This window comes from Protopterus annectens, chromosome 10.part0, assembly GCF_019279795.1.
Source record: "Protopterus annectens isolate FY-2018-M chromosome 10.part0, PAN1.0, whole genome shotgun sequence".
NCBI lineage: Eukaryota > Metazoa > Chordata > Ceratodontiformes > Protopteridae > Protopterus > Protopterus annectens.
In genome coordinates this window covers 1632769668-1632841756 of record NC_056744.1, presented here as the reverse complement: position 1 = coordinate 1632841756, position 72089 = coordinate 1632769668, and positions in this window count along the sequence as shown.

Here is a 72089-nt window from a genome sequence, read left to right as displayed (position 1 = left end):
CCCAAGGGCCTACGTAAGCCTACCCAACAAGGTTACCTGGCTTACGCCACCCAAGAAAGTTACAATGAGAAACAGTGTCAAAGGCCTTGGACAGATCAAGGAATAGTGAAGAGACACATTAGCCAAAATCCCCAGCCTTACTAAGGCAGTTGTTTTACTGTGGGATGGCCAAAAGCCATGGTGAGTAGGGGTTGGCTGTTAATTCTGAAGGAGATGGTTAAAAAGCTGTTTATGATATGCATTTTTTTTAATTTTGAGAGATGGGGACAGAATGATGAAAGGATGAAAGTTACATATGTTAGTAGAGTTACCTCCTTTATGCAAGAGAATGATGAATGACTTTTTATATAATAATGGGACATAACATTCAGTAATGTATGTATCACTAAGGATGCTGATAGGACATACTTTGGCCTCAGCAAGTCTGAGATATTCAGGTGGGAAGTTATCTGCAGAAGTGGAGCATGGTCTTATCTTGAGCATAAGCTTTTTTATAAAGGGAGTAGGACTGGTTGGAGGGTAAAGGATGGAGGAAAATTAGAGATATCCTCATTGGACAATGACAGGATAGAGGTAGAATATCAATAGTTAGTGATGCTTAGAGAAGGGGGTATAGTAGGAATGGGGTATGTAGAGTTATCAGGGGAGGATGGAAGTGGGTGTGGATAACATGTGGTTAAGTTGGCAATACTTTTGATAAAGCAAGTATTGAACATACTTACTGTTTGTAGGGAGGTGCTTTCCAGAGAAGGACTGGGGTCTTTTTGGATCCTGGGTTAAGATCAGAATTAACAGAAGACCTGAATTTTGGGAGGCTGTATTTGTAGGTGTGTATAAAACTGTTTTTGTCCTTTATTGCTTGTTTTTTTTTGCCTAGCTACAGACAAGTTTCATGTTGTTTTGATGGTGACTCATAAGAGTTTGGTGTTAAGGACCTGTTCAAAGTGTTATTTAATGAAGTGATTTTGACAAGAGTTTTGCCTTGGGGGAATGCTTTATGGGTGAAAAGTAGTAGTTGCGTTTGTTTGCTTGATTGTTTGTTTGTTTGTTTGTTTGGGGTTAAGAGTTGTGAGTTGTTTAGCCAGGATTCTATAGCCGTAAAGGATTCTTGAGTAATTTCTTAATGTTTTGTAGGGTGAAGGCTGTGCAGGTGAGTGTAGAGTCAACTGCATATGTTGTAAGAGTGACATGTTTGGAAGCAGCATGTAGATCATTTATTAATATGTTAAACAAGAAGTATGGGAGCTTGTGGCACCCCTACAGTGATGGGTAGAAATGATGAGTATTCTTGTTATTGTATGACTGCTTGCAATCTCTTAGGCAGCTGTCAAACCAGGAGCGTGAGGAGGGGGGAGACCTAAGGAGGAGAATTTTAGTTATAGTTTATGGTGCAAAACAGAGTTAAATGCTTTAGACAGATCTAGGAATAAGGAAGAAACTAGGTTTCTGATACTTATGTTTTTATTAATATTATCGGCACGGTAGAAAGCAGGTAGTAGCGGTGCTATAGTTGGGATAAAAACCATGTTGTGTGTGGAAGAGAAGACTGTTTATGGTTAGGTATTGCAGTAACTGAGAATGGATGTACTTTTCTAATATTTTAACTAATGGCAATAGAATGGCAATTGGTCTCAAGTTGGGGTAGTCAGCAGAGGGTCCTCCTTTATGAAGAGAAAGTATGTATGCCTTCTTCCAAATGGCTGGGACACTAGATTCTAGAATGGATCTGTTCATTAGTACATATACTGGATATGACAAAGCTTCAGCTACAATTTTTAGAAATTCAGGAAGAAGAGTGTCTGCAGCAGAGCTTGCAGTGTTCGCTTTTATTTATGTATGCATGTGTATATTTATTTATTCATTAATTCATTTATTCAGTTTGGTAACCGAGGTGGAACACTGATCCAAATGGACCTAATTCAGTCTCAGCATAGACAAATAAATGACCGTAGACAGGCAAGTTAACAAAAGATATTATGACTGCAGACAAAATGTTATGTGAAGATAGCAATGAACCAAGATGAGAGCTGTGAATTAGGTGGTATGTCCAGAGGAAACTTACAAATTTGCAAACTGACTCAGCCTTGAGATGATCTCTAAGCTGAGCTTGGAATGAGGGATATAAGCAGAGGCCTTTAAGATTAGTAGGGAGGGATTCCCAGAATTTGGGGCCTAGGATGGAGAAGGCATGGTTGTGCAATTAAGTCTTGTTCAGCAACCTTGAAGAGGTGGACCAGACTGGTTAAGACTTCTTAGATTGTAACGGGGGGGGGGGGTCTAATAAGTTGAAGGCAAGAGGAGGACAGGAGTGTTCTTTGAGGAACTTGTAGAGTTAGGATTCAAAAAGCAGGTTGGCATGTTGTTGTAGTACAGGTAGCCAACGGCCTTTATTAAGCATGATGCAGTGATGCTCATTTCTATGGGAGAGGATAATGAAATGGCAGTGAGAAATGATTTTAGTTTGGATAGTGGAGGAGTTTTTCTTGGATGCTGCTACAACCAGTACAAGTCCATATTCAAGCTGTACACTAGTAGAATGCCTTTACCTATGGACTTCCTAGTTGGTCTGGAGGGAAAGGTGGGAAATTTTATAGGACCAAAATATGTGGGAGTTTATTTTCTTTTGTATTTGTTTTAGGTGAAGGTGAAAAATTCAGTGTGGGATCAAGCAACTTACCAATGTATTTATTTATTTATTTATTTTTATTTATTTAACATTTGTTTACCAGGAAAGTCCAACTGGGACAGAACCCATTTTCAGCAGAGGCACAGGGAGAAATGCTCCATTTGTAGGAGATGACTTGATCAATGCGGTTGTCAGGATGGTGATGGATAAGAAGAGATTGAGAGTCATTCTGCCAGTTAGGACAGGTACTAAACAGCATTGTTTTATTAAGCCATTTGATAAGAGAAAGTCAGTCAGCTTGTAGTTGTTTCTTTATGGCCAAGAAGGTCAGATTTGGGTGAAATAAGACCAGGTTATCAGCATAACGTAAGCGAGAGAGGTGAGGGAAGTCAAATGGTAGTTTACTAATGAAAACAGAAAAAGAAGGGGAGCCAAAATAGAGCCCTGATGGACTCCTTTAAGGAAAGGCATGGAAGCAGAGATGGTTTTTGAAACTTCACTCAGAATTAACAATTGGAAAGATAATTTTTAAACCAAGGGCTGTATCTGGGCTCATTCCAGTTTCAGTTATGTGATCTATAAGAATCTTATGGTCAACCAGATTGAAAGCTCTGGTGAAGTCAATAAAGATGGCTCCAGTGAGAAGGTGTTTGCCCATAGCCAGAAGGATGTTAGCATTAAGTGTCCAGAGTGCAGTAGAAGTGCTCCTACCAGTCCAAAAGCCGTGCTGTTTTGAGGACAGTAGATGATATTGGGAGATGTAAGAGGTGAGTTGATTGTAAATTAATTTTTCAAGAATTTTACCAAGTGTGGGAAGAAGAGAGATGGATGGAAGTCAGTGAGTGAAGGGGCATAGGTTAGTTTTTTTGGAGATGGGTTGAACAATAGCTGTTTTCCAGATATCAGACATGATGTTTTGAGTTAAGCATAGATTATAAATGTGAAGAAGTGGGGACTATGAAATCTTTACATAGGAATAAGAACTATGGGAAACAATTGTTAGGACCAGCAGATGAGTCAGTTTTTAGTTATTCAAGCAGTGGTACTATGTGTTTTGCTTTAACTGCTTTGAAATGGAAAGTGGGAATATAGGGGGAGGAGAGAGGTTAAAGGGAGAACCACAGGAAAAACGATGTCCAAGATGTAAAAACGACCAGGTTTATTGTACAATGCACAAATGCAACAACAAACAGCTCACCAATGACCTAGGTTTCGTCTTTAGGCATTGACTTCATCAGATTGGTGAACCAGTGTAAACCAATTTATATACCACTTAATTACAACACTAATTAACACTTTAATTCAAATCATTGCGTAAAATACATTTCAATTAAATAACAGAATGACGGATAAAATACCACCATATAAAACCTAAACACATACTCTGAAAAAACTACTTGTACAACCTTAATCTATAAGAAGATACATGTTATCATATGTAAAGATACATGATATAAAATGTGAAGAAATAAAATAAAATAGTGAAGAAAAATAATAAAAAATAAAAAATAATGATGAATAATGAATAATCTAATGCATCAAATAATTTTTGTGTTTATTTCATTTTTTTATATTCATTTAATTTGGTTTCATGTGGACTTATGAGTCCATTGTATATTATGGACATATTATTTGATGCATTAGATTATTCATTATTCATCATTATTTTTTATTTTTTATTATTTTTCTTCACTATTTTATTTTATTTCTTCACATTTTAAGGAGAGGAATGTAGAAGGTCAGATGGTAGTGGATTTTGTGAAAAGGATGGGAATGGCTGTGGTGAATACATATTTTCAGAAGATGGAGGAGCATGGGGTGATGTACAAGAGTGGAGGAAGATGCACACAGGTGGATTATATCCTATGCAGGAGGACCAGCTTGAAGGAGATTGGAGACGGTAAAGTGACAGGGAAACATGTAGTTAGGCAGCATAGGATGGTGGTCTGTAGGATGACACTGGTGATCAAGAAGAGGAGGAGGAGTGTGTGGGCAGCTCCAAGGATCAAATGGTGGAAATTGAAAAAGGGTGATTGTGAGGAGGAGTTCAGGGAACAGTTAATACAGGCACTGGGTGGCAGTGAAGAGTTACCGAATAGCTGGGTAACTACAGCAGAGCTGTTAAGGGTAACAGCTAGAAAGGTGCTTGGTGTGACATCTGGACAGAGGAAGAAGGACAAGGAGACCTGGTGGTGGAATGAGGAAGTACAGGAGACTATGCAAAGAAAGAGGTTGGTGAAGAAGAAGTGGGACTGCCGGAGAGATGAAGAAAGTAAAAAAGAGTAACAGCTGGAAAGACCACAGAAGTACCTCACCAAGAGGATCATGGGCCTCAAAGAGATGCCCTATGCAGCTTGACTAAAGAAACTCCAGCTCTACTCGGTTGCTTACCGCCTGCTCAGAGGTGATCTATGCCTGACGTATAAGGCCATGTCCAACCCGGAATTAATGGATATGCTCCACCTCAAGAAAACCAAATCCCTTAAAGCCACACGCTCCAGTGAATTAAACCTCAGCACAATAATAAACAGGACATGCTGGAGGGATAGATTCCTGACCCAGAGACTTCCCTCGCTCTGGAGTAGAATCCCAGTTTATGTTAGGCATAGCCCCTCACTGACTCTCTTCAAGAGGAATCTTGACGAGTGGATGGGAAATTGTAAATGTACCCCTGGGATCACTTCAGTGGCTCTGCTAGACAGAGGCCCAGGAAACTAATTTAAAAGGGAGGCAAAAGCCAACACATTCTGGCTAGGCTTATAAATGCCCTTGGGCAGATAGCCTAGTACCTACCTATGAATCTATGAACCTATGAGATGAGGAGTATGGCAAAGGGAGAGTTGGTGAAGGCTAAGGATAAGGCGTATAAAGAGTTGTATGAAAGGATGGACACAACAGAGGGAGAAAAGGACCTGTATCACTTGGCTATACAGAGGGACCAAGCTGGGAAAGATGTGCAGCAGGTAAGGGTGATAAAGGACAGTGAGGGGAAACGTACTCTCAAATGAGGAGAGTGTGTTGAGCAGATGGAAAGAGTACTTTGAGGGGCTGATGAATGAAGAGAATGAGAGAGAGAGAGAAGGTTGGATGATGTGGAGATAGCGAATCAGAAAGTGCAGCGGATTAGCAAAGAGGAAATAAGGACAGCTATGAAGAGGATGAAGAATGAAAAGGCTGTTGGTCCAGATGACATACCTGTGGAAGCATGGAGGTGTTTAGGAGATATAGCAGTAGAGTTTATAACCAGATTTTTAATGAAATCTTGGAAAGTAAGAGGATGCCTGAGGAGTGGAGAAGAAGTGTTTTGGTACCGATTTTTAAGAATAAGGGTGATGTGCAGAGCTGTAGTAACTACAGAGGGATAAAACTGATCAGTCACAACATGAAGTTATGGGAAAGAGCAGTGGAAGCCAGGTTAAGAAGGGAGGTGATGATTAGTGATCAGCAGTATGGTTTCATGCCAGGAAAGAGCACTACAGATGCAATGTTTGTTCTGAGAGTGCTGATGGAGAAGTACAGAGAAGGTCAGAAGGAGTTGCATTGTGTCTTTGTGGATTTAGAGAAAGCATATGACAGGGTGCCTAGAGAGGAGTTGTGGTATTGTATGAGGAAGTTGGGAGTGGCAGAGAAGTATGTAAGAGTGGTACAGGATATGTATGAGGGTAGTGTGACAATGGTGAGGTCTGCAGTAGGAGTGAGGATGCATTTAAGGTGGAGGTAGGATTACATTAAGAATCAGCTCTGAGCCCTTTCTTATTTGCAGTGTTGATGGGCAGGTTGACAGATGGGATCAGACAGCATTCCCCATGGACTATGATGTTTGCAGATGACATTGTGATCAGTAGTGAGAGTAGAGAACAGGTTGAGAAGACCCTGGAGAGGTGCAGATATGCTCTAGAGAGGAATGGAATGAAGGTCAGCAGGACTAAGACAGAACATATACGTGTGAATGAGAGGGAGCATAGAGGAATGGTGAGGATGCAGGGAGTAGAGTTGGTGAAGGTGGATGAGTTTAAATATTTGGGATCGACAGTTCAGAGTAATGGTGAGTGTGGAAGGGAGGTGAAGAAGAGAGTACAGGCGGGGTGGAGTGGGTGGAGAAGAGTGCCAGGAGTGATTTGTGACAGACGAGTAACAGTAAGAGTGAAAGGGAAGGCCTACAAGAGGGTAGTGAGACCGGCTATGTTATATGGGTAGGAGATGGTGGCATTGACAAAAAGGTAGGAGTAAGAGTTGGAGGTGGCAGAGTTAAAGATGTTAAGATTTGCACTGGGTGTAATAAGGATGGACAGGATTAGGAATCAGTATATTAGAGGGTCAGCTCAGGTTGGACGGTTTGAAGACAAAGCCAGATAGCCAGGATTGCATTGTTTTGGACATGTTCTGAGGAGGGATGCTGGGTATACTGGGAAAATGATGCTAAGGATGGAGCTGCCAGGTAAGAGGAAAAGAAGAAGGACTAAGATAAGGTTTATGGATGTGGTGAGAGAGGACATGCATGTGGTTGGTGTGACAGAGCAAGGTGCAGAGGACAGGAAGAAATGGAAACAGATGATCTGCTGTGGCAACCCCAAACAGGAACAACCAAAAGAAGAAGAAGGGATGGGAAGTATACTTAAGTGGAGGCTGAAATCAGCAAGTTTGAGGTGAGATGAAGAGGACTGTTTGTTAGCTGGATTAGTACGGCCTGTCAGGCAGTTGACATCTATCCAGAATGTTTGGTGAGTTGAGAAGGGATGACTGATGCTCTTTCATAACATGACTTATATGTTGCCTGATTGCCTGTTTAGCTAGATTTCATAGCTTAGTTTAGTGCTCACTGGAGGTTGAGGATGGGTTGTTTTTCTAAGTATGCCAGGCATTTCCCCCTGAGACTCATATGTGAGACAGTTGCTTTTTGGAGTTTATAGAGTTATGCAATTTTAGGGAAGAATGTGTCTTGGAGATTAGTGAGAATTTGCAGGAGGAGAATGCTGCAGTGATTTGGGTCAGTGTAAGACAGACTAGGAAACCAGGCTAATAAGGCTAGAATTCTCTTTATTTGAGAATGTTGCATTGGGATTGGTTCAGATATTGAAGCTGATTGGGCAATGGTCACTCTAGGAAGGCTGTCTTATGAGAATTTTCAGAAATAATATAAGGATTATTAGACATAGTAAGATCAAGAAGTGAGTAATGAGAATGGTTAGTTTTGGTCTGGTGGGTTCATTGACCTGTTATGTGAGTTTGAAGGCATTAAGGATTTCCAAGATGTTGTTTTGATTAGGGCCAAGAAGTCTGAGACTGAGATAACCTAGTAGGATGAAGTTTTTGAGATTTTTTTATTGAGGAGGTAATTTCAAGAAGAAGGGTTTTGAATTTGGCTAAGGAGGTGGGAAGGGGAGGTAAGTGACAGCAAGATGAATAGGAAAATAGGGGAGGGGACATGGAGAAGTAGACAGTCAGGAAGAGAGTCTGAGGCAATGTAGCTTTGAGCTAAGAGCTGGAGATTTAAATTCGATTGAAATAACAGTAATATTTTAGGAGACATTTTCTTATGGTGTAGGTAGGGAGGGGTTTGAGTGAGCAGTAGGTTTCCATGGAGTTGTGTGGGTGGGGTTTGGTTTGATAGTGGGATTGTCTTGTGTAGGTAGGGAGAGGTTTGAGTGAGCAGTAGGTTTCCATGGAGTTGTGTGGGTGGGGCTTGGTTTGATAGTGGGATTGTCTTGTGTAGGTAGGGAGAGGTTTGAGTGAGCAGAAAGTTTCCATGGAGTTGTGTGGGTGGGGCTTGGTTTGATATTGGGATTGTCTTTGATAAGTAAGCCTACAGCCTGAAGGAAGTATTTGTTAAAGTTAACAGAGATTGTTGATGAAGTGTCTTATGGGGACAAAATGGTTTGTTGACTGTGGCCTGGGTTCAGTAGATTTTGGATCGATGACCGGAATTGTTTAGGATTAAAGCTATTGTAAGTTAATGTAGTGGAGTTTTTTGTTCATAGATTCATAGGAGATTACTAGGCTATTGGCCCTAGGGCCTTTATAAGCCTAGCCATGTAATACCTTTGTTTCCTTATTGACCAAGTTGTGTGGTCTATATTTGCAGCCTGAGTCTATGATCAGCACCAATTGCCCTTATCCAAGAGGCACATAGGTGACACCCCTGGGGTAAATTTACCATTTCAAATCCAGTTGTCTAAGTTATGCTTAAATTACATTATGATTAAATAGAGTAATTGAGGGGCTCTGTTTTATGTGAATTGGGAGTTTGTTCCAGAGGAGTGGCAATCTTTGGGAGATGTATCTGTCTTTCCAGCATGTCCTGTTAATGTTGCAGGCTAGGTTAAGATCTCTAGAGTGAGTGAATCTTGTCCCAATTGACTTGCGGATACGCAGCATTTCCATTAGGGCAGGGTCCAAGACCACTCTGTAGGCCAGGTGCAAGTTGCCTCTCAGCAGCCTATAACATACAGAGTACAGTGACAGGACCTTCAGTCTATCCATGTTGGTCATGTGTTGAACAGATCTGCTGCAATTATAGATTTAGAAAGGTTAACTAAAAAAGAATTAAAAGTGGTTTTTAGAAATTCATTAAGTTTGAAAAACTTATTAGAGAAAGATATAGGACAGAACATTGCAACAAAGAAAAGAAAAGGAACATTTAAGTGTGGCCACTGTGCCCAATGCACCTATATAGTAAATAAAGAGATTATTCACTTGGAGAGTAGAAATACAACAATTACAAGTAAGGAATATAATAATTGTGACTCCAGTGGCCTACTCTATTAAGCTAAATGTCAAATTTGCCAGGCATTTTATGTTGGCAAAATGAAGCGTAAACTTCGACAAAGAATATATGAGCATATTTATGAAGTCCAGATTCATAAAATCACTAATGCCTTATTCAAGCACAAACAAAAAATGTACTAATGCACATTATACGTTTTTTGTTTTAGAGAAAGTGAAAATGGATGGAAGGGGTGGTCTGTGGGAGGAAACCATAGAATATAAAGAGCTATAGTGGCAGATCACCCTTCAAGCTAACAAACTTCCAGGGCTCAATGGCAATATTTCAATGGCTCCTGTGCTAAAATTAAGAGCAGCCAAGCTATAATGACATTTTATTGAAGAATTAGTTTTTATTGTGTCTTATAATGTGATTTATTGTTAAAATATGTTTTTATAATATATATATTTATAGGTTCATAGGTTCATAGGTAGGTACTAGGCTATCAGCCCTGGGGCCTATACAAGCCCAGCCAAAAAGGTACCCTGGCTTTTGCCACCCAAGAAAATTATTTTCCTGAGCCACTGTCGAGCAGAGCCACAGAGGTGATCGCCGGGCTGAATTTCCTATTTCCCATCCAATCATCAAGATTTTTCTTGAAGAGTGCTAATCAGAAGCTTTGTTTGATATAGATAGGTAGTTTATTCCAGAGTATGGGAAGTCTCTGGGACAGGAATCTATCCCTTCGGCATGTTCTATTTATTGTGGTGACAAGGTTTAGGTCCCTAGAGCATGTAGCTCAGAGGGATTGGGATTTCTTTAAGTGGAGCATGTCCAACAGCCCTGGGTTTGACATAGCTTTGTATGTTAGGCAGAGATCACCTCTGAGTAGGCGATATGCGATGGTGTAAAGCTGGAGTTTTTTGAGACGGTCTGCGTAGAGCATCTGTTTGAGGCCAGTAATCCTCTTTGTGAGGTATTTCTGCAGCCTTTCCACTTGTTGTAGATGCCTTGTGAGGTACATAACAAAAGGGGTGTTGTACTCTATAATGGGTCTAATGAGTGATGAGTAGAGGAGAACAATTACCTCTTTTTTTCTGGATGAGAAACCTTTTGTAATGAGGTGTGCCACGTAGAAGGATTTTCTGACTACTGTGGCAATGTGATTATCAAAGGAGAGACTACTGTCCACCTGTGTCCCAAGGTCTCTTATCACACTTTCGGTGTTAAGTATACTACCACCTATGTTGCAGTTCATGGGTACAGAGTTTTTACCAAAGAGGATGACAATGCACTTTTTGGCATTGAGCTTGAGGTCATGGCTTTGACACCAGGCATCTGTCACAGTGAGGCCCTTTTGTAGGATGTCCACATCGTTAGGAGTTTCAGTTATGGCTCCTAGTTTGCAGTCATCTAAGAACTTCGTTAGCCAAAGACCTTCTGTGTTAGCCTGTACTTCAGAGAAGTAGATACCAAACAGGAGAGGACCCAGGACTGAACCCTGTGGTATTCCACTTGTCATTGGTCTGAAGTCAGATTTGGAGTGTGCTACTTTCACAGTGTGGGTTCTGTCAGTGAGCCAGTTGGCAACCCATCTTGTGACATAGGGATTTTTACCTAGTTTAGTGAGTTTATCAATAATTCCAGAGTGGGGGATTGTGTCGAAAGCCTTGGCAAGATCTAGATAGGCTGTGTGAACCACCTTACCCTTGTCTACAGCTTTGGTGACTGCTTCAAAGAAGTCTATCAGGTTTAGGAGACATGATCTGCCTTTTACAAACCAGAACTGGGTGGGGTCCAGAGTTTGGAGATTACCAATGTCTTTGTTTATAAGTTCCATGATGATACGTTCCATGGCCTTGCAGACCAGGCTCGTCAGGCTAATGGGGCGGTAGTTCCCGGGGTCCGTAGTGGCTCCCCCCTTGTGGAGTGGGATAACTGTCGCTGTGCGCCATTCAGCAGGCACAAAGCCTGAGGTGAGGCTATGACTGAACATGGTACTTAGGTGGGGTGCCAGTTCGTTCTGTAGTTCGTGTAGAATGCAGCCTGGGATGTTGTCTGGTCCCATGGATGCTGTGTTCTTGACTTTGGAGAGTGTGGTTTTTACCTGTATAGCCGTGATTACAGGAACTTTGCATTCTTTCGGTATAGCGATGGGCACTTTAGAGGGTGAGGGGGGGGGGTAAAGTTAGCGCTGAACCTATCTGCCAGGATGTTGGCTTGAATGAAATACATATTTTTAACATATTTTACATATTTAACACACACACACACACACACACACACATATATATATTATATATATATATATATATATATATATATATATATATATATATAAATTAGAATGAGTTTTAATTTCCCACCAGTCTAATGCAAAATCACTAATATGTTTGTATTCAGCTGTTAGAATGTGTTTATTAGAATGAACACTAGAGGGAGCTTCAAGTTCATCTTTTATGGACATTATGCATTTGTTTAGTTTCAAGTAAAGAATACATTTATTTTAAGAGTTTTTAGTTTTAAGTAAAAGTATTCTGAGTTTATGGCTTTTATAATTACCTAGTAGTCAGTCATTTAGGTTTTATTCTTTTTTATTCACATAAACAGATGTTTATGTCATATGCACATAGTCACTTTACTAGCATTTCACTATGTTCCAAGGAATTAGGATCTTGTTTTTTTTTTAAATTCAATTGGTTAATTAATTAATTAGTAGTGTAGAACAAGTATAAATGGATGGTTTTTGGATGTCATCCCGCATGTGAGGAAGTCAGCCCGCATGTGAGGAAGTGTTTTTAAACTAAAATGTATCAGTTACAAATGTTAATGTCAGCAGCGTATGTGTTCAGTTCGTTTTTATTAAAGCTGTGTGTTTACATTTGAACCTTGGTATTCATTCTTGGTGGTGCCTGTGAATATTTACAAGTTTTTTTGGTACCTTGGTGATCTAGTTTTGGAGTTCATGTGTTGAAGACCCTGAATTTTCTTGGTGAGAAACCTCTGAGGTCTCTCCAGCTGCTGCAGCTGTCTGGTGAGGTACATACAGAAGGGAGTGTTGTACTGTATTAGGGGTCTGATAAGGAATGACTACAGGGGAGTTATAACATCCTTAGCTCTAAATGTGATGCCCTTACTTATGAAATGTGCAATGTAGAAGGCCTTCCTTACCACTGTGGACACATGGTGATCAAAGTTAAGGTTGCTGTCAACCTGCATTCCCAAATCTCTCATCTAGAGAATGATTTTTTTTAACATATTACAATTGTACTGTTGCCACTGGGGATGCACAAGCCAGTGCATTTCTTTGTGCCAGTCCCAAGCCCGGATAAATGGGGAGGGTTGCATCAGGAAGGGCATACGGCATAAAATTTTGCCAAATCATACATGCAGACAACAATACAGAAATACATACCGGATCGGTCAAGGCCCGGGTTAACAACAACCGCCACCAGTACTGTTGGCCAACAGGGTGCTGGCGGAAATTGGGCTACTGGTGGCCGAAGAAGGAGAAGAGGGGGAAGGCATGCCCAAAGGCAGGTTAAGGCTAGAACTGTGATAGTAAGGGTCGGAACTTTGAATGTTGGCAGTATGACTGGTATAGAGAGAGACCTAGCTGATATGATGGACCGAAGGAAGGTTGGTATATTGTGTGTGCAAGAGACCAGATGGAAGGGGAGCAAGGCTAGGTGTATAGGAGGCGGTTTCAAATTGTTTTATCATGGTGTGGATGGGAGGAGAAATGGCACAGGCATTATCCTGAAGGAACAGTATGCAAAGAGTGTTTTGGAGGTGAAAAGAGTGTCAGATAGAGTGATGTTTATGAAGCTGGAAATTGATGGTGTAATGATGAATGTTGTTAGTGCATATGCTCCACAAGTTGGGTGTGCAATGGATGAGAAAGAAAAATTTTGGAGTGAGTTGGATGAAGTGGTGATGACCGTACCCAAAGGTGAGAAACTGTTGATTGGAGCAGATTTCAATGGGCATGTTGGTGAAGGGAACAGAGGGGATGAGGAAGTGATGGGTAGGTATGGTGTTAAGCAAAGGAATGCAGAAGGTCAGATGGTAGTGGATGTTGCGAAAAGGATGGACATGGCTGTGATGAATACATATTTTAACAAGAGGGAGGAGCATAGGGTGACATACAAGAGTGGAGGAAGATGCACACAGGTGGATTATATCTTATGTAGAAGGGCCAGTCTGAAGGAGATTGGAGACTGGAAAGTGGTGGCAGGGAAAAGTGTAGTTAGGCAGCATAGGATGGTGGTTTGTAGGATGACATTGGTGATCTAGAAGAGGAGGATGAGTGTGAGGGCAGCACTAAGGATCAATTGGTGGAAATTGGAAAAGGGTAATTGTGAGGTGATGTTCAGGGAAGAGTTAAGACAGGCACTGGGTGGCAGTGAAGAGTTACCGAATAGATGGGTAACTACAGCAGTGCTAGTAAGAGAGACTGCTAGAAGGGTGCTTGGTATCACATTTGGACAGAGGAAGGACGACAAGGAGACATGGTGGTGGAATGAAGAAGTGGGATTGTCAAAGAAATGAAGAAAGTAGACAAGAGTATAAGGAGATGAGGTGCATGGCAAAGAGAGAGGTGGCGAAGGCTAAGGATAAGGCGTATGAAGAGTTGTATAAAAGGTTGGGCACTAAGGAGGGAGAAAAGGACCTGTACCGATTGGCTAGACAGAGGGACCGAGATAGTAAAGATGTGCAGCAGGTAAGGGTGATAAAGGATAATGAGGGAAACATACTCACATGCAAGGAGAGTGTGTTGAGCAGATGGAAAGAGTACTTTGAGGGGTTGATGAATGAAGAGAATGAGAGGGAGAGAAGGTTGGATGATGTGTGGATAGTGAATCATAAAGTGCAGTGGTTTAGCAAGGAGGAAGTAAGGATAGCTATGAAGAGGATGAAGAACTAAAAGGTTGTTGGTCCAGATGACATACCTGTGGAAGCATGGAGGTGTTTAGGTGAAATGGCAGTGGAGTTTTTAACTAGATTGTTTAATGAAATCTTGGAAAGTGAGAGGATGTCTGAGGAATGGAGAAAAAGTGTGTCGGTACCGATTTTTAAGAATAAGGGTGATGTGCAGAGCTGTAGTAACTACAGAGGGATTAAACTGATCAGTCACAGCATGAAATTATGGGAAAGAGTAGTGGAAGCTAGGTTAAGAATGGAGGTGATGATTAGTGATCAACAGTATGGTTTCATGCCAGAAAAGAGCACTACAGATGTGATGTTTGCTCGGACAGTGTTGATGGAGAAGTACAGGAAGGTCAGAAGGAGTTGCATTGTGTATTTGTGGATTTAGAGAAAGCATATGACAGGGTGCCTAGAGAGGAGTTGTGGTATTGTATGAGGACGTCGGGAGTGTCAGAGAAGTATGTAAGCGTGGTACAGGATATGTATGAGGGTAGTGTGACAGTAGTGAGGTCTGCTGTTGGAGTGATGGATGTATTTAAGGTGGAGGTGGGATTACATCAAGGATCAGCTCTGAGCTCTTTCTTATTTGCAATGGTGATGGACAGGTTGACAGACAAGATCAGGCAGGAGTCCCCATGGACTATGATGTTTGCAGATGACATTGTGATCTGTAGTGAGAGTAGGTAACAGGTGGAGGAGACCATGGAGATGTGGAGATATGCTCTAGAGAGAAGAGGAATGAAGGTCAGCAGGACTAAGACAGAATATATGTGTGTGAATGAGAGGGAGGATAGAGGAATGGTGAGGATGCAGGGAGTAGAGGTGGCAAAGGTGGATGAATTTAAGTACTTGGGATCAACAGTTCAGAGTAATGGTGAGTGTGGAAGAGAGGTGAAGAAGAGAATACAGGCAGGATGGAGTGGTTGGAGAAGAGTGTCAGGAGTGATTTGTGACAGACGAGTACCAGTAAGAGTGAAAGGGAAGGTCTACAAGAGGGTAGTGAGGCCAACTATGTTATATGGGTTGGAGACAGTGGCATTGACAAAAAGGCAGGAGTCACAGCTTGACGTGGCAGAGTTGAAGATATTAAAGATTTGCACTGGTTGTGACGAGGATGGACAGGATTAGGAATAAGTATATTAGAGGGTCAGCCCAGGTTGGAAGGTTTGGAGAACGTTTAGCAAGCAAGGCCAGCCTTCTAAACCATTTAGACCCCCCAGGAGATTTGGATGGGAACAGTTATGGCTGGAAAGATGTGAGAAGGAAGGGCAGATAGATCTTATTACATCTGATGTTAATAATATTATTTTTGAATATAAGGGTTTCAAGATTTTCAACTATACACCAATTGTTTTAGGTATTGAGCATTTCAATCTACTTTCTAAAGGCTTTAAATTTGTAAAATCTCAGTTAGGAGATTTAGCAAACATTTTGATAGAACTCAAGACATACCTTAGGAAATTAAATTTAAAATTTTTACATAGAAAATCAGGTAGTGAAGGTTCTACATTTAATAGAGAGTTGGCTAGGAGTAGCATATACAACCCCCCACTTCATCCATCTATATTGACTTTTGAAAATATTGTCACAAATGAGATTTATGAAGCCTACAATAAAAATAGAAAGGATGGATTTCACCATAATATAAGCAGAGATGAAGAAAAACTATTACTGGATTTTAAAAAACAAAATGATATCAGAATTATGAAGGGGTTGTTTTATTTAATCGAGAAGAATATAATAATCTTCTTACTAATATATTGTTAGATACCAATACTTATGCTTCGGTGTCTTATAATGAGATACAAATAGCCTATAGTAGGATTGATTCACTTTTGTATGAATATGTGTTAGAAGATAGAATAGATAAGACTACATATATTTTTTTAAATCAACCCAACCCTACTATTTCACAGTTTTTTGGAGTACCCAAAGTCCACAAGTCTATTGTGGAACCACCTTTTAGACCAATTGTTTCTGCAAAACACTTGAAAACACATCCTTTAGCAGTATACATAGACAGAACTATTAAAAGTATTGTAACCAAGACAAATCATATACTTAAAGATTCTTGGGATTTTCTAGGTAAAATTAATAACGACATGTGGTCTGAAAATTGCATCTTTTTAACCATAGATGTAAAAGATTTATTTACCTGTATCCCAAGACTAATAGGATTTTAATTTTTTGAAGATAGTATACATAAACATCTGGAAGTGCCTTTAGATCAGAAACAGTTGGTTTTGGAATTAATGGAAGTTGTTTTAGACAACAATTATATAGGCTTCCAGGGTGAATACTTTCAACAAGTGGCTATGGGGCAGCTTGTGCCCCTGTGATGTTAGAATGGGAGGAGAGACATATATTCAATAGTATACATTTCAAACTCATGAAGTGTTATTATAGGTTTTTGGATGACATTTTTGTACTATGGGAAGGTACACAGGAACAATTAGAGGAATTCATGGCTTATATTAATAAAACAACCAATTTTTTGTCTTTCACCCACACTGTTGGGCTTAACAGTATTGATTTTCTTGACCTCACAGTTAGTAAAATAGGGTTGGGCTTTAAATCAAGGATTTTTCGCAAGGAGACATGGTGTAATGGTTATCTACACTTCGATAGTCACCACCCTTTCCATCAAAAAAGGAGCCTTATTAAAGGGCAGGCTGTAAGGGTAGCACGGATGACCTCTGATTTTAAGGACCTTTACGATGAGTTTGTCTTTTTAGGTGAAAAATTTATTGAGAGGGGTTATCCAAAAGTTTTGGTTGGTGGTATTTTAGAGGAAGTGTACAACGGATGGGGTACAAAATTCAAGTCTTTATTGGGTAAAACACTAAATAAAACAGAGGAATTAAGCAAAGAAAAAATAAACTACCAAGGAACCTGTATAACTGAATTCAACGTCTTCACTAAAGAATTCACTAAAATTTTGGAAACAAATTGGTCAATACTTAAGACCAATAAGGAGGTACATGAAGCGGTGGGCAACAGACCCTATTTCACTTATAAAATAGGTATCAACTTTAAAAGAACCTTTGAAAGGGACACCAGCTGTGGAATAGTTAAAAGGGCAACCCATGCCTGTGGTAGATGTGGACAATGTGTCCACATTTATAAAAATGAAACTATACAATTAAATAACAGCTTGGGTAGTATAGTACATTTTTGTAAGGGTAATTGTTATACAAAGATGTTAGTATATTTAGCCATTTGTACACAATGTTCATCCTTCTATGTGGGAAAAACTGAAAGGGCATTAAAGGACAGGATCTATGAGCATACAAACGATATAAGAGTTAAAAAAGATACAAGTGCTTTATATAAACATTCCACAGTGTGTAGTTCTTTTAAAGGTTTTAAGTTTGGTATTATAGATTTGGTAAAAAATGATTATAAAGGAGGTGATTTGAAAAATGTGTTGTTATATAGGGAAGTGAGTTGGCAGTTGAGGTTGAAAGCTAACTATTTCCCTGGCTTAAACGAATATATTAGCATCAAAGCTATTTTGGTTGATAGAGCAGGGAAAGTATAAATTAAATTAATTTTCTAATTTTTTAATTAATCTTTTAATATTAATTTTAACATTTATCAATTACATTATTCATATTAGCTATGTTAAAAGTATAAAACTGTAGTAGTTTATGTATAAACAATTAATTGGTAAAACATACATATAAGTTTTTTAATAAGGTAGATAATGTCTACTGTATATATGTAAATAAATATAACATATATACATTTTTTTTCCACTGTGTAGTTTTAAATTAATTAATGTGAAGCAGATGATTTTTATAATTCTTCAATTTTTCAATTTAATGTATTGATTGTTTTAATTGTTTTATTGAGATAATTAAGTTGTATATAAATATGGTATGGTGCCAGTTCTCATTTGTCTGATGAAGTCTACAGAGGTAGACGAAAGCGCTTACTTTTGGTTGGAATTACAATAAAAGAACTTTTATTCATCATCCTTGGCGACTAAATTACTATTTGTTGGTGTTACAGTCGTTTGAGGACATTTGCTGCAGTGCAAGGTTTGGAGACAAAGCCAGAGAGGCAAGATTACATTGGTTTGAACATGTGCTGAGGCAGGATGCTGAGTATATTGGGAAAAAGATGCTAAGGATGAAGCTGCCAGGTAACAGGAAAAGAGAGAGGACTAAGATAAGGTTTATGGATGTGGTAAGAGAGGACATGCAGGTGGTTTGTGTGACAGAGCAAGATACAGAGGACAGGAAGAAATGGAAACAGTTGATCTGCTGTGGCGACCCTTAATGGGAGCAGCCGAAAGAAGAAGAAGAAAATTGTACTGTTTTGAGTGTGTAAATTAAATTGTATACATTAAAATTGGCTAGGTTACACATATTCCTGTATGTATGATGTTTTACTGGATAGCATACAGGCCTTTTATCAAAACTTGGCAAGTGGTGACTTAAGTTGTCTGATATTGTGCCACAGTTATAGATATTAATGGGTTTAGCTGAGCGAATCACATCCAAAATAGAGGCCTTAGTGGAGAGCTTGTTACATCTTGTTGGCCTGTTTATGAACTGACAGAAACCATATAGGTTAATAATGGTAGTGGGTGCAGAGATACAATTTGGAGCTAGTCTATGTTAAAGCCCCCAAGGATGATGGTTTCTTGGGGTATACTGGTGGATGCCCAGGATAACATGTCCTCTGATTTGTTGACATTATTGCCTGGGAAATATAGGAGGCTATGATACACATGGTCTTATAAGAGTTTAGCTTAAGTAAGTTGGTAAGAACCGCTGCATTATGGAACTAGGGGTGCTTTTCTGATAAAGGGATATGTTTGGGTGTTTGGGGAATATACTAGCTACACCATCTGCTTTTTGAATTTATAGTCTGCTTAAAGGATCATATATCCTAGCAGGAGGATTTCAGTGTCTTTGATTTAGGGTTTTAGCCACACTTTGGTGCTAGCATGGATGCCAGGCTGTGATGAGATATGAAAGCAGGCAGTGCAGTTACTTTATTACAGATGCATCTAAGGTTAATGTTTATAAACGTTAGACTTGTTTTACTTGAGTTGCAGGAGTGAGGTACTACATTAATCATGGTTGTGGGTGCCACTATAGGAGAGGCTGTAGTGGCTGGACCTGGTTGGGTGAATGTCATTGTATAGTTGCAGTGTGGGTGGGGATAGCTGAATACAAAATGCCACTTAATTTTAAATTTGTTCTTTGTGAATAGTTTATGGGTTTGTTTAGTTACTTTTATATATCTGTGTTTGAAGTGGTGGTGGTGCTCCGGTAGCGTTGTTGCCTCACAGTTAGACATTGCCCATTCGATTCTCAGTTAGAGTGTCTTCTGTGTGGCGACATGCATGCTTCATTGAAGGTTGTAGACACAAACAATATATCTGTGTTTGAAAAGATGGATGTGATATTGGTTGTAAAGGTTGTGGACTATACTGAATGAAATATGGGAGCCATTGAGAGCAATGAGCCTATACTCCATAGCATATCGCCTACTTTGAGGTGATCTCTGCCTAACATATAACGCTATGTCAAACCCAGAGCTGTTGGACATGCCACACCTAAAGAAATCCCAATCCCTCCCAGCTGCATGCTCTAGGGACCTAAACCTTGTCACCAAAATAAACAGGACATGATGGAGGGATAGATTCCTGTCCCAGAGACTTCCCATACTCTGGACCAAGCTGCACATCTGTGACAAGCAAAGCTCCTCATTAGTACTCTTCAAGAAAAATCTTGATGAGTGGATGGGAAATAGGAAATACACCCCAAGGATCACCTCTGTGGCTCTGCTCGACAGGGGCACAGGAAATTAACTTTCTTGGGTGGCATAAGCCAGGAAACCTAGTTGGCTAGGCTTACTTAGGCCCTTGGGCCAATAGCCTAGTACCTACCTATGAACCAATGAACTCACCATTGGATGTAAGACTGGTGTTGAAAGGTGTATGATAGCTGGTTATGGGTGCTAAAAATAGGAGAGAAGTGAATCATAGTACTTTGAATAATATAGTAATTATTGGTTAGTGAAGTGCATTCCGTTTGGAGAGTGATAGAGAGATGGTTGTGTATTGTGTGAAGTGGAAGGGGATTTTGAGTTGTAATGTAGATGCACTCTAGGTGATACAAAGAAGAAAAGTAGGGGAGGGACAAAAGTATAGATTATAAGCTGTTCAAGGATTGGTGGTATTGAGGTGGGCAGATATTAATTTAGTGTAAGTGCAGATGATGGTGGGTGGGAACTGGGGATAAAGTAGGGAGGTGGAATGAGCCCAAGCGTAGCTAGAGCAAACAAAGTGGGCTCAGCCCTGACAGTGTTCATTGAACAAAAATAATCTATATTACCAACATCCTATGCAGTTTATCTACCTGCTGCTTCAGCTCTGGAAGCCAAATGAAGTGAGTAATAGAGGTATTACAATTGATGGTCACCTTAAAATTTAACTTTAATCATATACAAATGTTTAACAATCCTACGCTAAGCTATGGGAGGATAGACATTCTGCTGGGATAATCATTTCTGGGTTATCAGTTCCAATTGCGCACTAGCCTGACACTTTACAACTGTAAGATGATAGGAGGAGTAATCAGGTAGTACAATGGAATGCAGTTAACCCCCCCCCCCCAGCAAAAACAATGAGGTCACATGTTTAAGGATACAAAAGTAAGTTAATTGACTTTTTGTCTTCTTGGAATGAGTCACGGCATTTAATTTTATTTTTATGGGAGCAACATTTATTTCAGGCCTGCTAAGTCTACAAGAAGGCTACTATTGTAAGAATATGTTCCCTCAGTTGGAGGCCATCTACTACTTCAGGATTTTTTATTTTTTTTGCAGACTGCAAAAGTCTTCACAGAAGTTTGTGTCCGAGGGAATTGCTTTTATCAAGGAAGTTTTGCTTTGCTAAACTATAGTATGCTAAAGTGTTAACTTAGGTTCAACTAAAACAGTAAAGTTCTGAGGGTGGGAGTGGGGAACTGAGCTGGATCATAGTCAAATGAGGTCCTAGGCAGGGCAATGGACCAGGCCCCCTCCCTGTAGCCATACCAATATTCCATTACTTGGCTGTCTCTCCCTAGTTATGATAAAACACTTTTTAAACCTCAGTGTGCACATATATATTTTTTTAATTTTGCATTGATCATAGAGAGTTGGATTTTATTTAAAGTTATTTCAAATTTAACAACAAAAGACAACCATTTGCTAAACAAAACAGTCTCACATTGAAAACAGACTTGACATGAGCAACAGTAAACTTCTCTTCCCTTGAAGCTTATTTATTGAAAATGCATTTGGCAACCCATTAAACTACAAGACAGATGCTTTGATTCATAGTAAAATAACATTAGTGAAACACTGATTAGCAGCTATGTGAAGGATGCAGGAATTCAAAGACAAACATACAGCAAATTTGCTGACAGCTTGGGACATCTCCCTAGAAGCAATTGTCCGTTCTCAAGGGCAGCAGTGGAGCACTGTCTGGTGAACTAACTTGGTCAGAGTCACAAAATATACAAATGAAGGCAAATGGACTCAAACCCTGCATTACAGAAACAACATATTAACCTCTCATAGCCTTACTACTCTGCACTAAATACCAAGCAGACTGTTGTGGCATACACACACACACACACACACACACACACACACACACACACACACACACACACACACACACACACACACACACACTTCACACCTTTTTACCTGCATCAATTCCATGTGGCCTGATCTAAGTCAGCAATCTCACAATTCAGTATATCAGATCCTCATCCCCTAAAGTTTATGACAGATCAAATCCTTGGACAGCAATAAATCCTCAATAGGGCAGTAAATCCACTGCTCTCATCAATGAAATAAATCTGGGCAGCATCACAAATCAAATCCACCCATGCAGAAACCCTCAATATGTCAATAAATCCCCTGATCTCAGTAATAAAGCAAATCCAGGCAACACCACAATAGCAACCAAGCACCAAATCCCAAATACAGCAGCAAATTCTTTAATCTCAGCAGTCAAACAAATCTGTGCAGCATCAAATTCCACTTCTCTGCTTTTAAAGAACTAGAAATCTCTCTCATTGGCTTAGAGACTGGAAAATTATCACACATCCCCCCAATCTCTCAGTATTACTGTACACACTCCTAATTAACTCTGATTTGAAAATACTGGAAGAACTAGAAGTCTCTCTCATTGGAAGAGAGACTGGAGGATTGTTGCACATACCCTTATCTTTCTACAAAATGTGCTTCTAATTAAGCACATAGAGCATCATGGTGAATTTATTTATTTTTTTTAAATGGCCAGGCTGGGCCCCCAGCAAACACTGGGCCCTAGGCAGCTGCCTATGTTGCCTTATGCTGGATCCGGCCCTGGCAGGGTAGGCCTTCCAGCAAATTCAACACCACAGTGCATAATACACTAAAAGTGAGAATAAAATGAGTATCTGTAGCACTAACAATATTACAGCAGTTTTAGTTGATGTTTGAATACTGCCTTACATTGGTTGTAACTGAAGGTATCTGTCTTTTTCTTGCTTTCATAAACCTGAGTGAAATTCAGTTGCGGAAGTTCCTTTGGCAATGAGATTTTCCTACACTTTTGCAGCAGGAATCTTCAGGGCAACTATGTGCTCAGTACACTGGGAGGGGGAGAGAGAGAGAGAGAGAGAGAGAGAGACAAAACAATTAGGAGTGTTTGGTTTTTAAAAGGGGTAGATAAAGTACTAGTCTTCATTGCTCTGCTGTTCATCTGCATATTATTGTACTGGAGACCCTGAAGTTGATTTAACTACTGGTAAAATGATAATTGGCAATGCATACATACAAAAGGAAATACTTTAATGCTGCTTTCCTACATAGGAGTACCAATTGCTCTTCTAAACACCACAGTGTGCTATTTTAGTTAGAATAAAATTGAACATCTCCCTACCCCTTAGCCTTACATACAGTGGATATAAAAAGTTTATACACCCCTGTTAAAATGCCAGGCTTTTGTGTTATAAAAAACAAGACCACAATAAATCATTTCAAAACTTTTCCCACTTTTAATGTGACCTATAACCTGTATAATTCAATTGAAAAACAAACAAATATGTTAAGGGAAAAAATAAAAAAATGTACAATATGCTGGTTGCATAAGTGTACACACCCTTAAACTAATACTTTGTTGTGTGTGCACACCATTAAACTAATACTTTGTTGAAGCACCTTTTGATTTAATTACAGCATTCAGTCTTCCTGGGTAGGAGTCTATCAGCATGGAACATCTTGACTTGGCAATATTTGCCCACCCTTCCTTGCAAAAGCACTCCAAATCTGTCAAATTGCGAGGGCATCTCTTGTGCACAGCCCTCTTCAGGTCACCTCACAGATTTCTATTCGATTTAGGTCTGGGCTTTGGCTGGGACATTCCAAAACTTTAATTTTCTTCTGGTGAAGCCATTCTTTTGTTAATTTGAATGTATGGTTGGGGTCATTGTTGTGTTGAAAGGTGAAATTCCTCTTCATCCTCAACTTTCTAGCAGACATCTAAAGGTTTTGGGCCAAAAGTGACTGGTATTTGGAGCTGTTCATAATTCCCTCCACCTTGACTAAAGCCCCAGTTCTAGCCTAAGAAACCAACCCCAAAGCATGCCACTGCCACCACCATGCTTCACCATGGAGATGGTGTTCTTTTGTTGATGTGAAGAGCTGTTTTTGCACCAAATGTACCTTTTGGAATTGTGGCCAAAAAGTTCAACCTTGGTCTCATCAGACCATAAAACATTTTCCCACATGCTTTTAGAAAACTTGATGTATTGTTATGCAAATTTTAGCCAGGCCTGGATGTTTTTCTGTGTAAGAAAAGGCTTATGTCTTGCAACACTACCCCATAGGTAACCACAGAAAAGGCACAGATGGTGAAATTATGCTCCAACAAAAACTTTAATAAAAGATAAGTGCTTTTGTTAAGTAAAATACAAAACTTCATCAGATCAACAGCAAAATTCCCATAATCCCAATTTATCTAGAACAGAATAATCACATGACCACTTCCAACTGAAATTTTAAAGGAACAGTAAAAGCAGACATATGACAAAGTTATCCCAAAAAAAAAAAAAACACATACATATGAAATATTTACAGTAATCTAAATACATACAATAAAATATATTTGATTCAATATAAATAAATAATATAACAGTTCATGTATACAAATTAAATAAAATTAATTTATCTTATCTACACTGTGCTAGAGATGCCAATTCATTTAGTCCAGGGTAACCTACAGCAGCCAAATGTAGAATTCAATATAGTGCCTTATTTTCCAGTAACAATTGCCATGCCCCCCCCCTCTTATTTAATAATACTTGTTCAATAATTATAAATTTAAAATGATGCCTGGGAATTCAAGTATATGTCTGTAAAGTGCAATGGTGTTTTTTTAACTTTAATGTCATAAATATGTTCATAAATGTGACACTTAAGTTTACATTCTGTTTTTCCTATGTAGAAGGCATGGCAAAGTTGACATAGGGCCCCATACACTACCCCTCACACTATTACAGTTGTATCTACCTCTTATTTTGAACATGTATCCATTAATATCAAATAATTCCCTGATATTGATATACATGCAATAAGAACAACACCCACACTTGGACATCTGGGGGATTCTAACAGGAACCCTATTCCTACCTGATTTTCCACCAAATTCTTCAAATTGAGCCCTCTTGTCCAAACAATAGTTGTTTTTTCACTAAGTTTGAGTCTAATACCCCCATCTTCAGTTATTACATGCCATTTTTTAAAAATAATGTCACACACTTTTTGATGGTCCACAGTAAACCTGGTAATAAAAGATAATCTAAAACTCATGTTATCTTTACTTGTTTTACTATTTACAACTACTCTCATAGCATTAATGCCATTACTAGATGGTAAAATTTCAGTGCCACCAAGAATGGGTAAATAAAAATTAGATCTTCTTTTAGCCACAACTTCCCCTCTAATCTCTTCTACAAAGCACAGGGGGTATCCTCTTTTAATGAACATTTGTTCCAGCCCATTGCACTCCAAAATAAAATCATCAAAATTGGACACCATTCTTCTGAGCCTCACAAATTGTCTCTTGATAACCTTTTTTCTGAGTTAAGGGATGTAAACTATCAAAATGTAAGAAGGAATTCGAGTAGGTGGGTTTCATATAGATGGTAGCTCAGAAAAAAAGCAGTTGTCAAGGGATAATTTGTGAGGGCCGCAAGAATGGTGTCCAATTTTGATGATTTTATTTTGGAGTGCAATGGGCTGGAACAAATGTTCATTAAAAGAGGATACCCCCTGTGCTTTGTAGAAGAGATTAGAGGGGAAGTTGTGGCTAAAAGAAGATCTAATTTTTATTTACCCATTCTTGGTGGCACTGAAATTTTACCATCTAGTAATGGCATTAATGCTATGAGAGTAGTTGTAAATAGTAAAACAAGTAAAGATAACATGAGTTTTAGATTATCTTTTATTACCAGGTTTACTGTGGACCATCAAAAAGTGTGTGACATTCTTCTTACAAATTGGCATGCAATAACTGAAGATGGGGATATTAGACCCAAACTTAGTGAAAAAACAACTATTGTTTGGACAAGAGGGCTCAATTTGAAGAATTTGGTGGAAAGATCGGGTAGGAATAAGGTTCCTGTCAGAACCCCCCCAGATGTCCAAGTGTGGGTGTTGTTCTTATTGCATGTATATCAATACTGGGGAATTATTTGATATTAATGGATACATGTTCAAAATAAGGGGTAGATACAACTGTAATAGTATGACGGTAGTGTATGGGAACCTATGTCTACTTTGTCGTGCCTTCTACATTGGAAAAACAGAATGTAAACTTAAGTGTCGCATTTATGAACATATTTATGACATTAAAGTTAAAAAAACACAGTTGCACTTTACAGACATATACTTGAATTCCCTGGGCATCATTTTAAATTTATAATTATTGAACAAGTATTGTTAAATAAGGGGGGGGCATGGCAATTGTTACTGGAAAAGAAGGAACTATATTCTACATTTGGCTGCTGTAGGTTACCCTGGACTAAATGAATTTACATCTATAGGCTGTGTTTTAAAACTTAAGGCACAGTGTAGATAAGATAAATTAATTTTATTTAATTTGTATACATGAACTGTTATATTATTTATTTATATGTAATAAAATATATTTTGTATGTATTTAGATTACTGTAGATATTTCATATTATGTGTTTTGGGGTTTTTTGGGGGATAACTTTGTCATATGTCTGCTTTTACTATTCCTTTAAATTTTCAGTTGGAAGTGGTCATGTGATTATTCTGTTCTAGATAAATTGGGATTATGGAATTTTGCTGTTGATCTGATGAAGTTTTGTATTTTAGTTAACGAAAGCACTTAACTTTTATTAAAGTTTTTGTTGGAGCATAATTTCACCATCTGTGCCTTTTCTGTGGTTACCTAGTCTGTGTTTCCTTGGTTAACCCTACCCCATAGTCCAGACATATGGAGAATATGGGAGATTGTTGTCACATGTAGTACACAACCAGTACTTGCCAGAAATTCCTGCAGCTCCTTCAGTGTTGCTGTAGGTATCTTGGCAGCTTCCCTGACCAGTTTTCGTCTTGTCTTTTCATCAATTTTGGAGAGACATCCAGTTCTTTGCAACATCACTGTTGTCCCATATTTTCTCCACTTTTTGATGACTGTCTTCACTGTGTTCCATGGTATATCCAATGCTGTGGAAATTTTTTATACACTTCTCCTGGACTGATACCTTTCAACAATGAGATCCCTTTGATGCTTTGTAAGTTGTCTGCAAACCATGGCTTTTGCTGTAGCAGGCAATTGAATAAATGTCAGGAAAATCCTAATAGGACAGATGAACTTTATTTGGGGTTAATCAGAGTCTCTTTAATTGATGGCAGGTGTGTACCCAAGAAGACTGGATGCTGTAATTAAATCAAAAGGTGCCTAAACAAAGTATCAGTTTAAGGGTGCGCAGACACAACAAATTAGTTTAAGGGTGTGCACACTTATGCAACCAGCGTATTGTATGCTTTTTATTTTTTATATTTTTTCCCCTAACAGATTTGTTTTTCAATTGAAATGTACAGGTTATAGGTCACATTAAATGTGGGAAAAGTTTTGAAATGATTTATTATGCTCTCATTTTTTTATGTCACAAAAACCTGACATTTTAACTGGGGTATGTAAACTTTTTATATCCACTGTAATTGTTACCACTATTAATGTCTCGTTACCCGCAGGTGCTGCTGCCAATGTTTAGGTTTAGAAGTCTCAGTTGTATTTAGTCTGTTACTGAATTTGGTCTGTATTTGTTCTGGCTGTATTTAAACACCAAGTGCACAACAATGACAACCTAAAACAAAACGTATTGCTCTGTACTACAGTGATATTATTTGTATCAGCTGTTTTGGACTGAGTAACTGATTGTTAGTTAATATTGAGCTTATTTGCATAATTGAGGCTTTAGTGTACTTGCTTAGTTATTCTGCTTCTGTCTGTTTAATATGCACAGTTATTAGATGTGCAATAGATACTGGCATCTCAGCTGAAATGGGTTCTATCCAGTAAAATAGTGAGTACTATAATAATTAATTAGAAATTTGCCTTTCTAGCATGTTGTTATATGCAATCAAAACACGGTTAAACCTTCCAAAATGCTATTCCTGGCATGGTAAGTTTTACTTATACAACTGTACTTTCTGCTCAACTGCTAGATCATCACCATTTTGCAACTTGCAGTATTGTATGCAGCTATAATCCATGCTGCTTTATAAACACATCCTTCTCTACAGACACTATGATTTTCTCTGCATGTTTTATCTTTCCCCATGCCTGTCAACTGTAAAGCCACTGTCACAGCTGTACATTCATTTCCTATTGGGGCAAGAGCTGTTGTGCCCCATTTGTTCCACTCCAAAGTAAGAGGCAGTGGGACCCTTTTGTTCTCTACTTGGGTAAGATTGGCCCACGGCATGGTCATCAGCAAGAAAGCCATTAAGAGATTTTAATTGCAAGTACCCAGCCCTGTCCCCTGGTGGTTTTGTGGTTACCCACATCACCAGTGCTCCTCAAGCATCTGCATGGTCCTACATGTACCCTGCAAGAACTACCAGAATCCTGTGCCCACACCCCTCCCATAACCATGGCCTACTTGTCATGACTTGTCATGACTTGTCACTGCCTAATGAAGACCAAGCACACATCACAGAGCACACCAACGACTGGCTGTAAATTCACCACAGTTTAATAAAGCACCAAAAGTAACATGAACGCGTAACTGTTTCACTGCATTTTCATCATAAAACAAGCAGACTTCATCAGATAACTAAAAAACATTTGAAATCCTTCTTTTAAATGCTCAACAAACCTCATCCACCAAGGATATCATATGTTCAGTTAATTCACATCAGAAACTCAGTTAATTCACATCATAAACCCACTCTCCCCACTTAAAGGAGCAATAGTATTCTTAAAAACAGCCCATAAAAATATTTAAAAGCAGCCCATAAAAATATTACTAGTGCCCCCTGTTAAAAATGAGAGCAGCCAAGTTATAAGCAGGATTTACCTTTTTAGGATTATTTTTTGAAATCTTTGGAGGACTGTTTAGAGATACTGTACCCATTAATTTTATCCATTCATAACATGATCATTAGTTTAAGGTTATATTTGCAATGATTTATTAAAGTTGGCCACTGGATGGTGCTTTTAATATACATATATTCTTTTAACATATATTTTATATATATATATATATATATATATATGTGTGTATATATATATATATATATATATATATATATATATATATATATATATATATATATATATATATATATATATATATATATATATATATATATATATATATATATATACATATATATATATATATATATATATATATATATATATGGGTTCCCTTCACATGGGCGACATTTCAGAATGTCGATATTCATATGGCGAAGACCATATGATTGGCATTTGAAATGTCGACCATGCGGAACTGGCAACTCCGTACAGTTCAGAATGGAAAGATTTCCATCTTCTGCACTGTAGTGCAATCTCAGAGTTGGTATATTTAAGTTCCGGGGGGTGTAGCCCCCCTGCTAACAGCATGAAGGTAAGGTTTTTTTGTGTTTTTTATTTTTTCTTCTATGGTCGACATTTCAAATGTTGATCATATGGTCTCGGCCATATGAATGTCGACATTCTGAAATGTCAACCATATGAAGTAGATTTAATATATATATATATATATATATATATATATATATATATATATATATATATTTTTTTTTTTTTTAATCTTTAATTATTTGTAAGAATTTATGTATATTGATTTGGAACATTATTTTATATGTAATCTCTTGCACTTTCTTGCATTTTTTGGCTTGGGTTGTTTTTAAATATTTTTATGGGCTGTTTTTAAGAATACTATTGCTCCTTTAAGTGGGGAGAGTGGGTTTATGATGTGAATTAACTGGGTTTCTGATGTGAATTAATTGAACGCATGATATTATTGGTGGATGAGGTTTGTTGAGCATTTAAAAGTTGGATTTCAAATGTTTTTTAGTTATCTGATGAAGTCTGCTTGTTTTATTATGAAAATGCAGTGAAACAGTTACGTGTTCATGTTACTTTTGGTGCTTTATTAAACTGTGGTGAATTTGCAGCCAGTCGTTGGTGTGCTCTGTGATGTGTGCTTGGTCTTCAATAGGCAGTGACAAGTCATGATAAGTAGGCCATGGTTATGAAAGGGGTGTGGGCACAGGATTCCGGTAGTTCTTGCAGGGTACATGTAGGACCATGCAGATGCTTGAGGAGCACTGGTGATGTGGGTAAGCACAAAACCACCAGGGGTCAGGGCTGGGTACTTGCAATTAAAATCCCTTAATGGCTGCCTTGTTGATGACCATGCTGTGGGCCAATCTTACCCAAGTAGAGAACAAATGGGTCCCACTGCCTCTCACTTTGGAGTGGAACAAATGGGGCACAACAGCTCTTGCCCCAATAGGAAATGAATGTGCAGCTGTGATAGTGGCTTTATGGTCGACAGCCAGTCATTGGTGTGCTCTGTGAGGTGTGCTTGGTCTTTATTTGGTTCGTGTATTATATTAGCTTTCTGTCTCCTTTTTCAATTTTTGGTTACTTGTCGCTACCTACCATCAAGTAGCAAAGCCAACAGCTGGAAAGCCACAAAATCCTTCCCCCCATGTGAGTGTCCCTGCATGTCTCTCCCACTCCACATCCACCTCTTCTAACACCCAAACTGCTAATCTAACTCAGGTCATCATGGTTGCAGTCAGGGCTCTGTCCCTTTGTGCCACAGAGCCAGAGTCTAAGGAGAGAATGATTTCTATCGTCCAGCTCAGTAATGCCACCCCCTCCCCATTTTCAGGGCAGATCATATGGTTTGGATAGCTATTGCTTCACCACTGCTAACAGCTGTTTAAGTACACAATGAGACAGTCTGTCTGCTCCCTGTACCTTATCAACCTGTGGCCCTGGGTGTCCCCTCTGCATGTCCTCCTCTATGGCATCCTCATGCATCCATTTATCACCTGTCAGTCTCATACTATCCTTCCTTGTCACTACCTCCTGTATGTTGCACAGACCTCACCTCACTTGTCATTACTACCTCTAGTGCTGCCTCTGCATCCCCAATGACCTGGTCAGTACCTCCTGTATGTTGCACAGACCTCACCTCACTTGTCATTACTACCTCTAGTGCTGCCTCTGCATCCCCAATCACCTGGTCAGTCCTCCTTCTTACTTCCACATAAATGTGTCCCTTCCATCAACTCCCTTTTAATGTTATTCCTCCCATAAGCCTACCTATCCTCTCATAGACCCTTTAACTTCCCTTTTAATCCAGGCTGCCTGTCATGCATGACTGATTTTGACTCCCCCCTCTCACCCCCACATAACCTTTTGTTTTTATCAAGCTCAGATCCATAACGATTCCCTCTTCTAAATGGGTGCGATATATTTTGCTTAAAACTAATTATAACTGGTGCTTCCAAAGCACCTCTTCTCCTCCTTACTGTTGCGGTCAGCACCTTTTACTTCACCCCTACAAAATCCATGATTACAATCTTTCTCCATGTTACCCAGGTTTTCTGAGCCTTTTTCATGTTGTCTCCCATCATCAGGCAGACAGTATAACATAGCTCATACCTAGGTCCTTTATTTGCCCCCCACCCTGTGGGCCATATATTGAAATACTTTCCTTCTCCTTCTTATTTTCGGCCTCCTGCTGTTTGTTTGATCCACTGCCTTACATAAATAGCTGCCCCTCCACTCCTGAAGTGTTTTCTGTTCCATTTATATGCCATTAATCCTAGATTATCCATATCCCAGCGCCTTTAATCAACTGCCCATATTTCCATTAAATTAAACCTGCTAATACCCTTTTTAACAAGTACTGTATGGAAATGATATATTTCTTCCCCAGGCTCCTGGCTTTAAACTGTGCCACCCTCCACTCCTGCCTCACCCTCCTCACTTTTTGCAACACTATTACCTTCTCCCCTATCGCTGCCAGTCTTTGCAATGTGTTTCCTACAAGCATGCTACTCCTTCCATTATAACCCACACTTCAGTGTAAAGGCAGTCTAACCTTTGCGATATTCTAGCCCAGCTTTTAATAAATACTTTCCTGTTAGATATAACAAGTTCCTGATATACAGGTCAAGCTGTTCGCAGACTTTTCCATAATATCCTTCCAATCAAACCCCATGCCCATCCCTCATCCATCTGTCCTTGCCCTGTTTGGTCTAGGTGCTGGCAGCATTTCTGAGAAGGCTCCAGTTCTACAGCTCGACCATGTCTCATAGTACTTCCCAACTCCTGAAAAGCTGCTATTTATATTTTAATAACTTGTGTTCCAAATGGTTTATCTTAATATGGCCACTCTCCCAGAAAATCCATGTAAATTAACTGCTGTTTTAAAAAAAGCCATTCATTGAAAAAGCGAAAGCATTACAGCCCAGCAATGGAATCAGAACGTTTTATCGTGTGGCTTACTAACATCTACATTATGTGATATAAGTACATTTCATTTTTAAAGGATACAAATGTCTTGCAAAAGGTAAGCATCATCTTGGTTGCATTCTGCTGATCTAGGTTTGACTCTAATAGCTTCTACATGCAGTTGAAAACCATCTGTATTCCATATGCCACTGTTTCAATCCCACAGCTTCAGCTTGCAAACCCAAGCATTTAGTTATCAAGCAAAGCTGCATCCCATTGTGGGACATTATCCCTCTTTGCTCAATGTTACTTTATTAGCAGATAGTACTGGGGTAATTGTACTATAAACGTTTACAAAATATGTATTTTATAAATTAATGTGGTCACTTTCCCTTTGCTGTGTTTTGTGCATAATGCGGCAGGCCTGTGTTAAAAATCTGTGGCCTTTTGCACACTGCTGTATTAAAACAAAAATACAGTTGTGGGTTCATTGCCATAAAATAAGCTCTGTTTAATTTTTTGTTTAACAAAAATGAGCAATAGACATCAGTAGGCACCAACCACTGTTTTAACATGAATCAAAAAGCAAAGAAATTAGGAGGAGGACATGTCCAGCAATGGCCCTGTAATGTTAAACAAATGACATTAGAAAATGTAATGTAGGCGAATAAAGGATGAATGAATTCTAATGTCATGGCTGTCAGTCCTTTAATATGCTCCAGCCTCGATCACGATTTATCTAACAATATATCCATCTATCTATCCAACAATGTCTGCATACATATAATGTACAGGAAAATGTATGAACTTGTTACATACTTAAGTAGAAGGGTCTCAGATGTGCAACAATAATTTAAAACTTGCAATCCAAACCCTAACATATTGGGTTCTGCATTTTTTAGTTTGTTATAAGAAGCTAGAAGTGCAGTGTGAAAGTGCTGAACAAACCATCGGCAATAAATTACATAAGGTGAAACCACTGATGATAGGAGAGATGTCTGACTGCATTCCTTGACAAAATGTTTCATTGAGCAGCCATGGTGGTATGTTGGGGAGGAGGGATCCAATTTTGAGCCAGCCTGTACCTTTAAAAAAAAATCAGAATAACTAAAACTTCACAGCTGTCATATTTCAACCAACAGGCAGGGGATCACTGACAAATTCCTGAATAAGGTGCTTACATATTGGCATAAAGGAATGGCAATAGTTGCATTTTGGTTGACCTTTGATCTTTACAATAAATATGTAGTACAGCTGCATGTGAAAAAAATGAAATATTTTAAACATTGCTAAAAAGGAAGTAACACAAGCTTTATTATTCTCATTATGAAGTTATATTTATATTTGTTTGGAATCATCCTATAAATTTACTGACTCCTTTCTTTATATACTGTTTTACACTTGTGTGAGTAATTATAGCTGGGATTGTGTGCATTTTGTACTGGTAACAAGAATATTAGGAAAGATTAAACCCATGCCTGTATTGATTTCGTGCTATAGGTCTTAACTTCAGAACTGCTGTATGTGGTATTTTATTATTCACTGTGTGCGAGGCTATACAGCAGCACAGATCTTCACTAGACAAAAAAAAAACTTCACAAAGCAATTCTAATATAGAAACATGCATGCCATTGTCAACAACCTGAAGGCTTTCATCATAGAGTCTTAAACGTTTGATTGCATTACCCCAACTAGATACAATTTAAAAGATGATAGTGTCACCTTCTGATGTGAATGATTAAATGAATGTGGTTATTAATAGTTTTAATTTGTTCTACTACAACATGAGATAGTGGAGGGGGCAACCATACTGACATGACTTTCTCTTTCAAAGGATTATTCTTCTCACAGTGATTTTTGTTTAATTCCCTTTTACTTCATTTTCCTCTCTAACTTAGAATGGTTGTTGTGTCTTTTGGCTTTTGAACTCCGGTCCGCTAATGATTGGCAGCAGATTTTTACGTCCCGAGTTGCCGGCCCTGACGCACAACCTTAACTTAGAATGCTAGTATCCTGAATTATGTTTACTTTGAGTGTGTATACGGATGGCATTAGTTGATTTTTGCTTCAGTGATCGTCTTTGATTTGTACTACTCCTAAGTGCCTAAACAGACTTCTGATGTCTTTTTTCAGCAAATCCAATGCCCATAATACTTTATTTCACAAAAGTTGTAAATGTCTTAGTTTAATGTATCCCTCGACTACTGGCTTGTTTACTGTCTCAGCTATAGGTGTCAGGTTGCCTGTGCTATTTACTCATCTGTCGTTAACTCTCCAGACTGCCAAAACTTGCTGCCGTGCTCCAAGTGATGTATCACATGCTGCGACAAATTGCAGAAGGAAAGCCATATTTCAAAGCAAGCCAAAGTAGTGGGAAAAGAAGTTACTGAATCAGGTAGAAACAGAAATATGTAAAACAAATTACATTGTGTTTTCTTTACATTTAGTATCCTAACAGTCAGATTAAATGGAAGGAGAATAAATATCACCTCAGGTCTCTCCTGAAAAGAGGCCACTAGCCTAGTGGGTATAAACTAGTCATCAAAGGATAAATAAATATACACATACACTTTATCAGGAAAGAAAGTTGACATTTACAAGATAATTATTTTAAGACGGTCAGATAACAGGTATCAAATTATGTAATCCACTTACTGTCTTCTGCTTTCATTCTCCTGTAATGATTAAAAACTACATATACTCACTCACATTTGCATGTAGGCATGCACACAGACACACACGCATGTGTACACATATCTATCTAAACTTTCTTTTAATAAGTGGCATAAAGGGTAAGTGTGTTTCTGCTGCCTAATAATAGAGCTACTTTATTTGTGAGAAATGTATTTAGTATAGTTCATGCATTGTAAAAGCAAAAAGAAGCCCAACAAAGAGAGACTAATTGCAAGGGCATTTCCAGATATGCTCTTGGGATTCTTGTTTTGAAACTGAATGATGTTATGTGATCCGATCTCGCCTACATTCTGAAAGATGGGTTCGGAGCCGATACCTCGGCTCCAACTCGGCACGCTTATGCTATAGAGCGAGGCCTCTTATTGGCTGAGCTTTCTTTATCCCAGGATGCACCACCACTAATCCCCCAGATCTCGTTTGCCGCTTACAGAGCTTGGATGTGGTCTCAACATTGGCTGGGCTAAGTACTATATTAATAGTATCTTTTCCTGTCAGAAATTTTCTTTTTTTCAACCCAAAAGCTGTTTTAACAGCTATTATTTGTGTATGAGTGTGTTTCTTGGTGATTTATTGATTTTTACTTGAAATTTCCTGTCAGAGAAGATTCCTTTCAGTCAGAGGGGCCTTCACTGTTCTAACTGCTTTATTGGTTGTGTGTGGGTCAAGTACCCATTTGAGTTAGAGGGTCTTGACCCTCCTTGCTTTCTTTCTTTCTTTTTTTCTTACTGTAAAAAAAAAAAAAAAAGGGAAAAGTTTCTCTTTCAGTATTTATATATTGGTTGGCATATTTGTTGTACCTGTATCCTAAGCTGTTTAAAATTTACTGTTGTTCCTGTTTTTTTACAACTATGTCTAAGGAACATAAACCATCCGGTTTTAAGAAGTGCACGAGGTGTGGGTTTAAAATGTCCATTACGGACGACCACTCCTCGTGCGTCTATTGTCTTGGCGCCATACATCTCCAAGAATCCTGCAGTGTGTGCCATGCGTTTTCCTCTCGAGTCCTCCAGGAGAGGAAAAACAAATTAATCCTTAGAGGATTAATCAAGCCTTCTTTCGAGGAGGCTTTATCTTCCTCTCCTTCTTCTAAGAAGAGGAAAGCTTTGGCTCCGACCAGTCAGTCGGAGCCGACGGCTAAGAAAGGCAAGCAGACTTCTCCATCGGCTCCACGGACTTCGGAGCCGAGGTCGGAACGGTCTGCCTCGATGCCTCCTACCTCGACCCCTCTGGTTTCGGAGCCGAGGTCTGGAGCATCGAGAGGCGGGTCATCCTCATCGGCTCCACTGATATTGGAGCCGATAAGGGTCATCGGCTCAGACACTTCCCCCTTGGAGCCGAAGTCTTTATCGGAGCCGAGAGAAATTTCGGTGAAGGCTTCCTCGGAGCCGATAATAGTGGAATCCTTTTGGAGCCGATCCCCAGGCCCTTCGGAGCCGATGGAGAAATCGGTTCGGGCCCAGTCAGTATCCTCGAGATCTTCCAGGATGTCTGATTCGGACATCGACAGAGTACTCCTTCGACTCTTCCAGTCTCCGGTGTTCCAAAAGATGGTTTCGGCTCCAGCCCATTTGGCTTCGGAGCCGATGGTCCACTCCTTACAGTTCTTCCTCCCCCAACAGCTTCGCACCGTTGGAGCGGGTGTTGGTGGAACCAGTGGAGGTGTTAGGGTCAGACCCGACCCTTGCTCCGACTCCGGCTCCTGGGTCGGAGTTCAGTGCACGGACTTCTTCCTTCAGCCCTAGGGGAGAGGCTTTGGGATTGATGCCTTCGGTCCCAAGTCTTCCTCTTGGTGCGTCAGCGGCGGGAGTACCGTCTACTGTCGTGGCCACGGAGGGGGGACCTTCCCAGGATTCTGGTGGTCCCGCCTTCAGGGCTATAAGGAGTGCTCTAGCCAAATCTTCTTTGGCCACCTCCACAGTTTCCCCGGCTCCTTCCCTACTCTTGGAGACTGGGTCATTGGCAGTTCCCCTGTCAGCAGACAGCGGAGCCCCTGGGCCTCAGGTTACCCCCGCTGGGGTTTCTCCCCCTCTTGGAGGTCCTTCTGAAGCCTCTTCAGATGAACCTCTCAGGAAGAAAACGTGCAAGAGGAAGCACGTTGACTCCCCTGATGAGTCTTTGACATCTGACACTGATCTCGATGATGCAGAGGGGTCCCCCAAGTCGTCCTAGGATGATGTCTCCTTTGCAGACATCCTTGAAGCCCTAAAACAACGAGGTGGCTGGCAGTCCAAACCTCCCTCTGCTGATGAGTCGGTGTTCCTGAAGGCCTTCGGGGCTCAGCCCTCCGCCTCCTGGGTGTCTCCGCCTTGACGAGCTCTTGGATTTGATCTGTCGAAGGGCGTGGGAACACCCGGACTCTGTGGAACCGGTGCCCGCTCGTCCAAACAAATTTCTTTCAGCACCCCCAGATAGAGAGTTCCTCACGAAAGGTGTGGCAGTGGATGCTATGGTGGTGGCATCTGCTACACAGCAGGATGTAGCAGAGGCTTCTACGTCCATCCATCCTCCTAATAAGGAGTCTAGGAGCATGGATCGGTACGGCAAGCGCACCCTTAGTCCAGCGGCCTTTACTTTGAGGTCTCTGAACTACCTAACGCACTTTACGAGATTCCAGAGGGATCTGATTAAGGAGCTATCCAATACCCTCTTAGGTAACCTGCCTGAGGAGCTGGCCCAGACGGTTGGATCTCAGCTGGCTACGATGTCATCCATCTCGAACTCGTCCATGAGGCTCATCTCGTATGCGGCCGAGGGGGCGAGTAGAGTGGCAGGTACAGGCATTGCGCTATGGAGGCAAGCCTGGCTTTGCCTGTGTCATTTTGCGGAGGCCTTCAAGTCTTCATTCGTCGACGCCCCATTTGATGGGTACTCCCTGTTTGGGCCCAAGGTGAAAGACACACTTACCCGCTGTGAACAGGAGGGTAAGACTCTGACTGCCGTAGGGGCATGATTTTCCACTCCCTTTCGGCCTTTTTTCAAGGCTAAAAGAGGAGGAAGATGTGGTTCCGAGATCGCAGAAGTCTTACTCCTCTCAGCAGGAAGGTTCCCCCTCCAGAGGCAGAGGAGGGGGAAATTCATCAGGAAGACGCTGTCCCAGAGGCGGCAGAGGCCCCCGCAACACTGGAGACCGCGAGTCCTTTCGTGGCTCCTCAACTTTTCATAGTCCCTGAGGGATTGCCCGGCTGCGCTGCTCCGGAGCCAGTCGGGGTCGCTTTCAAGCACCTAAAGGCCTGGGAAAGGATCACTCAGGACCGATGGGTGCTTCGAATTATCGCCGGAAGTTACAACATCCCATTCTGTTGTCCCCCCCTCAGTCCAAAAGAATCCCGGACCTGCCACCCAGTCAACGGGATACCGCAGCCATAGAAATTTCAAAACTGCTGCAAAAAGGAGCCATCCAACTGGTCCCCGCAGACCAGATCGGATTAGGGACTTACTCAAGATTCTTTTTAGTGCCAAAAAAGACCGGGGACTTGAGGCCCATTTTGGACTTAAGCAACTTAAACCGTTCAGTCAAGAAGTCCAAGTTCCGAATGGTCACTTTACAAACCATTCTCCCGTTGTTGGAGAAAGGTGTTTGGATGTGCTCCATAGACCTCAAGGACGACGCGTATTACCATATCAAAATACATCAAACGTCCAGGAGACACTTGCGCTTCAGCCTAGGAAGCAGTCATTTTCAGTTTAGCGCTGCCCTTTGGTCTCACCACAGCCCCCAGGGTGTTCACCAAATGCTTGGCAGTAGTGACTGCTCACTTGAGGAGTCTAGGATTCCAGGTGTTTCCGTACCTAGACGATTGGCTTCTAACTGCCACCTCAAAGCATCTACTTCTACAGAGCCTGCAGGCCACAACATCACTGGGCAATTCCCTAGGAATCACCTTCAATTGGCCAAAGTCTGTGTTACGGCCATCTCAAAGGATAAACTTCATAGGGGCAGGGATAGATTCAAACCAGATGTGGGTCTATCTACCTGCAGACAGAATTCAGATCATACAAAGTCAGGTTCGAGCCCTACTCCCCAAGTCCAAAGCCCCAGCCAGAATGGTCTTGCAACTATTGGGATCGATGTCTGCCACAGTTCTGCTAGTTCCCTTGGCAAGGTTACACATGAGAATCCTCCAGTGGCTTCTCTCAACTCAATGGTCCTTTCAGGAACTCCCTCTCAATCATCTAATATGGATCACAGAATCTTGCAGAAGAGACCTTCGCTGGTGGCTAGTGTCTTCCAATTTGGATCAGGGACGACCCTTTGCTCTTCCTCCTCCAGCAGCCACGTTGACCACGGACGCCTCCCAGATGGGGTGGGGGGGGCATTCCCTGGGCAGGTCAGTCCAGGGCAAATGGCATCCGGAAGAGACCTCTCTCCACATCAACATCCTAGAGATGAGAGCAGTACTCCTGTCCCTTCAAGCCCTTCACTGTTACCTCCCTCAGGGCGTAATTGCTGTTCATACGGACAACATGTCAGTTGTCTGGTACCTGAACAAGCAGGGAGGGACCAGATCCTATCCTCTTTGCAGAGAAGCAATGAGGGTCTGGGAATGGGCAATCTCAACCAATCGCTTCCTAGTGGCAACTCACATACCGGGCAAATCCAATGTCGTAGCCGACAGGTTGAGCAGGACCATTCTCTCTCCTCACGAGTGGTCTCTGAACATAACTATTACAAGACAGATTTTCAGCAAATGGGGAGTTCCTTGTTGCGACCTCTTCGCGACTCCTCTGAATGCTGGTGCAAGGATTTTTCTCCCTATCCCTGGCTCCGGGGAAGAGCCCTATGGACGCGTTAGTCCATCCTTGGCCCACCGGCCTGCTTTATGCCTTCCCTCCAGTTCCGCTACTACCCAAGGTAATTCAGAAGGCTTCTCTCTTAGGGAGCAAGATGATCTTAATTGCTCCTTACTGGCCTCGTCAAGTCTGATTTCCCTATCTTCAAAAACATGCTCTGGAAGGTCCATGGTTCCTGGACCAGATCCCAGACCTACTGACTCATCAGTCGGGACTACTACACCAGTCCCTACACACATTAAGATTGACGGCCTGGCTCCTCCTCTTCCAACCATAGTCAGGAGACATGCACTGGACCCAGAGGTAGTGCGCATATTGTCTTCAGCCCACAAGTCGACTACGAAGAAACTTTATTCTAGCAAATGGAAAAGATTTGCTATATGGGCTCAACTCCGGGGCCTGGACCCCATTTCAACTCCCGTAGCAGAAGTACTCAAGTTCCTAACCTCTCTTTTCAACCAAGGCTCTTCTGTTTCTACCATCAAAGTACAATTGGCAGCAATTTTTAACTTTCATGAATCCATAGACCCACCTTTAATGAGCAACAGGTTGTGTAAGACCTTCTTGAAAGGTGCTGCTCTATTAAGACCTCCAGGTTCTCATCCTGCACCTCCATGGAATCTGGATATAGTATTACGTGCCTTGACTTCTTCCCCCTTTGAACCGGCAGCTACCTGTGATTTAAAGTTTCTATCATGGAAGACAGCTTTCCTAGTGGCAATTACTTCAGCCAGAAGGGTTTCAGAACTTCAAGCTTTGTCAGTAAAACCTCCGTACTTGGTTTTTCATCCAGACAGAGTTTCCCTCAGACCGAATCCTTCTTTTGTTCCTAAAGTCTGCTCTACTTTATGCTTACAACAGTCATTAGAGCTCCCAGTGTTTTTCCCAAAATACTCCAATGAAGCGGAATTTATTTTCCACACACTAGATGTCCATAGGCAGTTACGTTTTTATTTGGATAGGACCAAACAGTCAAGGAATACAGATCAGTTGTTTGTGTCCTTTGCAGAAAACAAATTGGGCAACGTGTCACAAAGGTCCCTATTGCCAAATGGATCAGGGACTGTATTACTCAAGCTTATATTTTTTCTAACGAGGAGCTTTCCACCTCTGTCAAGGCTCATTCTACAAGGGCTATGGCTACTTGGTAGCATTTCATTCTAAGCTTGCTATTGGTGACATTTGTGCTGTGGCTACATGGTCTTCCCCATACTTTCCTTTCTCACTCCAAATTTGATGTGGGATCTAGAGGACGAACTTCATTTGGTTCCACAGTGCTCAGGAGTGTTTTCCAATGAGCTACCCGGGATTTAGGTGCTAGGGACGCTGTCCCATCTTTCAGAATGTAGGCGAGATCGGATCACATAACATCTTTTAGTTATGTACTCACCATAACTTCAGATGTTTGGGATCCATCTCATTCCTAATAACCCACCCTCCTTCCCCCTTCCTTGGAGATCAGAGGATATCAGAAGGTCCGAATCCTGTTGTTTCATCTTGAAACATCTAACAATGTTATATAAACAAGCTGTGCATGTGTGCATGAATGCAGACAAACAAGATCTGGGGGATTAGTGGTGGTGCATCCTGGGATAAAGAAAGCTCAGCCAATAAGAGCCCTCGCTCTATAGCATAAGCGTGCCGAGTCGGAGCCGAGGTATCGGCTCCGAACCCATCTTTCAGAATGTAGGCGAGATGGATCCCAAACATCTGAAGTTATGGTGAGTACATAACTAAAAGTTTTGCGTTTAATACATTACATTGTGACACACACTTCCTGAAAATAACAAATGCAACCATTTTGGGGAAAGTTCTCTCCACACCCTGCACTTCTAAAGTGGTTTGCTTCTCATTGTCCAGCCCTGCAAGCATAATGCTGAACAACCTGAAGTATCTTTAACAGCGACAGAAATTTTAGCCAAGTAAGAAAGGAAGTTTAACTTGTCAGATGCAGTTGTTCTGCTCTCACATATTCCCTTGGCACATCAGTTTTGAGCACTGTTAAAATGGCTAGAAATCTCCCCAAACAAAACCTGAATTTTGCAATAAATTATTTGCAGTTTTTGTAACGCATAAATCAAGAGTGTATAAATGGGGAAAAATAAAATACATAATGTTGCACAAGACATTTAGTAAAGGTAGATGTTTTTTGCATAACTGATCACTTTGTTGTTAAAGAAATAGGAACTGTGGTGAGCACCCTATGCATTAAGCTACAGAGTGTTCACTTGGAAAAGAAAGCTTCAGCAAGTTCAGTGCATTACCCTTGTCATCTTTTCTTTTACTGCAATAAAAGGAGAAGACAATGTTAGTACTAAACAATGAAATAAGCAGACACGTAATATCCATCAGTAGCACTATAGTGAGTAGGAATTTAGTGTAGCTCTTCATAGCTGTTTACTAGGTAAGGGACTGTTCTTACATACACTGCATACCTCTCAACTATCCAGATTTGTGCAGAATGTCTATATTTTTGCTTTGTACTTTTGGTCTGTTCCTCATACAACTTGTGGTTTTCTGATAATTCACTGAGGATTGAAGTAACTAAATAATGATATATATTTGAGTTGCAGACTTCATGTCCTTCAGAACATGTATGCTAAAACAAATCATGTTATTCTAGCAACTTTCTAAGTTTATAAGAGCAATATTTAAAATCTGTCCCTATATTTGGACCTTTGTCCCTCCATTATTTTAGGCATTGTCCAGATTTCTTGAGCTAAGAGGTTGAGAGGTATGGTGCAGATTACTTTTGCAGAGACCAATATTATCATTTTTTAACTATCTTAAATGTGGGGGTATCAGCCAGCGATGTACATAGCAGTAATGGAACACACACACACACACACACACACACACACACACACACACACACACACACACACACACACACACACACACACACACACTACGCTGAAAGGAAAGTCAGAACAATGTACTGCAAAATAATATGCATTGTGTTGGGGAATTTGATATTTTGTGCGAGTTATAATTCCTTACTTTTTTCATCCCGATAATGCATGTTTTAATGAAAAGGTACACATCTTCAATGAGTTAACTACACGGACATTGTAATTACACAGTAAAGGAATTTAATTATTTAGTTGTCTTTGACAGACAGTGGAGGGGTAAAAAGACTGCTATACACAATATCTCACAATGCAGTGCACTTGGTTATATTGCTATGCTGACAAAAATGCAATAATAAAAGCTGTGTCCTTCCTCTGCTAAACACATTTCTTAAAGGCAAATGCACTTCAACTGTGACATTTTACTCGGTAGGAAATAATCCGGAATAAAGAGCCTTCTCACACACACACACACACACACACACACACACAATTGTAGATGCATTTCTGCTCTATACAACCGCATAAGAGCTATATATTATCAATTGGGAAAAGCCACTGGTTAAATGTTAATAATGCCCCTTCGAAATGGATTAGCTAGATCCTGACAACCCTTAGGCTTAGGTACTGCAAGTGTGAGTCATCCATGCATCCATAACCCCCTTTTCACCCCATTTTTGTCGATGGGGTCGGGTGTCACATGATGACTCACATCAAACGTTTCCGTCATCTAGAGCTAACGTTCACACCCCGGTGGCTAGTCATATTCTTTGGAATCTGTATGCACTTCGGCCTCACTGTGCATCTTATTTCCACTCATCGAGTTTACAGGAAGGAAATGAGGTGACCTCGTCAAGCTTAGGGGGGTTTCTCACTAGTTTCACGGCGGAGGAGGGGGGAGTTATAGGCAAACTAGCCAAGGAGTATCCAGATGAATGAGAAGAACTGCAAATACTTTGTCCAGTACCACTGTCCTTTGAACAGCAGGAGTTCCCGCTCCTCAGTGGGTCCTGCTCCACTCTGTGTACAGGACAGCTGTCCTCACCTTCATGAGTTGTCGCACAGTCCTTCTGGTCACCCGGTAATGAATAACAGAAAAGAGTGTTGTCGGAAAATGGCAAGCAGCCAGAATCAGTCTCGGAGGTAGTGTCTTTGGAACCAACAACTTCGCTGCTGCTGCTTCTGATTTCTGGGAGCGAGAGTGACCTCCGCAACCCTCTCACCCGTGTCTTCCACCTCTGGAGAAGAGCGTTTGCTCTGACTTCATCTGGAAGGAAGTCCCGTAACATACGAGACAGGCTCCGTCTCCCAGGAGTTTTTCTTTGTTTCTGGTAAGCGAGCTCATGGAACTCACTAGGTGATGTTTTACTGTCCAAGGAAGAAGCTGAGAATTGCTCATTTAAAAATGTCCTGCTGTCACTGGTATCGAGAACTGTTGACTTCTCACCTTCCCTCTCTGTGGATTTTAGGGAGCTGCATTTATCAGATTCAAAGGACCTCAGGTGTTGAACGCACTTCTGCATTTGGATCCTAGTAACTTCCTCAGTACAGCTGGGTACAGAACAGGTAGGGGATGCAGCAGGTGTCTCATTGACCCCCCTTTCACAGGCTGTCGGATTTAATGTTTTTACAAGTGTCGCAATGCAATTAAGGTTCTGAGCTGGGATGAGCTTCCTGTTCTCTACCTCTCCCCTGCATGTAGGGCAGGTAACCGGTTCTGTTCCCGCGTCCCACACTTCCAGAATGCATTTTTTGCAAAGGTTATGCCCACAGACCAGGGTCACAGGCTCAATAAACAGTTCTTTACAAACAGGACATATTAAATAAACCATTAACTGGCGAAAATGTTTGCGCTTTTCATTTTCTGATGCCATCTTCTCGGTAGCTGGCCACTACTAGCTTTTTGTTTGCGTTTCTGGCACTATAGAAACAAAAGATCTTTCTGTAAAGGAGCACCTGATGTAGTAAAAGGCGTGACCCAGCATACCTCCCAGTACAAGGCGCACAGCATGAGTAAATAAGACAACAAAAATATTTCGGTCTAGTCTAGACCGTCTAGAATTAAATCTCACAGGTGTGCTTTTGTCATCAATACCCTGCATAGCTCTCAGTAATATCATATTCTGCCTTCATTCAGTAAAGTACCAAACTAATTCCAGAATGATTTTTTTTCAATAGATCTTGAACTGTCACGGTAAAATGACTTGTCTCCTTACCCCCATCCACTCAAAGCTGTTGTCTATCTGGCCAGGGATTTCGTTTGTTTTCTTCTTTACGTGTTTGTTAACCCACAACCCTCGGGCCTCGGCAGTAATATCAAGTAATAAGGTAGCTGGAGTAAACCGTGATATTTATTTAACTATAGTTCAAAACTGGATAATGGATAATCAGTTAGTACTCGGAATTTTCTCAGATGGTATTTCACAATGGTAGCTTTACCCCTCAGCCCAGCATGTGCATATTGTGATGAATGGATTTTAAACTTTTTGCCCACCTTACTATGGTGTTGAGTTTTACTAAAATCTGCGGAGTGGATGGCACCAGTGGTATATTACAGTGCTTCCTATTTGCTACAACACTTGCAAGCCTATTGTACAAGTTTTTTTGGACTAAGTATACACCTGGCATTTTTGCCCTATCCCCGCAAATGTTAGATTTTTCTTGTAAATGGTAGGGTGTTTACAGCCAGTCAGTAATGCCAAGACTTTTATACTTATTCAGAAAATGCATGTTGATGCAAAACCTGTTGATGTAGTGCGATCCTATCTCGCATACATTCGTAACAGATGGGATAGGAGCCGGGAAACGGCTCCAACTCGGGCGATACACTAGTACTAAGTCTCTGATTGGCTGGGCCAACCCCTCTATCCCAGGATGCACCACACCTAAGCCCCCAGATCTCATTTGCCGCTTCTTAAGATAAGACATGGTCTCGAGTTGGCTGTGGGTAAGTACTCTATTTTTTAGTCAAATTTTTGGCTTTTTGTGGATTTTTTCTTAAGAATTAACCAAAAACAGCTAATTTCATAGATATCTTGTTGTCTGACTGTGTATTGGTCATTTTAGGATAAAGTTTGATGTAAGGCGATCCTATCTCGCCTACATTCTAAACTGATGGGCTCGGAGCCGAGAATCGGCTCTGACTCGGCCGGTACACTAGCACAAAGTCTCTGATTGGCTGGGCCAACCCCTATATCCCAGGATGCACTACACCCAAGCCCCCAGATCTCGTTTGCCGCTCCTAGTGCTAAGACATGGTTTCGAGTTGGCTGTGGCTAAGTACCCTATTTTTTTAGTCAAATTTGGGTTTTTTTGTGAGCTTTTTCTTAACATTTAACCAAAACAGCTATTTTAATAGCTATCTTGTTGTCTGAGTGTGTATTGGTTGTTTTAGCTTAAAGTTAAAATTTCTGTGGTAAATTCCAGGGTCCTCCAAGAGAGAAAAAATAAACTGATTTTAAAAGGCTTAATCAGGCCTTCTTTTGAAGAGGCTTTTCAGTCTTCAGAGCCTCGTGGTAAGAAGAAAAGGTCGTCGGTTCTGACCAGTCCGTCAGATCTGCTGACTAAAAGAGGAAAATCTATGTCTTCATCTTCGGCTCCATTGCCCTCAGAGCCAAGAGATGAGAGATCAAGTTCTGCTTCCCCTTCCTTGGTTCCACTGACTTTGGAGCCGATGGAAAGGGGTTCAAAATTGGGATCTCCTCCCTCGGCTCCTAGGGCTTTGGAGCCGAGAGAGAGAGAGGGTCGGCTCCAGGATCGGTTTCGTCGGCTCCTACTTCATCGGCTCCGAGGGAGGCTTTGGTGTTCCTTGAGTCTGCCTCGGCTCCAATATTGTTGGAGCCGATTCGGAGCCGAACTCCTACGGTGATATTGGAGCCCATAGAGACAGTTTGTTGAGCCCCTTCTATTTCCTCCAAGTCCTCCAGGCTCTCTGATTCGGACCTGGACAGGGTTGTCCAGAGGCTCCTACAGTCACCGGTCTTTTCCAAATTGCTGTCGGCCCCAGCCCAGTCGGCTCCGGAGCCAGCCTTGCCTGTACCGTCTCTTCCTCCTTCGACAACCTTAGGGTCGTCGGAGCCGGGGTTTACAGAATCTGGGGAAGTTGTTGGGTCTGTTCTGAGACCCGCTGCTAGTCCATCTGCACCTACCTCTGCTCCAACCTTCTCGATACTTTCGACAGGTCCTGGTACTCGTGGCTCTTCGGTCGGGCCTGAGGGAGAGTCATTGGGGCTTCTGACCTCGGCTCCTAGTCTCCCTCTTGGTGCTTCAGTGAGGGGGGGCCCAACTCTGGTCAGGGCCTCGGAGGGGGGTTTTTCTACAGACTCTGGTGGACCCTCCTTCGAGCCTATGAGGAGTGCGCTGGCCAAGTCCCTAGTCACTTCTCCAGATTCTGTAGCTCCTTCCCTGGGCACAGTGACTGGAGCCTCTGGTGCACCCCTGTCCTCGGACAGCGGGGCTCCCAGGCCTGAGGATACCTCCTTGTGTGGTCCCTTAGTTTCGGATGGGCCTTCAGAGTCCTTGCCTGATGAGACCCCTAGGAAAAGATGTGCAAGAGGAAGCACGTGGACTCCCCAGTCGAGTCCGTCACCTCAGACACCGATCTGGATGATGCGGAAGGGTCCCCTAAGTCATCCTCTGACGATGTCTTGTTCTCTGATATACTAGAGATCTTGAGACAGAGAGGCGACTGGCCTTCCAAAGCCCCTTCTGCGGAAGAGTCGGTGTTCCTTAAGGACTTCGGAGCCCAGCCCTCCGCCTCCTGGGTATCTCCACCCTTCAACGAGTTACTGGACATTATTTGTCGAAGAGTGTGGGAGCACCCTGACTCTGTGGAGCCTGTTCCCACTCGTCCCAATAAATTCTTGTCTGCACCCCCCGATAAGCAGTTTCTCACTAAGGGAGTTCCGGTAGATGCTATGGTGGCGGCGTCTGCCACTCAACAGGACGTGGCAGAGGCTTCGATGTCTATCCATCCACCTAACAAGGAATCTAGGGGCATGGATAGGTACGGGAAGCGTACCCTATCTTCAGCGACCTTTACCTTGCGGTCACTGAATTATTTGTGCCATTTCACAAGACTACAAAGGGATCTCGTGAAGGAGTTGGGAGATACCCTTTCGGGTAATGTGCCTGAAGCGTTGGCTCAGTCTGTCAACGCCCAGCTATCTACCCTGTCTTCCGTCATTAACTCGTCCATGAGGCTCATTTCATATGCGGCCAAGGGGGCGGGTAGAGCAGCGAGTTCGGGCGTAGCCCTGAGGAGGCAGGCTTGGATGCACTTGTGTCACTTTGCGGAGGCGTTCAAGTCTTCATTCACAAACGCTCCCTTTGATGGGTCCTCACTCTTTGGACCCAAGGTGAAGGACATCCTCACTAGATGCGAGCAGGAGGGCAAGACCTTGTCTGCCGTCGAGGCCCATTTTTTGCTTCCCATGAGACCTTATCCCAAGGCTCAGAGGGGAGGGAAGATGTGGTTCAAGAAATCGCAAAGGTCTTTCCCTGCTCATCAATGTGAACCCCCCTCCAGAGGCAGAGGATGGGGGAATTACTCTGGAAGGCATCGCCCTAGAGGCGGCGGAGGCCCCCGCAACACAGGAGACTGCAAATCCTTTCGTGGTTCATCCTTCCAACGTCCCTGAGGGATGACTGTGCATCTCTGGAGCCAGTCGGGGGTCATTTTTTGGGGCACCTGAAAGCCTGGGAGTCCATCACTCAGGATCAGTGGGTGTTCCGGATCATCGCCGGAGGTTATACCATACCCTTTATTCATCCCCCTTCCCCTCCAAGGAAAATCCCAGACGTGCCACCCAATCAGAGGGTTCAAGCAGCTACAGAAGTGTTAAAGCTGCTAGAAAAAGGAGTCATCCAACCAGTCCCCGAAGGCCAGACCGGATTAGAAACTTACTCAAGATTATTTTTGGTGCCAAAAAGAACAGGGGACTTGAGACCTATTCTGGATCTCAGCCGTCTCAACCGCTTCGTGAAGAAGTCCAAGTTCCGGATGGTCATGCTACAATCCATTTTCCCATTGCTGGAAAAAGGAGTTTGGATGTGCTCCATCAATCTCAAGGATGCCTATTATCACATCAAGATAGACAAAGCGTCCAGGACTCACTTACACTTCCGCCTGGGATCCAGTCATTACCAGTTTCGAGCCCTGCCCTTTGGTCTCACCACAGCCCCCAGGGTGTTTACCAAGTGCCTGGCAGTGGTAACGGCTCACCTGAGGCGTCTTGAATTCCAGGTGTTTCCGTATCTAGACGACTGGCTCCTCACGACCCCCACCAAGTATCTGCTCACTCAAGCTGTGACTACCACCATCGAATTAGGTCAATTGCTAGGCATAACATTCAACTGGGAAAAGTCTGTATTGCTGCCATCACAGCATGTTGCCTTTATAGGCGCAGAGCTAGACTCCATAGAAATGCGAGCCTACCTCCCAACAGAAAGGATAAGGATCTTACAGAACCAGGTCACGGACCTATTGCCCCGTTGGAAGGCTCCAGCCAGGTTACTCCTTCAACTCTTAGGATCTATGGTGGCCACTATTTTGTTAGTTCCAATGGCAAGGCTGCACATGCAAATTCTACAGTGGCTACTTTCGAGCCAATGGTCCTTTCAGGAACTCCCATTGTCCCACCCGATTCTAATCACGGACACTTGTCGGCGGGATCTCCACAGGTGGCTTCTCTCCTCCAACCTGAACCTAGGCAGACCTTTTCACCCCCCTTACCCCGTTGCCACTGTCACCACGGATGCTTCCCAGACAGGGTGGGGGGGGCATTATCTGGGCAGGACTGTCCAAGGCACTTGGCAAGACCACGAGACTCGCTTACATATCAATGTCCTGGAAATGAGAGCAGTGCTTCTAGCATTGCAGGCACTTCACAGCTCTCTCCCACTGGGGACAATCGCGATCCTTTCAGACAATATGTCGGTGGTTTGGTACCTCAACAAACAGGGAGGAACCAGGTCTTACCCCCTTTGCAGAGAAGCCATGAGAGTGTGGGAATGGGCGATTGCTTCCCAGAGGTTCCTAGTGGCAATGCACATTCCTGGGAAATCCAATGTTATAGCAGACAGGCTGAGCAGGGACATTCTGATGCCTCACAAATGGTCCCTGAACAACCAAGTGGCGGATCGGATCTTTGCCCGGTGGGGGTTGCCTTGCTGCGATCTATTCGCCAGTCCGCTGAATGCAAAGTGCGACAACTACTTCTCCCTGATTCCTGCCCAAGGGGAAGAACCCAGGGATGCGCTAGTTCACAAGTGGCCCTCCGGTCTACTCTATGCTTTCCCTCCACTTCCTCTACTGCCCAGACTGATTCAGAAGGCTATCTGTCTGGGAAGCTTCATGATCTTGATAGCCCCACTCTGGCCCCGTCAAGTATGGTTTCCATTCCTGAGGAAGTATGCGGTGAACGGTCTCTGGATCCTAGACCCAGTCCCGGACCTCCTGACTCACCAGTCGGGGCAGGCCCATCCGTCTCTACGGACTCTCAAGCTAGCGGCCTGGTTGCTCCACTTCCGACCTTAGTCAAATGTAGAATTCAATATAGTGCCTTCTTTTCCAGTAACAATTGCCATGCCCCCCCCTCTTATTTAATAATACTTGTTCAATAATTATAAATTTAAAATGATGCCCGGGGAATTCAAGTATATGTCTGTAAAGTGCAATGGTGTTTTTTTAACTTTAATGTCATAAATATGTTCATAAATGTGTCACTTAAGTTTACATTCTGTTTTTCCTATGTAGAAGGCATGGCAAAGTTGACATAGGGCCCCATACACTACCCCTCACACTATTACAGTTGTATCTACCTCTTATTTTGAACATGTATCCATTAATATCAAATAATTCCCTGATATTGATATACATGCAATAAGAACAACACCCACACTTGGACATCTGGGGGATTCTAACAGGAACCCTATTCCTACCTGATTTTCCACCAAATTCTTCAGATTGAGCCCTCTTGTCCAAACAATAGTTGTTTTTTCACTAAGTTTGAGTCTAATACCCCCATCTTCAGTTATTACATGCCATTTTTTAAAAATAATGTCACACACTTTTTGATGGTCCACAGTAAACCTGGTAATAAAAGATAATCTAAAACTCATGTTATCTTTACTTGTTTTACTATTTACAACTACTCTCATAGCATTAATGCCATTACTAGATGGTAAAATTTCAGTGCCACCAAGAATGGGTAAATAAAAATTAGATCTTCTTTTAGCCACGACTTCCCCTCTAATCTCTTCTACAAAGAACAGGGGGTATCCTCTTTTAATGAACATTTGTTCCAGCCCATTGCATTCCAAAATAAAATCATCAAAATTGGACACCATTCTTCTGAGCCTCACAAATTGTCTCTTGACAACCTTTTTTCTGAGTTAAGGGATGTAAACTATCAAAATGTAAGAAGGAATTTGAGTAGGTGGGTTTCATATAGATGGTAGCCCAGAAAAAAAGCAGTTGTCAAGGGATAATTTGTGAGGGCCGCAAGAATGGTGTCCAATTTTGATGATTTTATTTTGGAGTGCAATGGGCTGGAACAAATGTTCATTAAAAGAGGATACCCCCTGTTCTTTGTAGAAGAGATTAGAGGGGAAGTCGTGGCTAAAAGAAGATCTAATTTTTATTTACCCATTCTTGGTGGCACTGAAATTTTACCATCTAGTAATGGCATTAATGCTATGAGAGTAGTTGTAAATAGTAAAACAAGTAAAGATAACATGAGTTTTAGATTATCTTTTATTACCAGGTTTACTGTGGACCATCAAAAAGTGTGTGACATTCTTCTTACAAATTGGCACGTAATAACTGAAGATGGGAGTATTAGATCCAAACTTAGTGAAAAACCAACTATTATTTGGACAAGAGGGTTCAGTTTGAAGAATTTGGTGGAAAAATCAGGTAAGAATAAGGTTCCTGTCAGAACCCCCCAGATGTCCAAGTGTGGGTGTTGTTCTTATTGCATGTATATCAATACTGGGGAATTATTTGATATTAATGGATACATGTTCAAAATAAGGGGTAGATACAACTGTAATAGTGTGACGGTAGTGTATGGGGCCCTATGACTACTTTGTTGTGCCTTCTACATAGGAAAAACAGAATGTAAACCTAAGTGTCGCATTTATGAACATATTTATGACATTAAAGTTAAAAAAACACCATTGCACTTTACAGACATATACTTGAATTCCCCGGGCATCATTTTAAATTTATAATTATTGAACAAGTGTTGTTAAATAAGGGGGGAGGGGCCATGGCAATTGTTACTGGAAAAGAAGGAACTATATTCTACATTTGGCTGCTGTAGGTTACCCTGGACTAAATGAATTTACATCTATAGGCTGTGTTTTAAAACTTAAGGTACAGTGTAGATAAGATAAATTAATTTTATTTAATTTGTATACATGAACTGTTATATTATTTATTTATATGTAATAAAATATATTTTGTATGTATTTAGATTACCGTAGATATTTCATATGTATGTGTTTTGGGGTTTTTTGGGGATAACTTTGTCATATGTCTGCTTTTACTATTCCTTTAAATTTTCAGTTGGAAGTGGTCATGTGATTATTCTGTTCTAGATAAATTGGGATTATGGAATTTTGCTGTTGATCTGATGAAGTTTTGTATTTTAGTTAACGAAATTTTTATGGGCTGCTTTTAAATATTTTTATGGGCTGTTTTTAAGAATACTATTGCTCCTTTAAGTGGGGAGAGTGAGTTTATGATGTGAATTAACTGGGTTTCTGATGTGAATTAATTGAACACATGATATTATTGGTGGATGAGGTTTGTTGAGCATTTAAAAGTTGGATTTCAAATGTTTTTTAGTTATCTGATGAAGTCTGCTTGTTTTATTATGAAAATGCAGTGAAACAGTTACGTGTTCATGTTACTTTTGGTGCTTTATTTGGGGTTAATAGAGGTTGGGGGGGCCGGATTGGTGTTTTAAAAAAAATGAATCAGATGTGGCATGGTAAAAGGGGTGGGCCGGGGTGGGCTTGGGAGGGCATTTAAATCCCCTTAATTTTTTTTATGTGGGAACCCAAAAAACCAAACAGCTGGGGAAAAGCAAAAAACCTTAAAGGGGTGCCTTGTTTTATACACCATCTTTTCCCCGTAAAGGCAAATGGTTCCCAAAGCCTTCCCTTTTTAAAGGGGCGGGGCACCCCATCTTGCCCCAAAGGGAAAATTTAAAGTGGGCTTTTTATAAACCCCCTTTAAACACAAAACCTTTTTTGGGGCTCTGTGGGGTGGGCTTGGGCCCTTTTTGGTTTAGTATTTTATTAGCTTTCCCCTCCTTTTTCTTTTTGGTTAAATTTTCCTTTTTCCTCATCGTTGCCCCCAACACCTGGAGCCTCCTTTTTCCCCCATTAAATTTTTCCCTTCATCCTCCCCCTCCCTCCCCTTTTAAACCCAAATTTCTTTAACCAGGCTCCTTCATCAGCCCGTTTTGGCCCCCTCAAAAATTTTTTTTATCGTCCCCCTCCCCTAATGACCCCCTCCCCAAAATTTTTTAAACAAAATTTATAATTTTAAGCCCTTTCTTCCCCCACTGCTACACTTTTTATTAACAAAATTTTTTAACAATCTTTCTCCTGTTTTTTTTCAACCCTTTTCTGGGGGTCCCCTCTCCCTTTAGGCTCCCAGCCCTTTATTTCACCCCCCCCATATTAAAACTTTTTCCTTTCCTTTTATTTTCGGCCCCCCTTTTGGGATTACTCCTCTATCTGCCCCCCCCCCAATTTTTCCCCTTTTTTTACCTCCTGTTTTAAACCCACCCTTTAAAACTCCCTATTTTTCCTTAAAAAAACCTGTAAATCCCTTTTTTAAAAATACATAAATTTTTTCTTCCCACTCCCTTTAAATGACCCCCCCTCCTCCTACCTCCCCCTTTTTAAAACCCTTTTCCCTTTTCCCCCTATCGCTGCCGTCTTTTCAAAGTGTTTTTGACCCCCTTTAACCCCCCAAAAAATTTAAACCCTTTTTTTTTACCCCCCTTTTTTAAAAAATATTTCCTTTTAAAAAGTTTGATATAATTTTGCAACTTTTATAATTCCCTTCCCAAAAGCCCCCCCTCTCCTCTTTCCCTTCCCCGTTTGGCGGTCGGGACTTTCTAAACCCCTACAAAATTTTCCCTGATTCCCCAATCCCCTCATTTAATTTTAAAACTTTTTCCAAAAGGTTTTCTTTTTCCCCTCTCCCCGAAAACCCGTAAAAAACTGCTTTTTTAAAAAAACCTTATTGGGGCCCCACCCGTGGAATAGAATTTTTTCTTCTTCTCCTCTTATTTTGTCTTTTTTTTGGGTCAAAAACTTCAAAATAAACTCCTTTTTACTCTGAAGGTTTTCTTCTTTTTGCATTAAAAAAATTTATTTCCCTATCCACTTTTAATCCCCCCCAACTTTCCCCAAATTTATTAAAAAACTGCATCCCTTTACAATCCCCCTTTTTTAATGTTATTTTTCAGGTCTGGGGTAATTGACTATCCTTTTAAAATTTATTTTTAAAATTAAATTTCCTTTCCCCTTTTTTGGTTTTTGCAAAAAGGGTGTTTAAAAATCTTCCTTTTTCCCCCTTTATTAAAACAAAATCAGTTTTGGGTTCTTGCCATAAAATAAACCGTTTAATTTTTTGTTTTAAAAAAAGCAAAAACATCAGTGGCCCAAACTTTTTCATAATAAAAAAAAAATTAAAACATGCCCAAACCCTTAATTTCAAATGCTTGTGTTTGGGTAAAAGGTGTGAATTCTAAGAGGGGGTCCAATTCTCCCGCCCCACCATTTTTTCAAAAATTACTTCCCAACTTTTCCTAAAAAAGGAAAAATTTTAATTTTAATAAGTGGGGGGCCCAAAGGTAAATTTTAAAATTGCAACCCCCAAAATTTTTTCCCTTTTTAGTTTTTAAAAAGCAAAACATTGAAAGGGGAAAAAGGGGAAAAATTTCAAAGGGCCACATGATAGAAGTTTACTGTTCCCTTACAAAACATTACAATGGGGGTTAAGGGGCCAATTTCCCCCTTTTTAAAAAAAAAAGTCTAAAATAAGCTTTATTTTCAACCCGGGGGTTGACTTCCCAATAAATCTTTCATATTGGAAAAAATCTATTCATTTTTCCTTTTTTTTCAATAAAAGTTAAAACTGCAAAAAAGAAAAATTTTTAAAAACAAAAAAAGTTTTTTTTTTTTTCCCTTTGGAATTTTTTTTTTTGGCTCCAAAAATGTTTTTTTTTTTTAGAGAATTTTACTGGGATTGTATTTTTACGGTAAAAAAATATTAAAAATTAAAATGTGTATTTTTTTTTTTTTCAAACCAGGGTTTTAAAATTTGTGGGGCCCTTGCACACGCTTATAAAAAAAAATTACAAAAAATTTTTCATTGCCATTTTAAAATAAGGCCTCTGGGTTTAAATTTTTGTTACCCCAAAATACAATTTTAAAAAAATTTGGCACCCATGTTTTAAATGAAATTAAAAAGCAAAAATTAGGGGGGGGCAACCAATCTGATTTCTCTTTAAAATTATTTTTAAGGATTTTGTTTAATTCCTTTTGTTTAGTCCCTATATGTCAGGGGCCCGTCATTTACTCATTTCTTAATCCCAATCCAAAATTTTCCTGCTCCCAATATGTTACAGGAAAATTTAGAAGGAAACCCTATTTAAAGAAGCCAAATGTGGGGGAAAAATTTAAATGAAACAAAAATTTAAAAAAAATTAAATTTTGGGTTTTCTTTTTTAGTTTGTAATTTAAAGGAAGGAGTTAAAGGTTTTTGAAAAACCCGTTGGGGATAAATACATAAAAGGTTAAAAACACTAATTTTTTAGGAAAGAAAAATTTACATTTACAAAAATTTTTTAAAAGGCAGTGGTATTTAGAATCCAATTTTTGCCACCCCGTAATTTAAAAAAACAATACTACTCACAGCTGTCATAACCCAAAACCACAGCAGGTACACAATTTCTAAACTTTTTTAAAAATGGCATAAAGGGAATGGCTGTGCCAAAAATTGGTACTTTATTTTAAAAATTTTTTAGTAAGCTGCAAAAGGAAAAAAAGAAAAAAAAACAAATTTCAAGGGATTTCCCAAAGCTTTATTTTTTTTAAAAGAAGTTTTTTTAAAATTTTGGAACATTTCCCAAAATAAAAAATGAAACCTTTTTTTAACCCCGTATTTAAAGTGGTTTGTTCTTTTGTACCCCGCAAGATATTGGGAAAATAAACCAGCCATTTTCCGTAAAAAAGGGTTTTAAATTTCAGATGGGTTTTTTTTTATTTTCACTGTTTTTGGAGTTAAAATGGCTAGAAATCTCCCCAAACAAAACCTGAATTTTGCAATAAATTATTTGCAGTTTTTGTAACGCATAAATCAAGAGTGTATAAATGGGGAAAAATAAAATACATAATGTTGCACAAGACATTTAGTAAAGGTAGATGTTTTTTGCATAACTGATCACTTTGTTGTTAAAGAAATAGGAACTGTGGTGAGCACCCTATGCATTAAGCTACAGAGTGTTCACTTGGAAAAGAAAGCTTCAGCAAGTTCAGTGCATTACCCTTGTCATCTTTTCTTTTACTGCAATAAAAGGAGAAGACAATGTTAGTACTAAACAATGAAATAAGCAGACACGTAATATCCATCAGTAACACTATAGTGAGTAGGAATTTAGTGTAGCTCTTCATAGCTGTTTACTAGGTAAGGGACTGTTCTTACATACACTGCATACCTCTCAACTATCCAGATTTGTGCAGAATGTCTATATTTTTGCTTTGTACTTTTGGTCTGTTCCTCATACAACTTGTGGTTTTCTGATAATTCACTGAGGATTGAAGTAACTAAATAATGATATATATTTGAGTTGCAGACTTCATGTCCTTCAGAACATGTATGCTAAAACAAATCATGTTATTCTAGCAACTTTCTAAGTTTATAAGAGCAATATTTAAAATCTGTCCCTATATTTGGACCTTTGTCCCTCCATTATTTTAGGCATTGTCCAGATTTCTTGAGCTAAGAGGTTGAGAGGTATGGTGCAGATTACTTTTGCAGAGACCAATATTATCATTTTTTAACTATCTTAAATGTGGGGGTATCAGCCAGCGATGTACATAGCAGTAATGGAACACACACACACACACACACACACTACGCTGAAAGGAAAGTCAGAACAATGTACTGCAAAACAATATGCATTGTGTTGGGGAATTTGATATTTTGTGCGAGTTATAATTCCTTACTTTTTCATCCTGATAATGCATGTTTTAATGAAAAGGTACACATCTTCAATGAGTTAACTACACGGACATTGTAATTACACAGTAAAGGAATTTAATTATTTAGTTGTCTTTGACAGACAGTGGAGGGGTAAAAAGACTGCTATACACAATATCTCACAATGCAGTGCACTTGGTTATATTGCTATGCTGACAAAAATGCAATAATAAAAGCTGTGTCCTTCCTCTGCTAAACACATTTCTTAAAGGCAAATGCACTTCAACTGTGACATTTTACTCGGTAGGAAATAATCCGGAATAAAGAGCCTTCTCACACACACACACACACACACACACACACACACACACACACACAATTGTAAATGCATTTCTGCTCTATACAACCGCATAAGAGCTATATATTATCAATTGGGAAAAGCCACTGGTAAAATGTTAATAATGCCCCTTCAAAATGGATTAGCTAGATCCTGACAACCCTTAGGCTTAGGTACTGCAAGTGTGAGTCATCCATGCATCCATAACCCCCTTTTCACCCCATTTTTGTCGATGGGGTCGGGTGTCACATGATGACTCACATCAAACGTTTCCGTCATCTAGAGCTAACGTTCACACCCCGGTGGCTAGTCATATTCTTTGGAATCTGTATGCACTTCGGCCTCACTGTGCATCTTATTTCCACTCATCGAGTTTACAGGAAGGAAATGAGGTGACCTCGTCAAGCTTAGGGGGGGTTTCTCACTAGTTTCACGGCGGAGGAGGGGGGGAGTTATAGGCAAACTAGCCGAGGAGTATCCAGATGAATGAGAACAACTGCAAATACTTTGTCCAGTACCACTGTCCCTTGAACAGCAGGAGTTCCCGCTCCTCAGTGGGTCCTGCTCCACTCTGTGTACAGGACAGCTGTCCTCACCTTCATGAGTTGTCGCACAGTCCTTCTGGTCACCCGGTAATGAATAACAGAAAAGAGTGTTGTCGGAAAATGGCAAGCAGCCAGAATCAGTCTCGGAGGTAGTGTCTTTGGAACCAACAACTTCGCTGCTGCTGCTTCTGATTTCTGGGAGCGAGAGTGACCTCCGCAACCCTCTCACCCGTGTCTTCCACCTCTGGAGAAGAGCGTTTGCTTCATCTGGAAGGAAGTCCCGTAACATACGAGACAGGCTCCGTCTCCCAGGAGTTTTTCTTTGTTTCTGGTAAGCGAGCTCATGGAACTCACTCGGTGATGTTTTACTGTCCAAGGAAGAAGCTGAGAATTGCTAATTTAAAAATGTCCTGCTGTCACTGGTATCGAGAACTGTTGACTTCTCACCTTCCCTCTCTGTGGATTTTAGGGAGCTGCATTTATCAGATTCAAAGGACCTCAGGTGTTGAACGCACTTCTGCATTTGGATGCTAGTAACTTCCTCAGTACAGCTGGGTACAGAACAGGTAGGGGATGCAGCAGGTGTCTCATTGACCCCCCTTTCACAGGCTGTCGGATTTAGTGTTTTTACAAGTGTCGCAATGCAATTAAGGTTCTGAGCTGGGATGAGCTTCCTGTTCTCTACCTCTCCCCTGCATGTAGGGCAGGTAACCGGTTCTGTTCCCGCGTCCCACACTTCCAGAATGCATTTTTTGCAAAAGTTATGCCCACAGACCAGGGTCACAGGCTCAATAAACAGTTCTTTACAAACAGGACATATTAAATAAACCATTAACTGGCGAAAATTTTTGTGCTTTTCATTTTCTGATGCCATCTTCTCGGTAGCTGGCCACTACTAGCTTTTTGTTTGCGTTTCTAGCACTATAGAAACAAAAGATCTTTCTGCAAAGAAGCACCTGATGTAGTAAAAGGCGTGACCCAGCATACCTCCCAGTACAAGGCACACAGCATGAGTAAATAAGACAACAAAAATATCTCGGTCTAGTCTAGAATTAAATCTCACAGGTGTGCTTTTGTCATCAATACCCTGCATAGCTCTCAGTAATATCATATTCTGCCTTCATTCAGTAAAGTACCAAACTAATTCCAGAATGATTTTTTTTTCAATAGATCTTGAACTGTCACGGTAAAATGACTTGTCTCCTTACCCCCATCCACTCAAAGCTGTTGTCTATCTGGCCAGGGATTTCGTTTGTTTTCTTCTTTACGTGTTTGTTAACCCACAACCCTCGGGCCTCGGCAGTAATATCAAGTAATAAGGTAGCTGGAGTAAACCGTGATATTTATTTAACTATAGTTCAAAACTGGATAATGGATAATCAGTTAGTACTCGGAATTTTCTCAGATGGTATTTCACAATGGTAGCTTTACCTCTGCCCAGCATGTGCATATTGTGATGAATGGATTTTAAACTTTTTGCCCACCTTACTATGGTGTTGAGTTTTACTAAAATCTGCGGAGTGGATGGCACCAGTGGTATATTACAGTGCTTCCTATTTGCTACAACACTTGCAAGCCTATTGTACAAGTTTTTTTGGAGTAAGTATACACCTGGCATTTTTGCCCTATCCCCCCAAATGTTCGATTTTTCTTGTAAATGGTAGGGTGTTTACAGCCAGTCAGTAATGCCAAGACTTTTATACTTATTCAGAAAGTGCATGTTGATGCAAAACCTGTTGATGTAGTGCGATCCTATCTCGCCTACATTCGTAACAGATGGGATCGGAGCCGAGAAACGGCTCCGACTCGGGCGATACACTAGTATTAAGTCTCTGATTGGCTGGGCCAACCCCTCTATCCCAGGATGCCCCACACCTAAGCCCCCAGATCTCGTTTGCCGCTTCTAAAGATAAGACGTGGTCTCGAGTTGGCTGTGGCTAAGTACTCTGTTTTTTAGTCAAAATTTTGGCTTTTTGTGGATTTTTTCTTAAGAATTGACCAAAAACAGCTATTTTCATAGCTATCTTGTTGTCTGACTGTGTATTGGTCGTTTTAGGATAAAGTTTGATGTAAGGCGATCCTATCTCGCCTACATTCTAAACTGATGGGCTCGGAGCCGAGAATCGGCTCCGACCCGGCCGGTACACTAGCACAAAGTCTCTGATTGGCTGGGCCAACCCCTATATCCCAGGATGCACTACACCCAAGCCCCCAGATCTCGTTTGCCGCTCCTAGTGCTAAGACATGGTTTCGAGTTGGCTGTGGCTAAGTACCCTATTTTTTTAGTCAAATTTGGGTTTTTTTGTGAGCTTTTTCTTAACATTTAACCAAAACAGCTATTTTAATAGCTATCTTGTTGTCTGAGTGTGTATTGGTTGTTTTAGCTTAAAGTTAAAATTTCTGTGGTAAATTCCAGGGTCCTCCAAGAGAGAAAAAATAAACTGATTTTAAAAGGCTTAATCAGGCCTTCTTTTGAAGAGGCTCTTCAGTCTTCAGAGCCTCGTGGTAAGAAGAAAAGGTCGTCGGTTCCGACCAGTCCATCGGATCTGCTGACTAAAAGAGGAAAATCTATGTCTTCATCTTCGGCTCCATTGCCCTCGGAGCCAAGAGATGAGAGACCAAGTTCTGCTTCCCCTTCCTTGGTTCCACTGACTTTGGAGCCGATAGAAAGGGGTTCAAAATTGGGATCTCCTCCCTCAGCTCCTAGGGCTTTGGAGCCGAGAGAGAGAGAGAGGGTCGGCTCCAGGATCGGTTTCGTCGGCTCCTACTTCATCGGCTCCGAGGGAGGTTTGGTGTTCCTTGAGTCTGCCTCGGCTCCAATATTGTTGGAGCCGATTCGGAGCCGAACTCCTACGGTGATATTGGAGCCCATAGAGACAGTTTGTTGAGCCCCTTCTATTTCCTCCAAGTCCTCCAGGCTCTCTGATTCGGACCTGGACAGGGTTGTCCAGAGGCTCCTACAGTCACCGGTCTTTTCCAAATTGATGTCGGCCCCAGCCCAGTCGGCTCCGGAGCCAGCCTTGCCTGTACCGTCTCTTCCTCCTTCGACAACCTTAGGGTCGTCGGAGCCGGGGTTTACAGAATCTGGGGAAGCTGTTGGGTCAGTTCCGAGACCCACTGCTAGTCCGTCGGCACCTACCTCTGCTCCAACCTTCTTGATAGTTTCAACAGGTCCTGGTACTCATGGCTCTTCGGTCGGGCCTGAGGGGGAGTCATTGGGGCTTCTGACCTCGGCTCCTAGTCTCCCTCTTGGTGCTTCAGTGAGGGGGGGCCCAACTCTGGTCAGGGCCTCGGAGGGGGGTCTTTCTACAGACTCTGGTGGACCCTCCTTCGAGCCTATGAGGAGTGCGCTGGCCAAGTCCCTAGTCACTTCTCCGGAATCTGTAGCTCCTTCCCTGGGCATGGCGACTGGAGCCTCTGGTGCACCCCTGTCCTCAGACAGCGGGGCTCCCAGGCCTGAGGATACCTCCTTGTGTGGTCCCTTAGTTTCGGATGGGCCTTCAGAGTCCTTGCCTGATGAGACCCCTAGGAAAAAGATGTGCAAGAGGAAGCACGTAGACTCCCCAGTCGAGTCCGTCACCTCAGACACCGATCTGGATGATGCGGAAGGGTCCCCTAAGTCATCCTCTGATGATGTCTCATTCTCTGACATACTAGAGATCTTGAGACAGAGAGGTGACTGGCCTTCCAAAGCCCCTTCTGCGGAAGAGTCGGTGTTCCTTAAGGCCTTCGGAGCCCAGCCCTCCGCCTCCTGGGTATCTCCACCCTTCGACGAGTTACTGGACATTATTTGTCGAAGGGTGTGGGAGCACCCTGACTCTGTGGAGCCTGTTCCCACTCGTCCCAATAAATTCTTGTCTGCACCCCCCAATAAGCAGTTTCTCACTAAGGGAGTTCCGGTAGATGCTATGGTGGCGGCGTCTGCCACTCAACAGGATGTGGCAGAGGCTTCGATGTCTATCCATCCACCTAACAAGGAATCTAGGAGCATGGATAGGTACGGGAAGCGTACCCTATCTTCAGCGACCTTTACCTTGCGGTCACTGAATTATTTGTGCCATTTCACAAGACTACAAAGGGATCTCGTGAAGGAGTTGGGAGATACCCTTTCGGGTAATGTGCCTGAAGCATTGGCTCAGTCTGTCAACGCCCAGCTATCCACCCTGTCTTCCATCATTAACTCGTCCATGAGGCTCATTTCATATGCGGCCGAGGGGGCGGGTAGAGCAGCGAGTCCGGGCGTAGCCCTGAGGAGGCAGGCTTGGATGCGCTTGTGTCACTTTGCGGAGGCATTCAAGTCTTCATTCACAAATGCTCCCTTTGATGGGTCCTCACTCTTTGGACCCAAGGTGAAGGACACCCTCACTAGATGTGAGCAGGAGGGCAAGACCTTGTCTGCCATCGGGGCCCATTTTTCGCTTCCCACGAGACCTTATCCCAAGGCTCAGAGGGGAGGGAAGATGTGGTTCAAGAAATCGCAAAGGTCTTTCCCTGCTCATCAATGTGAACCCCCCCTCCAGAGGCAGAGGAGGGGGGAATTACTCTGGAAGGCGTCGCCCTAGAGGCGGCGGAGGCCCCCGCAACACAGGAGACTGCGAATCCTTTCGCGGTTCATCCTTCCAACGTCCCTGAGGGACGGCCCGACTGTGCATCTCCCGAGCCAGTCGGGGGTCATTTTTCGGGGCACGTGAAAGCCTGGGAGTCCATCACTCAGGATCAGTGGGTGCTCCGGATCATCGCCGGAGGTTATACCATACCCTTTATTCATCCCCCTTCCCCTCCAAGGAAAATCCCAGATGTGCCACCCAATCAGAGGGTTCAAGCAGCTACAGAAGTGTTAAAGCTGCTAGAAAAAGGAGTCATCCAAACAGTCCCCGAAGGCCAGACCGGATTAGGAACTTACTCAAGATTATTTTTGGTGCCAAAAAGAACAGGGGACTTGAGACCTATTCTGGATCTCAGCCGTCTCAACCGCTTTGTGAAGAAGTCCAAGTTCCGGATGGTCACGCTATAATCCATTTTCCCATTGCTGGAAAAAGGAGTTTGGATGTGCTCCATCGATCTCAAGGACGCCTATTATCACATCAAGATAGACAAAGCGTCCAGGACTCACTCACACTTCCGCCTGGGATCCAGTCATTACCAGTTTCGAGCCATGCCCTTTGGTTTCACCACAGCCCCCAGGGTGTTTACCAAGTGCCTGGCAGTGGTAACGGCTCACCTGAGGCATCTTGGATTCCAGGTGTTTCCGTATCTAGATGACTGGCTCCTCACCACCCCCACCAAGTATCTGCTCACTCAAGCTGTGACTACCACCATCGAATTAGGTCAATTGCTAGGCATAACATTCAACTGGGAAAAGTCTGTATTGCTGCCATCACAGCATGTTGCCTTTATAGGCACAGAGCTAGACTCCATAGAAATGCGAGCCTACCTCCCAACAGAAAGGATAAGGATATTACAGAACCAGGTCATGGACCTATTGCCCCATTGGAAGGCTCCAGCCAGGTTAGTCCTTTAACTCTTAGGATCTATGGCGGCCACTGTTTTGTTAGTTCCGATGGCAAGGCTGCACATGCGAATTCTACAGTGGCTCCTTTCAAGCCAATGGTCCTTTCAGGAACTCCCATTGTCCCACCCGATTCTAATCACAGACACTTGTTGGCGGGATCTCCACTGGTGGCTTCTCTCCTCCAACCTGAACCTAGACAGGCCTTTTCACCCCCCTTACCCCATTGCCACTGTCACCACGGATGCTTCCCAGATGGGGGGGGGGCATTATCTGGGCAGGACTGTCCAAGGCACTTGGCAAGACCACGAGACTCGCTTACATATCATTGTCCTGGAAATGAGAGCGGTGCTTCTAGCATTGCAGGCACTTCACAGCTCTCTCCCACTGGGGACAATTGCGATCCTTTCAGACAATATGTCGGTGGTTTGGTACCTCAACAAACAGGGAGGAACCAGGTCTTACCCCCTTTGCAGAGAAGCCATGAGAGTGTGGGAATGGGCGATTGCTTCCCAGATGTTCCTAGTGGCAACGCACATTCCTGGGAAATCCAATGTTATAGCAGACAGGCTGAGCAGGGACATTCTGATGCCTCACAAATGGTCCCTGAACAGCCAAGTGGCGGATCGGATCTTCGCCCGGTGGGGGTTGCCTTACTGTGATCTATTCGCCAGTCCACTGAATGCGAAGTGCGACAACTACTTCTCCCTGATTCCTGCCCAAGGGGAAGAACCCAGGGATGCGCTAGTTCACAAGTGGCCCGCCGGTCTACTCTATGCTTTCCCTCCACTTCCTCTACTGCCCAGACTGATTCAGAAGGCTATCTGTCTGGGAAGCTTCATGATCTTGACAGCCCCATTCTGGCCCCGTCAAGTATGGTTTCCATTCCTGAGGAAGTATGCGGTGGACGGTCTCTGGATCCTAGACCTGGCCCCGGACCTCCTGACTCACCAGTCGGGGCAGGCCCATCCATCTCTACGGACTTTCAAGCTAGCGGCCTGGTTCTCCACTTCCGACCTTAGTCAGGCAGCATGTGTTTTTGCCTGAGGTGGTTCAGATACTGTCCTCTTCACATAAGCCCTCTACCAAGAGTATTTATTTTAGCAAATGGAAAATATTTGCCTTCTGGGCTCAGCGGCATAACCTTGATCCCCTGACAGCCCCTGTTTTAGCAGTATTGGACTTTTTGGCTTCTCTTTTTAGACAAGGCTCTGCGGTTTCTACGCTGAAAGTGCAGTTAGCAGCGATTTCCAATTACCATGTTGCCTTTGACCCTTCTCTCATGAGTCACAAATTGTGTAAGGCTTTTCTTAAAGGAGCTTGGTTGCTTCATCCCTCTATATCACAGCCAGTTTTACCATGGGATTTGAATGTGGTCCTTGCTGCTTTGACGTCCCCTCCATTCGAACCAGCAACAACTTGTGAGAAAAAATTTTGTCATGGAAAACTGCATTTTTGGTAGCTATTACTTCGGCCAGAAGGGTTTCAGAACTTCAAGCCCTTTCTGCCAAGCCTCCTTACCTCATTTTCCATAAGGACAGAGTATCCCTGAGATTAAACCCATCCTTTCTCCCTAAGGTTTCTTCTGCTCTTTCTCTTCAGCAATCAATTGAGCTTCCAGTCTTCTTTCCTGACTATTCCACCGATGCAGAATACAGATGTCACCAGTTGGATGTGCATAGACAACTACGTCTTTATCTGGATAGAACGCAGCAGGACAGGACATCAGATCAATTATTTGTTGCCTTTGCAGATAATAAAATTGGCAAACCAGTCACTAAGGCCACTATTGCCAGGTGGATCAGGGATTGTGTATCCTTTATTTATTCATCGACAGGAAGGTCCCTTCCATTTCCAGTTAAAGCACATTCTACTAGAGCTATGGCAACTTCAACAGCTTTCCACTCCAGACTGTCTGTAGATGAAATTTGTGCTGCTGCCACTTGGTCTTCTCCACATACTTTTATTGCTCATTACAAATTAGACTTGGAGTGCAGGAGTCGGGCGTCATTTGGCTCCACAGTGCTCGGGAGTGTTTTCCAATGAGCCTCCCAGGATCTAGGTGCTAGGGACGCGGTCCCATCAGTTTAGAATGTAGGCGAGATAGGATCGCCTTACATCTTTTAGTTATGTACTTACCATAACGATAGATGTATGCGATCCATCTCACCTACATTCGTATATACCCGCCCTCCGGCCCCCTACCTGCAGGATTTGGAGGAAACGCTTTGTGGGGTTTCCACTGAAGGTCTTATTTCTTCTCTCTGGATCTCGTATCTCCGTGAGTTGGCTGCATGTGAGGGAGAGTTTGTGTGCGGCAAACAAGATCTGGGGGCTTAGGTGTGGTGCATCCTGGGATTTTTTTTGGGCTAGGCTTGTAAAGGCTCCAGGGACATTAGCCTAGTACACACCTATGAACCTATGAAAACAATACACACATTTATTCACTTACTCATGCATTCATTCTCTGATTACACACTTAATACAAATAAGAGTTGCAGAGAAGCCACACCATATCTTTGCATTCAGTGATGTGAAGCATAGAAACTAATTCTAGTTATGGCACCGATTTATCACAAGTTGTATGGTCACAGAGAAAGACACACATACACCAACACCTATGGGCAGTTTGCAGAACCTCCAAATCACAGTGTGTTTGGGATGTGAAGGGAAACTGGAACACCTAGCAAAAAAACATGCAAATACATGGAGGACATGCAGATTCCACAAAGAAAGTACTACAGCCAACATCTGAACTGGACAATCAACCACAGCGAGGCAGCTGTACTAAGCACTGTGCCACCGTATTGCTGTAGTACACACATACCTGGCAACATAAACTAGTTGAGTGTCCTTCTCTTTATTTTAGCCATGATGACCGAATGCTGGCTTATGGAGTGTAACTGATGGAAACAGCACTTTCACTGAATGTGCACACAGATCAAGTACTCATATTAGTTGAAACTGTGCATGAGGGTAGTGTTGGAGGATCTGCTCCCCATGTACAAATTAAATTCCAGTGTGTGTGTGTGTGTGTGTGTGTGTGTGTGTGTGTGTGTGTGTGCTTATAACTCAGTCACTTTGTATGCTATGTGTGTGCTGTAGACCAGTGGAGATGGTTTTGTGACTGTATGATGAGGAGTCAGTGATCAAAAGCATGCAGAGTGTGTGTGTGGGAGGGTGGGGCTGTGTCTGTAGGCATGTGCTTTGTTGAAAGGTAGTGACTGTTTTCAGTGAGTCTATATGGGCAGGTAGTGAGGTCTTTGTTTAGTGTGTAATGTGAGCTAAGGCTGTGTAGAAGTTGAATGAAATGGAGTTGCACAACTTTGTGTTCTGAACATCAGCTGTTCCAGGTAAGTGCAATGTTGGAGTTGGTTATATAGGCATTAGGGGAGTAGACAGACTCTTCCCCTACATGTGGTCTGTTTTAAGTGTGTTTGGGGTGTTTGGGTGAGTGTGTGTGTGTGTGTGTGTGTGCGTGTGTGTGCGCGTACATTCATGTAAACATGATGAGTATGAATCCTGATGCTTAGACTAATCAGAGAGTGTGCTTAGCCGCTGTGTTTCTTCAGCTAATGGATCTTGACTACTCTAACCCTGACATTTAGGGACAAATTTAAATGCATATTATCAATGAATTAACATTTGTCAATGCATATAAAATAAAAAGTCTATCAAAACTGAAGAAAAGGTATGTGTGTGTGGAGAAAGTATGGCAGAATAACTGTGAAGGAAAAAATCAAAGATTGTGTACAAAGTAGTTAAAATTTCTGCCTTAGTAAACATATACACTGACTAGTTAAAATGTATGCCTTAGTAAACATACACACTGACTAGTTAAAATGTATGCCTTAGTAAACATACACACTGACTAGTTAAAATGTATGCCTTAGTAAACATACACACTGACTAGTTAAAATGTATGCCTTAGTAAACATACACACTGACTAGTTAAAATGTATGCCTTAGTAAACATACACACTGACTAGTTAAAATGTATGCCTTAGTAAACATACACACTGACTAACAGGCACAAGAGAAGGGTTGCAATGGGTAGGGTCTCGACGAGAAGGGTTGCAATGGGTAGGGTCTCGACTACCAGAAGAGAAATAATGTAGCAAAGAAACAAGACTGTCCAGGCAGAATTAATTAATGTCCAACAATAAAAGTATAAACTAGAAGGCTGCCTTGGAAGAAGTGATATGGGGGAGGGGGGGTGTTAGAGATTATATAGACTGAAGGGGGACATACAAAGTGTGTTGGGGGGATGCGTTATGGAATAAGTAGTGATCCACAGATGAAGGTAAGGGGGTAAGGAATATAACATTTTAGTAGGTGTGAACTGTTAGAAAGAACGTAAAGACACTTAAAAAGTACATTATGGTGAAGAAGAGAAATATTGATAGAAGCACACATGTAATTAAGCAGATTCTAACAGTGAAACAGTGGATAGTGAAAAGAACATACTAAGGCTGTTAGATTCCTCATTTATTTATTTATTTAACATTTGTTGACCGGGAAAGTGCGACTAGGACAGAGCCTATTTTCAGCGGAGGCCCGGGGAGAAGTGCTCTAGACATGTCTTTGGATTTATTAGCAACTGTTCTAGTTACTGCAAAACATATGAGGAAAAGTCACTTAGAGCATAATTACATTTATGTTCAATTGCTCACTTTATCCAGTTTGGGGCAAGGAAAACTGGTGTCTGTCATGTCAAGGGACAGACGCAAAGCAGAAACAGATCATGGACATTATTCCTTCCATCACATGATGCACACATACCTAAGGCAGTTTCAGTCATCACCAGTTCTTCTACCTACATCTTTAGAATTTAGGGAGAAATTGGAGGCAGCAGAAAAATCTCACCTTAACATAGAGGAGACATGCAATCTCTGCATAGCCAGCATAAAAATCTGACCCGAAAATAGAGCACGCATGCAATCTCTACATAAAAGACACATCAGGTAGCCACTGAACCTGAGAATGAAGCCTTTTTAGACAACAATGTTAACCACTATACCATTCTGCCAACCCAAATTAGAATATTGGATACCTTATTTAATGGCTCTTGTCTACTATCACATGACCAGACTATCAGGAACAGTTTCATTGGCGTAAATGCTCTTGAGATGTAAGTGAAGATTTTGTTGTCATTCTGTCTCACAGATCCAGAGTTCCCGATTCACAATAGATATCTCATGAAATGTCAGACCAAGTCCTTTCTTGGTCATGACAGACAGGAGAAGGGCACTACCTGTCAGCCGATCTCTCTGAATGCTTACCAATCTGTAGTGGCAGAGAGGGAGGAGTAACAGAAATTATAGAGATTTTTGTATGCAAAAAGAAAGGGCCGAGAGCTTTTTTAACAATGTTAGCAAGTGCAGGGCACTTTAATCTCTTGAGACAGATATAAAGATACTTCTTACAGCTAGCACTGGTAATGAATTTGCTCAGTAAGCTTGATTTTAAACCATTTTATTTATTCTATTTCAATACCCATTTTATCAAATTCAGAGTCACTAACAGCCAGAAACTAACCTAACAAGAAACAAGCAAAAGCATGGAGCAGACCTGGAAGGGTTACCAATCCATCGCAGGTCATGTGCATTCTTATACCAGATACATATATAGGGCAGCTATAACCTCAACACTTTACCTACCTGCATGTGTCTGTAATGTGGGGCGGAAACAGGAACCCCTGTCAAAACCCACATGGCATATGGAAGACGTAAACTCTATACAAAATGCACCCAAGCCAAAAACCAAACCAGGGAACTAAACACAGCTGTAAATTTATACATAAACTGGAATGATGTAAAAGTCTTGGTAGAATTAGGACATTTAACAGTAAATGCTTGCATTCTTTGTGACGTAATATATCATGGCACACAGAGAACCCTTTAACTGAAATGAGTTATGAGCATGTGATGTCTGCCTATTTTGTGGCCCACCATGTCTTTAAAGTATAACATTGCTGAAGTTATTGAAGTACTAATTCATCACATATGGGCTTACTTTCATGCACAACACTAGATCTGGCCCTATTTGTTTTCCAATATCTCCAAGTGTATAAACCAGTGTAAATCCTTAATGCAGATATGTATTGATGTGGGCTGGCATGAGTCACCTGTATAACTTATGCTAGCAGATAGTAATATGAGCTCTTCTTACCTCTGTAAACAAACAGTTGCTCTGTCATAATGTGTGTAGTGTGTCATCTGGCTCAAGCCTTCATGTATTTAGGTGAGTATTTTATGCAGATATTTTTCATAATTTGATCGAATTTGATATTTTTTGTGCTTCCTATAGAATACCTAGTGAAATATTACGTTTTAATCTAATGACTTCCAGATATATGTTTGTTAGTACGTATTCCTGTAGTAGATAGATGACAAGTAAGAATTTTCATTTGCAGGAAATGTTTTGTTTGTAGACTTCTCATGCAGCAGGTGTCTGTCTTCCCCTATAGAAATACAAGTTTTTCTTATATAGTGGAAAACTATGTAAGTGGAAAAGAGAGGTGAACTTTTGTTAGATGTCTGCAATATATCACAACCAAAGGAACAAAGACTCTTCTTTTCAAGATTTTTCTAATAGCATTATCCTGAACTCTGATTATCTACACCCATTTCTCATGACAACAGAAAGAGTGTACAGAGGCCCTAACATGATCTGCACCTCAAACTGAAGCTTAATTTGATGCGAGAGACAGCTATAACAAATTTATGGCAGGTTTCAAAAGACTGTAGCCTTGACATCAGACCTACCAGACAAAAAAAGTCTAAACTGTTAGAAAGATTTTGGAAACTAAGTTTCTACGTCTCTCAAGCTCTCTGTTATTGCCCGATTCTATTTAACTCACTCATGTCAGTACCCAGACTTCTCTAGGTCAGATCTTGCATGTTGCTTTACTCTTACAAGATGGCACAAAATCGTTTTGAAAAGCTAATCTCAATAGCTGACAAAGTAGAAAAAAATATGACAATGTGCTTCCCTGAAGGATGGCGCCATTGTTGTAATATCCTGAGCACATGATTGGCCAAGAAATCAGCCTTGATCTCAAGGTGTTAAGTAAGATTTGCTGGTTGTTTCAATAGAATGCTGTTTGATAAACCAGCGGATAACCTTTAGACAGAAGTGAGAAAGAGGCAGAAATTCAGGCTGACATTCACAGAGATGTTCAGCACTCCATCCTAGGTTTATTTAGTATCATCAACTAGAGTGCAAAGAGAAGAGGCGAGATCCTTGACTCATCAAGGAAGATTTCAGCAACCTAGAAAAAGTAAATTATGCAATCAAACTTTGGTATCAAGACACAAACTCTTTAGATTAAATGATTCCAGTTCTGCCAACAGTTTAAGAGACCTAAGACTGTGGACATGACTACATAACTTCTCAGTGGGCATGCCCTTCTCCCTTCCAAAGCCAACCTAGTTTCTGATGAAATATTTCTCAGGCTGTAGAAGAACAGTTCACCCAAATTCCTTCAAAGTTCAGGGCTGTACTCATAGTTACTGCGGCTGACAATTAGAAAATTAAGAAATATCATGTTCAACTATTTACAAACTGAGGCATTTCTAAAGAAGCCACCAGAGCTGGCCATAGGTAAAGCAGAGGCACCATGACTGATTACGTCTTTGGGAAATGTATTTTAATTCTATTACCCTGAAGGGGTGATATCTCAGATTTATAAGAATATAAAACATAATTTGGTGAAGATTCCAAATAGCCTGAGTCCACTAAAAGTCTATCCTCTATACTACAACTGCAAATAAATAAAAGTTAAGACTTGGAGATGTCAGAGTTAATAACCTCTCTTCCATTTTAAAGATTTGCATGGAAAGTCATAATACCCTTCTTCCTGATACCTACCAAGGCGGTGTATATATTCCCAGGGGACAAGATAAGTACTGTGTGTGGAATGGAAGGATTATCAATGATTGGCTTCACATATTTTGGGGCTGTAAGCTAATCCAGGCATACTAGCATGGGATTCAAGACCTGTACAAGGATTTGGTGACCCCAGTTTTTATTTACAGCCATGACTTTTCTAGCAGGATATTAAAGAGTGGGAAAAAAAAAACAGAAAAAAAAGACAGATATCTCATTGCAGAGGTTGACCCCCCCCCCCCCTAGCAGTGAAAAGCTAACTAAGAACTGAAAGTTACCAAAATATACTGCTGATTTAATAAATGTATAATATAACAAAACAATACAGAACTCTAGAGGTGAAAAGGTTATTACATGGTCAGGCACCACTTCATATTAAATGGAGCACCTTAAATATAAGTAGTGATGGGTGAATGTATAGGCAGTTTAAAGTTTAATTAGAATGTAAAAGCTGAACATTTTCATCAGAAACTTTAGATGATGCTAAGAAGGTGTCACCCCCCCCACCAATTTCATGCAGTCCCTAGCCAAGCAGTATGTCAGTCATTTACACACTAGACAGCACAAATAACTAATTATTAAGAAACTCAGTATCTTTTTATTTTGACAGAACAGTAGCAGGTGGAAAATGTGAAAAGCCCTGCAAGTAGGATCCAAGTGCAAGGCAAAACAAACTATCAGTAACTGAAAAAATGCCAGCACAAAATTCAGTATATATCAGCAACAAAACTACAGTAACACTAAGGTAAAACTTAAGTGTTTTAATACATATCGAACAATTCAATAATCCAGACCGGTTTCAGCCTAACATGGCTTTCCTCAGTGGAACAAGAAAAGTACAAACAGGAAATGATGCACAAATGCAGGTTTAAATAAGGTCCATAGACCAATGAGGTGCTTCCAAAGGATTTTAGACATGCCCATAATACTGCCTGAAAGAAAAACTGGAAGGAAAAATACAAAC